This window comes from Oncorhynchus kisutch, linkage group LG19 (genome assembly GCF_002021735.2).
Source record: "Oncorhynchus kisutch isolate 150728-3 linkage group LG19, Okis_V2, whole genome shotgun sequence".
NCBI classification, from domain to species: Eukaryota; Metazoa; Chordata; class Actinopteri; order Salmoniformes; family Salmonidae; genus Oncorhynchus; species Oncorhynchus kisutch.
Window position 1 is genome coordinate 23,224,593 of NC_034192.2, and position 72,089 is coordinate 23,296,681.

Sequence of the window (72,089 nt, forward strand, 5' to 3'; positions counted from 1 at the left end):
AAAACAATGTAAGCTAAATATGTGGCTGTCCATGGTTCTGATGTGTGTGCGCGCATAAAAGAGCATGTTGACTCACCCTACTTGTAGAGAAACGCCAATGCCATCCTCTGTTCTTTTATGCTGACGAAATGGTCTATGACTCTGTCACACAGTACACACTTTTATTTTTTGTTGTCCCAGGCTACCTGGCTAAAATGCTTGCTCGCTAACCTAACTTCCTTTCATGGGCAATGCTAACTAGTTAACATTAGCCTTTTACATCTAGCTACACATTGAACTTCCATCTTCTTATTCCAGGGGCATATTCTATAAATTTATGGTTGGATCATGGATGTTTCTTTTGGCATTTACGAATTCACGCCACTGCTGAGGAGTCTGGCGGGTTTGTGGCAAGTTGCCCAGAGGTTTCCTTTTTGCACTTTCTTCTCATAACCTAGGACTAATTGCACTAATTTTGCAATGTTGGCATCATTCCTCAAACTTATTGTGCAAAATTCTTCAACTTGTGATTTGTGATGCAGCTGCCGGGTCCCAGATGCAAGTGTGGAGTTTCTCAATGGGTATATTCAAATAGTCTAAAGTGGTTTCCTCTCCAGTCTCTATGCCTACTCAATCTGCACTGATGTTTTCACCTATCCCATGATTTCAGATCGATGCAGATGAAGAGGAGACGATTGAGGTGCACCCATCTCTAAAACAGAGGGCTTTGGCAAGGTTGAGAGGTGATTTCTACTCTACAAGGATAAAACTCAAGGATTAAAGAACTCTTCATAACATTGTGTACCCACATAATTTAGACACTAACCAAACCAACAGCTTAACCATTAGACCAAGAGAACATTTTCTAAATCATTGTTTCTTAATCCTGGTCCTGGGGACCCAAAAGCTGCAAAAAATGTTTTGGGCAGTAGCACCACACCCAATTCCACTAATCAACTCAATATCAAATCTTTGATTAGTGGAATCGGGTGTGTAAGATAAAAATGTGCACCCCTTTGGGTCCCCAGGACCAGGACTAAGAAACACTGTCCTAAATAGAAGGCTTACTGATCCAAGGAAATGTGGTGTCCATGAGATAAATACTTCACTTGGAGAAAATACAGGTTTAACCAAAATGGATGTTTATTTACATATATTTACAGACCCAGTCATTTCTGCAACTACATAGCATAACCTCCTAAAAGAGAGTACACACGTTTCCCCAAGTGGAATGTCCACTGAGTGTAGGGCCTAACGAGCTCAAGGGTCATGACAACATATCAAGGACGCATTCAGGAGGGTGCAACGCATTTAACAGAATAGGCCATTACATGTTGCCTCAAGGATTATATTAAAAAAGGCATTGGTGAGAGACAGACTAATAATGGTTCACACTTAAAAGATAACTACATTTACTCAATGTACCCTTGTTTCTAGACAAGGTAGAGCTAATACCTGGGCAAAAGTTTGCTGCTGGTATCTTTCCACACAGCTGCATCAAGTGGCTAACAGTAAACTGCAAAAATAATAAAGGAGTATCATAAGTAACGTTTGTTTGTTGTTGCGTCAAAGTTAGAACAGAACGCAAAACCACTAGCCTACATCAACACACATACTATTCATATACGTTTGACATGTTTCAATGTAAAAAGAAAATAAATATTTAAGACATCTTTAATAATCACGAAAAATATTCAGTCGCCGAGTCTGGTGCGTCGAGACAGTGTGAGCGTTTTGATGCATAGCCGCACTGCTCCTAGTGCTTACGTCTAGTAGAAAACACCTACAAAACATTGCACTCCATCTAAAGACAACAAACCATTTTTCGAGGAGTTGAGATTACGCAGCTATCCCCTCTCTTGGCAGAAAGCGACACGGAAGTAATTTACAAAAAATAACTACAATGGAGAAATTAAGAGGGAGACCGAGATATAAATGCTTCTAAAATATCTTAATATAGACCTGAATGATTGGCAGCTTATTTCCTGTACATCTGGCCACATGCCCAGAGAACTTACATTCCCCCTGTGAACAGAGTGGGAGACAAGAGTCCTGTCCCAGAGAGGGAGCGGTATGGTGTATCACTGATGCCTGCCCGGCTGTCTGTTTGTCCGTCAGTCACTCTGGGGAAGAGGGTTCATCATCATCGTCCTCCTCTTCCTCGTTGAAGGAGCTGGGCGTCTGGCCTCGAGACTCTGAGAGGGCGGTGCAACTGTGGCTGAAGCTCCGACTTCCATTCAAAGAGGCGGAGTCTAGGTCACCTGGGAAAGAGCTGAACCATGACAACCCACACCACTGGTCAGTCACTTCAGTTCTCAAATTAAAATCAATCATGTCACCTTAAGTAATTTATATTTTATGATCCCTGTGTGGCTTGAGATTTTCTGTTATCAGTAAGGTGTGTAAAGCCACATTTTGCCACACAAAAACTGGATCACTTCCTGGATACATCCCAAATGGCACCATTTTCCCTATATAGTGCACTACTTTTGAACAGAGCCCTCTGGGCCCTGGTCAAAAGTAGTGCACTATAAAGGGAAAAGGATGTTCCTGTGTGGTAGTGGATTGTGTTTAAATCACATTTTGATTTAAAAGTTATGAGAGGTAATCTACCTTGTTTGACTGGTGCCTCTTGCTATGCCTGTGGAAGGGGAGATTGAAATTACAGAAATGGCCTGCACACGCTCACACATGTCAAAAAAGCTTGTCAATGAAGGCCATTTTCCCACTCTCACCTATGACGTAGGTCTCCAGAGACCTGGGGATGAGGGACTTGGCAACAATGAGATTGTCTGCGGTGCACTTCCCACTCTCCAGGCCCAGGGACATCCCCATGCGCTTCAGAATCTCTATGTCGTCATGGATCTCAAAGGTGTTGTCAAAGTTGAAAAGGTATTCGCATCTACAGTAAGGACGTCAAATGTTCAGACTGCTGCACAGAACCTATGGACTCTAGTCTAGAGTGCATTGTTAAATTGTGCTTAGGAGCTTCTACCCCCAAGCCATTAGACAGCTGAACAATTCATAGAAATCTCCACCGGACAATTTACATCGATCTGCTTAAAAACAGATCAATATCTGTTTGCCATTTTCAGACCATGTCTCTGTCTCAACATGAATTAATGGATTTGAGGGTTACACTATCTTTCAAATTAAAGACAAACCCTTTCGCTATTTAGAAACCGATGTGAGGTGGTGATTCGTTGAAATTATTCAGTCAAAAAAGTGTAGTTTCCTTTTCCGTATTTGCCATCTAACAAAATGATTTTCTCAGAGATATACACTGAGTGTACAAAACATTATCAACACCTACTCTTTCCATGACAGACTGACCAGGTGAATCCAGGTGAAAGCTATGATCCCTTTTTGATGTCAGTTGTTATATCCAGTTCAAGGCTTGTCTCAAGCCTTGAGACAATTGAGACATGGATTGTGTATGTGTGCCATTCAGAGGGTGAATGGGCAAGACAAAATATTCAAGTGCCTTTGAACGAGGTATGGTAGTAGGTGCCAAGCACACCTGTTTGATTGTGTCAAAAACTGCAACGCTGCTGGGTTTTTCAAACAGTTTCCCATGTGTATTAAGAATGGTCCACCACCCAAAGGACATCCAGACAATTTCACACAAATGTGGGACGCATTGGAGTCAACATGGGCCAGCATCCCTGTGGAATGCTTTCTACACCTTGTAGAGTCCATGCCCCGATTGAGACTGTTCTGGGGGGGGGGGGGTGCATCATGTGAGTTTGACCAATTGTGATTCGACATCGCCTACTAATTGGTTGATGTCATTCTTTTTTACTAAAAAACAAACATGCCATTTTCACATATGTTGATGCTGGAGATATGAAGCTGAATATTTTTCCATTGGTTTCAATACAATATCGATGTGAGTGATTCATTTGCACATGCTATTGATTACAGTAACACAGAACAAGCTAATCAATTCCAGTTGAGTGACTGCTTGGTAAATATTGGTGTGTGTGCAGTTGAAGGTACTAATATAGCAAAATGCAAGTAATCTGAACACAATGTGTAGGGGGTAACTTTTATGTATTGGTCTCCGATGAAGGCTGTGAGGCCAATATGTACCGTAATTTCCGGACTATAAGCCGCTACTTTTTTCCCCACGCTTTGAACCTCGCGGTTTATACAATGACGTGGCTAATTAAGATTCATGCCGCCAAAAAACTGAGCACCGTCACATAATGTGACATAAATCGAGCGCGCTCAAACTTCCCATCATTCTGATTACGGTAGTCATTTTGTCACCCTCATCATGGTAAAGACACGGAGGAATGCATATGATGCAGCTTTCAAGTTGAAGGCGATCGATCTGGCTGTTGGAAAAGGAAATAGAGCTGTTGCACGGGAGCTTGGCCTTAATGAGTCGATGATAAGACGTTGGAAACAGCAGCGTGAGGAACTGACTCAGTGCAAAAAGACAACAAAAGCTTTCAGAGGGAAGAAAAGCAGATGGCCCGAACTAGAAAATGAGCTTGAAGACTGGGTCAACACACAGAGAGCAGACGGCCGAGGTGTTTCAACTGTACAGATCCGACTGAAAGCCAAATCGCCACCGCAATGAAGTTTTAGGATTTTAGGAGGTGGACCATCGTGGTGTCTAAGATTTATGAGACGTAATGGCCTGTCCATCAGGGTACGGACGAGTCTGTCAGCAGCTCCCTCCCGACTACGAGGAAAAAGTTTCAAACTTCCGCAAATTCACTGATGCAAAGATGGAATGCTCCTCTATCGGCCCGCACGACATCATAAATATGGATGACCTACCTGAATTTACTTTCAGCACTGTAGGAGAAATGTTGGCGTTTCAATGATAAAGGCGCAATGAACATGTTTATTATATTACAGTGGCAATTAGAGTAGCAATTCAGTAGTGAGTGACCTAGAGTTGTCTTTGCATTAGGGTGAAGACATTGCAGTGACACATACTTGTCACTGGAGATGGAGCAGTCTATGACGGTGCGTACGTCTGTGTTGAGGATGATGAAGGGGAGCTGGATGACAGAGCCGGAAGGGGGAGGGGCCAGGGAGGAAGTTTCGCTGACTTTGTTTCTCTGCACCAGGTTCTTGAATGCGATTTGCTGTTTGAGAAGAGATGAGCAATATTCAGAAACACATCGATTTAGTTCGCCTTGCTATGGTATTTCATTGGTCTTCCATTGGTCCTGAACTTTCGAACACAACTATCCACACAGACACATTGTTACTACAACTACAGCTAATCCTATCGATACATACTCTAAAAACATCTATCCCCACATACACAAACACACATTTTAATTCTCTGAAGTTTGAGAGTGTATGGTTCATGAGTGGAACTCCATCATGATACGTCATGGGGCAACAAGTCTATCCTGGTCAGGTTATGTGTTCAGGAAAAACGCCTGGCTGTAGCATATCATGGCTAAATCAATGCTAAAGTGAAAACCTCGGAGCTTAGGTTGAAGCTTAAATCTAGCTTTAGAGTAAGTTACCGTCACCAGGTCAGAGCAGTAGGGAGCCAACACACCAATCAATCAGAGATACAATGAATGAATGAAAACTATCCGTGGTGTGGTACATTTAAAGAAAAAGACTGCAAATAAAATTTGGTGATCGCAGAGTCCTTCTCTCAGGGAGAAGTAATCAATCAAGAGATCCTCGACCCCTCCCACACTCTCTGGCCTTCTGGGAACTCCACGGGGTCACACAAAGGTTCCCCGTCATATGCTAATGAGATGCTAACAAGTGTGGTGTTTTTCAATGGATTTATAGATGGACAGCTGCCTAGCTCATCACTCACGACCAAAGTATCCGAAAAAAGATAAGCATGTGCACACCCACGAATGCATTCAAAACACACACACACACACCAGAGACTGCTCCGTACCTGCAGTATGAGTTCTTCCAGCTGAGTTCTCTTCTGTCTGATCCTCTTCAGGCGTTTCTGTTTCTCCACCTGATTGGGGAAACAGTTCAAGTATTTTAGAAAGGACTGGTATAACATAACTGTCTAACAGTAATAAAACTAATACATTACATAAAGAATCTCAAAGCATTCCTAATGCAAAACAAACAAACAGCCCAGCGGTAGGAGTACTCCACTCTGTCTCCCCACTACCCCTCTTTCTCATTGTCACCATCATGCCCAGTCCTCCACCAGAATGGGTCTCTGTTTTATCGTACAAATCTATGCTCTGCAGAAAGTTGACACATGATATATAGTGCATTCGGAAATTATTCAGGCCCTTTGACTTTTTCCACAATTTGCTACGTCACAGCCTAAATTCTAAAATGGATTCAATTGTTTTCCCCCCCCATCATCAATCTGACAAAGCAAAAACAGGTTTTTAGAAGTGTTAGCAAATTTCTACATAAATATTCAGACCATTTAATCAGTACTTTGTTGAAGCACCTTTGGCAGGGATTACACCTGTATTTGGGGAGTTTCTCCCATTCTTCTCTGCAGAGCCTCTCAAGCTCTGTCAGGATGGATGGGGAGCGTAGCTGCACCGCTATTGTCAGGTCTCTCCAGAGATCAGAGAGTTTGATTGGGTTCAAGTCCGGGCTCTGGCTAGGTCACTCAAGGACATTCAGAGACTTGTCCCGAAGCTACTCCTGCATTGTCTTGGCTGTTTGCTTAGGGTCGTTATCCTGTTGGGAGGTGAACCTTCACCCCAGTCTGAGGTCCTGAGCGCTATGGAGAAGGTTTTCTTCAAGGATCTCTCAGTACTTTTCTCTGTTCATCTTTCCCTTGATCCTGACTAGTCTCCCAGTCCCTGTCGCTGAAAAACATCCCTACAGCACGATGCTGCAACCAGCATTCTTAACCGTAGGGATGGTGTCAGGTTTCCTCCAGACATGACGCTTAGCATTCAGGCCAAAGAGTTCAATCTTGGTTTCATCAGACCAGATAATCTTGTTTCTCATGGGCTGTCATGTACCTTTAACTGAGGAGTGGCTTCTGTCTGGCCACTCTACCATAAAGGCCTGATTGGTGGAGTGTTGCAGAGATGGTTGTCCTTCTGGAAGGTTCTCTCATCTCCACAGAGGATCTCTGGAGCTCTGTCAGAGTAACCATCTGGTTCATGGTTGCCTCCCTGACCAAGGCCCTTCTCCCCCAATTGCTCAGTTTGGCTGGGCGGCCAGCTCTAGGAAGAGTCTTGGTTGTTCCAAACATCTTCCTTCTAAGAATGGAGGCCACTGTGTTCTTGGGGAGAAACATCAAGGATGATCAATGGAAACAGGATGCATCTGAGCTCAATTTCAAGTCTCATAGCAAAGGGTCTGAATAAATAACGTAGTTCTGTTTATTTTTAATAAATCTACAAAAATGTGAGAAAAAAAACGTTTTGTAATTATAGGGTATTGTGTGTATATCTAGAGAGGTGACAGTGACAGATGTCAAGGAGTGGCTGTCAAGGCTCACTTTCAGCTCCCAGAGAGCTCTGCTGGTTTAAAGTATGTCTGTCTGTGTGTGTGTGTGTGTGTGATCACCTCCAGGTTTTGACACTCCTGGGCCGAGTTGGTGGGCAGGCCGATCCAGCGGATCTCCTTCTTCTCCTTGGAGATGATGTTCATGGCCATCAGCACGTTGAGAGCATCATACACACGCCTGCGGATGTTCTTCTGGTCATACACCTGCTGGGGAGGGAGAGGGATAGCGTGAGGAAAGAGAAAAGAAGCGAGTAAAGAAAAGATGACATAAGAGAAGAGCAAGGAAACAGATACTAGCAGAGAAGAGGTTATGATTCTAAGCTTGTCTTGGGGGGGGGGGTCAAGGGGCATCTCATTAGTAACTGTCCCATGGTGTGTGTGTCCCTGGCCAGGACTACTCGCTACCCCTCCTGCGGCACACTAACTGCTAGCCCTCATGGTTAATCTGTTTTTAATGAATGATACCGTTTAACATTCCACAGGAAGTAAGCAGATTAGGTCTGGGGCCAAGCTATTTTTAAGGGGCCATGTTATTATTAATACCGGAAAGTATTCAGCGGTTGGCCCCCTCCCCACTATTAAAACAGCCTAACTTTCAGTTGGACTCCTCCAACACAATGCTTTAGGACGCAAGGGAACCGTTTGCAACATAAACAACATTCCATAGTCTCTACGAGCTCAAATGTGTAATTCGTTATCGTGAACAGTTTATGAATGGAAAAACAAACTTATCTTATTTATTCAGGGTAGCCCAATTGAGACCAGGGTCTCATTCCCAATAGTGCCCTGAGTACAACAATTTTCTCAAAAACAGAAAGAAAAATGTACATAAAAAATGTAAGAATTAAAATAAACAACAGGCTAGCCTGTTGGCCAGATCGGTTTGTTCTTTAGTTTGTTTGTTCTTTCTCAGGGGCTGAGTCACTGGCTTGCTGGGGCTCTCTCATGCCGTCCCTGGAGGGGGTGCGTCACCTGAGTGGGTTGATTCACTGTTGTGGTCATCCTGTCTGGGTTGGCGCCCCCCCCTTGGGTTGTGCCGTGGCGGAGATCTTTGTGGGCTATACTCAGCCTTGTCTCAGGATGGTAAGTTGGTGGTTGAAGATATCCCTCTAGTGGGTGGGGTTATATCCTTCCTGTTTGGCCCTGTCCGGGGGTGTCCTCGGATGGGGCCACAGTGTCTCCTGACCCCTCCTGTCTCAGCCTCCAGTATTTATGCTGCAGTAGTTTATGTGTCGGGGGGCTGGGGTCAGTTTGTTATATCTGGAGTACTTCTCCTGTCCTATTCGGTGTCCTGTGTGAATCTAAGTGTGCGTTCTCTAATTCTCTCCTTCTCTCTTTCTTTCTCTCTCTCGGAGGACCTGAGCCCTAGGACCATGCCCCAGGACTACCTGACATGATGACTCCTTGCTGTCCCCAGTCCACCTGGCCATGCTGCTGTTCCAGTTTCAACTGACCTGAGCCCTAGGACCATGCCCCAGGACTACCTGACATGATGACTCCTTGCTGTCCCCAGTCCACCTGGCCATGCTGCTGCTCCAGTTTCAACTTCCACCTGACTGTGCTGCTGCTCCAGTTTCAACTGTTCTGCCTTATTATTATTCGACCATGCTGGTCATTTATGAACATTTGAACATCTTGGCCATGTTCTGTTATAATCTCCACCCGGCACAGCCAGAAGAGGACTGGCCACCCCACATAGCCTGGTTCCTCTCTAGGTTTCTTCCTAGGTATTGGCCTTTCTAGGGAGTCTTTCCTAGCCACCGTGCTTCTACACCTGCATTGCTTGCTGTTTGGGGTTTTAGGCTGGTTTTCTGTACAGCACTTTGAGATATCAGCTGATGTACGAAGGGCTATATAAATAAATTTGATTTGATTTGATTTGATTTAGTTATGTATGAAAAGGGACATTAGAGGCATTGGCTAAATTATAGTCAGAAATCTGGCCACCTGGCTTGATCAGCTCAACAACCCCCTACAATACTTTATCATTCTATTGGCACAATGGGTTAGATGACCACGGTTGTGTTCATTAGGGCACGCAATGGAAAATATAACTGAAGCCAAGCACTGTTTCTCATTGCACAAGTCCAGGTAGTCCCCCCCCCCCCCCATTTCATTCCATTTTCTTCTGTTTGGTGCCTAATGAACACAACCCAGGGTTGTATGTTTGATTCCTGCATGGGCCACATATACTGAATATGTGTCACTGTCAACCGTAAGTGGTTTTGGATGAAAGCGTCTGCTAAATTACCGTATTATTTACGGACTCACCGAGTCTGTGGCCATGACGTTGGTGGAGTGGGTGAACTCAGCCACCAGTTCGTCGGCCACCTCGTTGTAGGACGTGGTGCCTTTCTTCTGCACCTTCTCACACACCTTCATGGAGAAATGCCTCAGGCCCTTCCCGTTCTTATCGCCCTTCAGTCGCTTGCTGTGGTGGAGAGATCACAAAGAAGCAACCGACACATTAATGACCAGACGGTCACAACATCTAGAACTAGCTGTTACACAAATTAAAGTTTATTTGTCACATGTACAGGATACAGTAGGTGGAAAACAGTAAAGTGAAATGCTTACAAAAGATGACACGGCACACACAACTTGCGCAAAAGCACACACACACACACTCTAAACACACAAGCTACACCTCCAACTCCACACTTACTTGTGAAATCTCACCTCACACTCAAACAATATAAACACTCAATGGACTCAGTGGATCAGACAAAACAATGTATACAATAATTCCATACTAATGTAAAATGATGAATTTCTCTCCAACACTTTCACAAGCAAAAGCACACTTGTGAAAACCATGACACATTAACATAAGCATGATGGAGCTTGGCATGTATGTGAAGACCATAGTGCACGCTTTGACACTCTCCTCCAATGTGCGGTCACAGAATCACGTGACATGCGCTCATTAGACGCACTGCTCGTTGATGCTTCAAATTAGTGTATGGTTTTATACTCGGTACACATTCAGCGCAATTCTGTTGATGTGTACTCATATTTAAAGTGTATTTAAAACAATGCAGAAGGGTAATAGCACTATTGGGAATAGACAATAGTAATGGTCTGCGTTCCAAATGGCATCCTATTCCCTATATAGTGCACTACCCCATGAGGATCAAAAGTAGTGCACTATTCAGGGAACATGGTGACATTTGGGACAGATTCATGGTTGTGGTTGGAGCAACATTTTCTACCCCTACACTCCTAAAGAATTGACTTGGGTTGCATCGAGAACCCCCACACCAGACATATTTTTATCCTCCCGTGAGACATTTATATCAAATGAGTGTAGATTTGAAGGCTGACTCAATTCTTGAGAATGTGTGTGTGTGTCTCTCTCTCTGGGAGTACCAATGCAGAGTCAATGTCTGGGGACACTGGTTAGAAGAGGTAATATGTACGGGTTGAAGTCGGAAGTTTACATACACCACATTTAATCCTAGTAAACATTCCCTGTCTTAGGTCAGTTAGGATCACCACTTTATTTTAAGAATGTGAACTGTCAGAATAATAGTAGAGAGAATGAGATTTCAGCTTTTATTTCGTTCATCACATTCCCAGTTGGTCAGACGTTTACATATACTAATTGAGTGTTAGGTAGCATTGCCTATAAATTGTTTAACTTGGGTCAAATGTTTTGTGTAGCCTTCCACAAGTTTCCCACAGCATGTTAGGTGAATGTTGGCCCATTCCTCCTGACAGAGCTGGTGTAACTGAGTCAGTTTTGTAGGACACCTTGCTCGCACTTGTTTTTTCAGTTCTGCCCAGAAATGTTCTATGGGATTGAGGTCAGGGCTTTGTGATGGCCACTCCAATACCTTGACTTTGTCATTAAGCCATTTTGCCACAACTTTGGAAGTATGCTTGGGGACATTGTCCATTTGGAAGACCCTTTTGCGACCAAGCTTAAACTTCCTGACTGATGTCTTGAGATGTTTCTACAATATATCCACATGATTATCCTTCCTCGTGATGCCATCTATTTTGTGAAGTGCACCAGTCCCTCCTGCAGCTAAGCACCCCCACAACATGATGCTGCCACCCCCATGCTTCACGGTTGGGATGGTGTTCTTTGGCTTGCAAGCCTCCCCCTTTTTCCTCCAAACATAACGATGGTCAGTATGGCAAAACAGTTACCAAAACAGTGCCTTGCGAAAGTATTCGGCCCCCTTGAACTTTGCGACCTTTTGCCACATTTCAGGCTTCAAACATAAAGATATAAAACTGTATTTTTTTGTGAAGAATCAACAACAAGTGGGACACAATCATGAAGTGGAACGTCATTTATTGGATATTTCAAACTTTTTTAACAAATCAAAAACTGAAAAATTGGGCGTGCAAAATTATTCAGCCCCCTTAAGTTAATACTTTGTAGCGCCACCTTTTGCTGCGATTACAGCTGTAAGTCGCTTGGGGTATGTCTCCATCAGTTTTGCACATCGAGAGACTGAAATGTTTTCCCATTCCTCCTTGCAAAACAGCTCGAGCTCAGTGAGGTTGGATGGAGAGCATTTGTGAACAGCAGTTTTCAGTTCTTTCCACAGATTCTCGATTGGATTCAGGTCTGGACTGTGACTTGGCCATTCTAACACCTGGATATGTTTATTTTTGAACCATTCCATTGTAGATTTTGCTTTATGTTTTGGATCATTGTCTTGTTGGAAGACAAATCTCCGTCCTAGTCTCAGGTCTTTTGCAGACTCCATCAGGTTTTCTTCCAGAATGGGCCTGTATTTGGCTCCATCCATCTTCCCATCAATTTTAACCATCTTCCCTGTCCCTGCTGAAGAAAAGCCTGCCACCACCATGTTTGACAGTGGGGATGGTGTGTTCAGGGTGATGAGCTGTGTTGCTTTTACGCCAAACATAACGTTTTGCATTGTTGCCAAAAAGTTAAATTTTGGTTTCATCTGACCAGAGCACCTTCTTCCACATGTTTGGTGTCTCCCAGGTGGCTCGTGGCAAACTTTAAACAACACTTTTTATGGATATCTTTAAGAAATGGCTTTCTTCTTGCCACTCTTCCATAAAGGCCAGATTTGTGCAATATACGACTGATTGTTGTCCTATGGACAGAGTCTCCCACCTCAGCTGTAGATCTCTGCAGTTCATCCAGAGTGATCATGGGCCTCTTGGCTGCATCTCTGATCAGTCTTCTCCTTGTATGAGCTGAAAGTTTAGAGGGACGGCCAGGTCTTGGTAGGTTTGCAGTGGTCTGATACTCCTTCCATTTCAATATTGCACAGTGCTCCCTTGGGATGTTTAAAGCTTGGGAAATCTTTTTGTATCCAAATCCGGCTTTAAACTTCTTCACAACAGTATCTCGGACCTGCCTGGTGTGTTCCTTGTTCTTCATGTTGCTCTCTGCGCTTTTAACGGACCTCTGAGACTATCACAGTGCAGGTGCATTTATACGGAGACTTGATTACACACAGGTGGATTGTATTTATCATCATTAGTCATTTAGGTCAACATTGGATCATTCAGAGATCCTCACTGAAGTTCTGGAGAGAGTTTGCTGCACTGAAAGTAAAGGGGCTGGATAATTTTGCACACCCAATTTTTAAGTTTTTGATTTGTTAAATTTGTTTGAAATATCCAATAAATGTCATTCCACTTCATGATTGTGTCCCACTTGTTGTTGATTCTTCACAAAAAAAATACAGTTTTATATCTTTATGTTTGAAGCCTGAAATGTGGCAAAAGGTCGCAAAGTTCAAGGGGGCCGAATACTTTCGCAAGGCACTGTATATTTTTGTTTCATCAGATGAGAGGACATTTCTCCAAAAAGTACAATCTTTGTCCCAATGTGCAGTTGCAAACCGTAGTCTGGCTTTTTTATGGTGGTTTTGGAGCAGTGGCAACTTCCTTGCTGAGCGGCCTTTCAGGTTGTGTCAATATAGGACTCGTTTTACTGTGGAAAAAGATACTTTTGTACCGGTTTCCTCCAGCATCTTCACAAGGTCCTTTGCTGCTGTTCTGGGATTGATTTTCACTTTTCGCACCAAAGTACGTTCATCTCTAGGAGACAGAAAGCGTCTCCTTCCTGAGCGGTATGACGGCTGCTTTGTCCCATGGTGTTTATACTTGTGTACTATTGTTTGTACAGATGAATGTGGTACCTTCAGGGGTTTGGAAATTGCTCCCAAGGATGAACCAGACTTGTGGGGGTCTACAATTTATTTTCTGAGGTCTTGGCTGATTTCTTTTTGATTTTCCCATGATGTCAAGCAAAGAGGCACTGAGTTTGAAGGTAAGGCCTTGAAATACATCCACAGGTACACCTCCAATTCACTCAAATGATGTCAGTTTGCTTTAGAAGCTTCTGATAAGCTATGACCTAATTTTCTGGAATTTTCCAAGCTGTTTAAAGGCACAGTCAACTTAGTATATGTCAACTTCTGACCCACTGGAATTGTGATAGTGAATAAGTGAAATAATGTCTGTAAACAATTGTTGGAAAAATGACTTGTGTCATGCACAAAGTAGATATCCTAAAAGACATGCCAAAACTATAGTTTGTTAACAAGAAATTTGTGGAGTGGTTGAAAAACAAGTTTTAATGACTAATGACCCTAAATGTATGTAAACTTCCGACTTCAACTGTACATGTAGGTAAACTTAGTGACTATAAATAGATAAACAGAGTAGCAGTAGCGTGAAAGAGGGGTCTGGGTAGCCCTTTGATTAGCTGTTCAGGAGTTTTATGGCTTGCGGGTAGAAGCTGTTAAGAAGCGTTCTGGGCCTAGACTTGGCGCTCCGGCACCGCTTGCTGTGCGGTAGCAGCGAGAATAGTCTGACTAGGGTGGCTAGAGTCTGACAAATTTTCAGGCCTTCCTCTGACACCGCCTGGTGTAGAGGTCCTGGATGGCAGGAAGCTTGGTGATGTACTGGGCCGTACACACTACCCTCTGTAGTGCGGTCGGAGGCGGCGCAGTTGCCATACCAGGCGGTGATCCATGCCGAAACTTTTTCCACTTCCTGAGGGGCAATAGCCATTGTCGTGCCGTCTTCACGACTGTCTTGGTATGTTTGGACCGTGATAGTTTGTTGGTGATGTGGACACCAAGGAACTTGAAGCTCTCAACCTGCTCAACTACAGCCCCATCGATTGCAATCGGGGGCGTGCTCTGTCCTCCTTTACCTCTACTCCACAATCATCTCCTTTGTCTTGATCACATTGAGGGATATGTTGTTGTTCTGGCACCACACGGCCAGGTCTCTGACTTTCTCCCTATAGGCCGTCTCATCGTCGGTGATCAGGCCTACCACTGTTGTTTCATCGGCAAAAACGTGATGGTGTTGGAGTCATGCCTGGCCGTGCAGAGATGAGTGACAGGGAGTAGGAGGGGACTGAGCACGCACCCCTGAGGTGCCCCCGTGTTGAGGATCAGCGAGGCACACACAAACCTTGCTGATAGACCTCAATGGAAAGAACTAGCTATGTATTTGTGCTCATAGCCCCAGCCATTCAGGACAGTACAAAAAACAAAGCACTGTCTGTCGAATGCTGATGTGCTCTATGTCAGGAGTCATGGCATGCTGCCACACAAGTCCTCTGGCATATGCTGTGTTTTAGGCACACATGTCCTCTTTCTCACAACAGTTCCAGTGTAATGTGATTTCTCTAGCTCAATAGCCCAGGGAGAGTGAAGAGAGGGATTCTTACATTTCATTACAAACCACCACCTCCACATGCAAGTGAAGCACTATTGTTTATCATTTCACAAGGATCGCTGTGTGCGCGTGTGCATGCACGCACGTACAGTCATCTCATTCTCAAATCAGCAGAAACATGGTTAACTTTTGGCAAATGTGAATACAAAATGGGATAAAATTGATGATTGAATGATGATGAACCGTTAAGCTCCGCCCACACAGCAGTGATAAAAATCGCTCGCTTAAATCAGGGGCTCGCTCTCTGTGATTTACACACCAAGGGAAACCGAAAGGGAGGTAGTGGGGCATGGAGAAAAAAAGAAGAAAAATCAGGCTAAAAAGAGATATCGCCACAAAGAAAAGAGGGTGAGAGGGGGGGGTTGATATATAGACATTTTGTGTATATGTTCAGGTGAGCGGATTATGTAACATTAGGGTTGTTTGACAGTCGTAGAGCACAACACAGATGCGTTACATTTGGCAACGTGCAATTGGCAATACCAACTATGATGTAGAAAATGTCACACGGCAAGAGGCGCAAGCAGAATGTGCATATGCATGAGCGCATGTCAAAAGTTAGGACACACCTACTCATTGCAGTGTTTTTCTTTATTTGTACTATTTTATACATTTCAGAATAATGGTGAAGACATCAACACATATGGAATCATGTAGTAACCAGAAAGTGTTAAACAGATCAAAATATAGAGAGATTCTTCAAAGTAGCCACCCTTTGCCTTGATGACAGCTTTGCACAATAGACATTCTCTCAACCAGATTCATGCAGTAGTCACCTGGAATGCATTTCAAATCAACAGGTGTGCCTTGTTAAAATTTACATTTATGGAATTTCTAATGTGTTTGAGCCAATCAGGTGTGTTGTGACAAGGTAGGGTTGGTAAACAGAAGATGGTCTTTTATCAAATAGGGCTAAGTCCATATTATGGCAAGGACAACTCAAATAAGCAAAGAGAAATGACAGTCCATCATTACTTAAAGATATGAAGGTCAGTCAATCAGTAAAATGTCAAGAGCTTTGAAAGTGTCTTCAAGTGCAGTCACAAACACCATCAAGCGCTGATGAAGAAACTGGCTCTCATGAGGACCGCCACAGGAAAAGAAGACCAAGAGTTACCTTTGCTGCAGAGGAGGATGGTGGTGGTGGTGGTGTGATGGTGCTTTGCTGGTGACACCGTCAGTGATTTATTTAGAATTCAACCAGCATGTCTACCACACCATTCTGCAGCGATGCGCAATCCCATCTGGTTGCACTTAGTGGGACTATCATTTGTTTTTCAATAGGACAATGACCCAATGCACACCTCCAGGCTGCGTAAGGGCTATCTGACCAAGTAGGAGAGTGATGGAGTGCTGCATCAGATGACCTGGCCTCCACAACCACCTGAACTCAACCACCTGAACTTGAGATGGTTTGGGATGAGATGGACCGCAGAGTGAAGGAAAAGCAGCCAACAAGTGCTCAGCATATGTGGGAACTCCCTCAAGACTGTTGGACAAGCATTCCAGGCGACTACCTCATGAAGCTGGTTGAGAGAATGTCAAGAGTGTGCAAAGCTGTCATCAAGGCAAAGGGTGGCTACTTTGAAGAATCTATAATATATTTTAACTCATTTAACACTTGTGGTTACTACATGATTCCCTGTGTGTTATTTCAGTTTTGATGTCTTCACTATTATTCAACAATGTAGAAAATAGTAAAAATAAAGAAAAACCCTTGAATGAATATCTGTCCAAACTTTTGACTTGTACTGTAGGCGTGAGAGTAAGAGAACAGAGAGAAGAACAGAGAGAAGGGGAGAGCGAGAGAATAGATATAGATGAAGACGAGGAAGACTATGTAAGTGGACAGGACAGAGACATGTAAAGATATAGCTGCGTGTGTGCGCCTAAGTGAGTGAGCAATCGAAATGTCCATTCACAAACATCCCCCAACCCTCAAACTATAGGCACAGTACAGTTCCTTCTAACACGCAGTAGAGTAGAGAGTAGGAGACTGCAGAGCCGCTCATTACATAACTGGATCTCTGAGGAGCACACACACACGCAAATAGGAAGACCGTGTGTGTGTAGTGTATGAGGTAGGAGGTGGGGATGGCAAGCCGCTGCGGTGGAAGCTTAGGGTTACAGTTGTCAGGACAAATTAGTTCCAGAACCGCAGCTACTGTAGCTTGGATAATTTGGGAAGAATTAGAGAGAGAGAAGACGAGAAACAGGCTGGAAAAATGGTGGTGAATGTGCCATAATGGGTACAGGGACAGTAGTCATGGTGTGAGGAACACGCACACACTCAGTGAAGCCGAAACCACAGAGGCACCTTTTCTCCTTAGCAAAATGCAAACATAATGCAAACATACTGTAACCGAATATAACAACAAAAGAAACATATTTTCCAACATTGTTACAGGCTACAGTTACAGTTGAAGTCGGAAGTTTACATACACCTTAGCCAACTACATTTAAACTCAGTTTCACAATTCCTGACATTTAATCCTAGTAAAAATTCCCAGTCTTAGGTCAGTTAGGATCCCCACTTTATTTTAAGAATGTGAAATGTCAGAATAATAGTAGAGAGAATGATTTATTTCAGCTTTTATTTATTTCATCACATTCCCAGTGGGTCAGAAGTTTACATACACTCAATTAGTATTTGGTAGCATTGCCTTTAAAATTGTTTAACAAGAAATTCGTGGAGTGGTTGAAAAATGAGTTTTAATGACTCCAACCTAAGTGTATGTAAACTTCCGACTTCAACTATATATCCTCCAAACAGCAGCTTCAAGGGCATTATCACTTTTATACAACGGGTTACCAACATATTCAAAAATTGATTGACATTCTCATAAATGTTATTTTGATGAATTTATTCATACCGTTTCATCCTTCCACAAGATATAGTCCCGAAACAGCTTGCCTGTCTTGCATGTTATTTTGCCATTAACCTCTCTACGCACTGAACCCGTTAGCGGGATTAAATTCGATAACATAGTGATCGCTACATAAATAGTCATATTAATATTATATTATATATATTATATTATATTATGTCTCACACATGGTTCGAAAGCCTAGAATCTTGCTAATCCAATTGCGTTGTCAGATTTAAAAAATGATTTATTGCGAAAGAATACGCTGCAATTATCTGAGCCATATCAAACTACTTATTCAACCAGCACTTCCGTAACAAAATCACAGATTGAAGATCTTGTTCTGGTTGCAATCCCAAGGCTCATTGTTACACAATGAATGGTCTTTTGTTCGGTTAAATCCATTTTTTATAGCCCAACACAAAACATTTTGTGAACGCTTATCTCGTTGAATTTCGTGTCATTCAATTTGACGTAACATCCAATGTAAAATAGACAGACTTTCCCTGACTTTATCCAGTCATGTTTGGTTTCCTTGCAATCAACGGTTTGTTTGTAACACAACCAAAAAGATGGGTAATTCTGCGGGACGGATTGACCCGGAAAAAACAATTGGAAGACAACAAGTGACGAGCCCATTGTGCACCAATTATATGACCACTGTCTTGTTGATTGACTGTATTTTAACCCAATGACCACTGATAGTCTTGACATCTAGCTGGGTAGATAGCCAATGAGCAGAGGTAAACGGCAATACCCCATGGTTCTTTGTTGTAAGACAAACCTTTCCATTGAACGCTGGCATAAGGACCGTTATTTCGCCATTGCCAATTCAACCGTGAAGGAGCGCACAGCAGTATTCCGGTGACTTGCATCTTCAGCTGTTTATTTATCCAACATCATGGAGAATAAGTCAAGGAAAGCGAATTCTAAGACTAGATATAAGAATGTAGAAACAATTTTAGAGGAAATTGATCGTGAAAGTGAGACAGATCTGCATTTTGAAGACTCCATTAGCGCCCAAAGCTTTGATTCTGAAACTGAGGCATATTTTTTGAACGGAGAGGATATTGTTTTGAACTGGTAAGTTGTTCTCATGCTAATGCAGTTGTTTGAAATTAATATAAAATATTATGTGATTGTTTTTACATTCTATTTGCAATATATAAAGATGTAGTGAAATGGGTAAAGTACACATTAGCTAGTCATTGTGAGTGAGGGTCTGTTTGTTTGTATGAGAACGACCATAGTCTATGTCTGTGTCGCTCTCTCTCTGTGTGTGTGTGTGTGTATTTATATATACTGCTCAAAAAAATAAAGGGAACACTTAAACAACACAATGTAACTCCAAGTCAATCACACTTCTGTGAAATCAAACTGTCCACTTAGGAAGCAACACTGATTGACAATAAATTTCACATGCTGTTGTGCAAATGGAATAGACAACAGGTGGAAATTATAGGCAATGAGCAAGACACCCCCAATAAATGAATGGTTCTGCAGGTGGTGACCACAGACCACTTCTCAGTTCTTATGCTTCCTAGCTGATGTTTTGGTCACTTTTGAATGCTGGCGGTGCTTTCACTCTAGTGGTAGCATGAGACGGAGTCTACAACCCACACAAGTGGCTCAGGTAGTGCAGCTCATCCAGGATGGCACATCAATGCGAGCTGTGGCAAGACGGTTTGCTGTGTCTGTCAGCGTAGTGTCCAGAGCATGGAGGCGCTACCAGGAGACAGGCCAGTACATCAGGAGACGTACCTCCGCCTTTGTGCAAGGAGGAGCAGGAGGAGCACTGCCAGAGCCCTGCAAAATGACCTCCAGCATGCCACAAATGTGCATGTGTCTGCTCAAACGGTCAGAAACAGACTCCATGAGGGTGGTATGAGGGCCCGACATCCACAGGTGGGGGTTGTGCTTACAGCCCAACAACCGTGCAGGACGTTTGGCATTTGCCAGAGAACACCAAGATTGGCAAATTCGCCACTGGCGCCCTGTGCTCTTCACAGATGAAAGCAGGTTCACACTGAGCACGTGACAGAGTCTGGAGACGCCGTGGAGAACGTTCTGCTGCCTGCAACATCCTCCAGCATGACCGGTTTGGCAGTGGGTCAGTCATGGTGTGGGGTGGCATTTCTTGGGGGGGGGGGGCACACAGCCCCCCATGTGTTTGCCAGAGGTAGCTTGACTGCCATTAGGTACTGAGATGAGATCCTCAGACCCCTTGTGAGACCATATGCTGGTGTGGTTGGCCCTGGGTTCCTCCTAAAGCAAGACAATTCTAGACCTCATGTGGCTGGAGTGTAGTTCCTGCAAGAGGAAGGCATTGATGCCATGTACTGGCCCGCCCGTTCCCCAGACCTGAATCCAATTGAGCACATCTGGGACATCATGTCTCGCTCCGTCCACCAACGCAACGTTGCACCACAGACTGTCCAGGAGTTGGCGGATGCTTTAGTCCAGGTCTGGGAGGAGATCCCTCAGGAGACCATCCGCCACCTCATCAGGAGCATGCCCAGGTGTTGTAGGGAGGTCATTCAGGCACGTGGAGGCCACACACACACTACTGAGCCTCATTTTGACTTGTTTTAACCTGTTGGAACTCTAGGGGCAGCATTTTCATTTTTGGATAAAAAAACGTTCCCATTTTAAACAAGATATTTTTTCCCGAAAAGATGCTCGACTATGCATATAATTGACAGCTTTGGATAGAAAACACTCTGACGTATCCAAAACTGCAAAGATATTGTCTGTGAGTGCAACAGAACTGATGTTACAGGCGAAACCCAGATAAAAATCCAATCAGGAAGTGCCGCATTTTTTTTTTAAACCGCCTCATGCCAATGACTCCTTATATGGCTGTGAATGAGCTACGAATGAGCTTACGTTTTCTACGTATTCCCCAAGGTGTCTACAGCATTGTGACATCTTTTTACGCATGTTGAAGAATAGCTGTAAGGGACCACATTTAGCAAGTGGTCACATGATGGCTCCTGCAGAAAATCTTGCGTAAAGTACACAAGTAGCCATTTTTCCAATCGCTTCTTATGAGAAACCAATATTCCCGACGGATATATTATCGAATTGTTATGTGAAAAACACCTTGAGGATTGATTCTAAACGACGTTTGCCATGTTTCTGTCGATATTATGGAGCTAATTTGGAAAAAAGTGTTAGAGGTACTGTTAGAGGTGCGTGACCAGAAAGCTAGCCTCAGTTTGTTTTCCTCCTGTATTGAACACAGATCATCCCGTCTTCAATTTTATCAATTATTCATGTTAAAAAAAAATACCTAAAATTGTATTACAAAAGTAGTTTGAAATGTTTTGGCAAAGTTTACAGGTAACTTTTGAGATATTTTGTAGTCACGTTGCACAAGTAGGAACCTGTGTTTTTCTGGATCAAACGCACCAATTAAATTGACATTCTGGATATATATAGACAGAATTAATCAAACAAAAGGACCATTTGTGATGTTTATGGGACATATTGGAGTGCCAACAAAAGAAGCTTGTCAAAGGCATGATTTATATTTTTATTTCTGAAATATGCTTTCTCTCTTTGTTTACGGAGGTGCTACCCTCAGATAATAGCATTGTTTGCTTTCAACGAAGAGCCTTCTTGAAATCTGACATGTTGGCTGGATTCACAACAAGTGCAGCTTTAATTTGGTATCTTAAGTGTGATTTCACGAAAGTTTGATTTTTATAGTAATTTATTCAAATTTGGCACTCTGCATTTTCACTGGCTTTTGGCCAGGTGGGATGCTAGCGTCCCACATATCCCAGAGGTTAAGGGCTTTGTAAGTAAGCATTTCACTGTGTTGTATTCGGCGCATGTAACAAATAACTTGATTTGATTAATACCAGCATATCAGTTTACTAACAACAAAAAAATACAGAATTGAGTTAATAAAGCCGCATACAAACATGGTCTCTTTTTTGTTTTCTGGAATAAGGCAGCTCCCAAATGCAGGTGTTCCAGCCTGGTTCAATGCTTTCAGTGGTGGTGGGGCAAGCCAGTAGAAAATACGAAGTGTTATGTCGTGATTGGCTCAGTGTTCTGCCACTCATGGGGACACTACATCACCAACAAGTCTAAAGGTAAACCTTGGGTGCTGCCATAGAGTTGCATTAGAAGTGCCCATCCAAGAAGGCTCAAGGTCATTGGCCACAGATAAAATTACATCAAATCAAGTTATATGTACAGCAGCTTTGATTAAAATGATCATGTCAACATCATACTTTAAAAATCCTGAATCAAGTCGACAATCTACTGGCAAATCCTTTTTAATCCTTGTCATATGAAGAGAAATTATAGATAAAACGTACTGGTGCTCATCGGCCATAAACATTAGACATGTTGGAAATCGCAAATTCAACAATGACTGGTTTGGAAGGAATCAGTGAGAGTGGCTGTGTGGTCCCAAATCTGTGAGTAAGAGTCTCTTTTCCAATTTTAAAATTATAAACATTCAACATTGACCATGCTGTCAATGAAGCATGATTTGTGCAGCTCTCAAAACAACTTAACTGAGAACTGCGAAAACCTCTGTGAGTTCAGGATGAACTCTCACTGGGAAAATGTGTTTTGAACGGTCATCCAACTCAGAATTGTAAATTTGGCCTCTTTCTAGAGCTACGACCTGAAGATCAATGACGTCATCATGATTCGACCTTGTCCCCCCCCCCCCCCCGAGTTGTCAGTTCTTTTGAAAGCACCATAAATCAAGAGAATGCCGCGCCACCTTCCTGTTCAAGTCAGCACAGCACAAGGTGAGTCCAAACATGTATTGTATGCTGCTGCATAAATTATGTAATATGCCAGAGAGATATGTATACTGTAGCTAAGAAAGTAATACTAAGTGTATGTTGTGTAATAAGTTAGTAGCCCATGTGCCTCACCCTAATAATTTAGTCTATTTACCCCTCTTAAATGTTGTCTACTGTTCTGACATGGTGGTGCACATGTAGCCTATAACCTGTTTTAGAGAAATTTAATCATTGAATATTGTAAGAGCTTTCATTGTCTGTTTGTAGGCCCCCTTTATTTATCCTACGGTTCTGACTTGGTGTACAGGGAGAATACTGTAAGAACAGCCCATGTTCTGTCGCTGTATATTTCAAAAGTGCTAAACAAATAGTTGATTATGTCCGTTCTAGCTCGCTCATTAATGTCTTAATCAAAATTACAGATTGCACCTAATACGCTTGTCGTCCCCTTATGCCATAGTTTGTACATCTAAATTGTCATTAGAAACCACATTTGTTTAAGCAAGTCAGCCATAAATCAGCTTTTTTTTTTTTTTAAAGGCAGTAAATGAGGCTGAATGAACTGTTTCACTGCAAGACAAGGCTCTGCTTATAGCCAAGTGTAGCAGTGGTAAGATGTTGGGACAGCTTTATGTAGGCCCTAACATTTTTTTGGCACCATGTCACCGTTATAGTGCAATAATGTATTGTTTAGTGTAGTGTAGTGGCTTTGCTGGCATGCATCCCACTTTTTTTTTGATTTACATGCTAAAATCATCACTGTATATATCCATACAAATGATGCCAGCTGATTCATGATTTCGATGGGTTTCATGCCATTCGCTCTATTCCAACCATTATGAGCCATCCACCCTTCAGCAGCCTCCACTGGTCAGGATTTATTTTCCGTAGGCCATTACACTTGATGGCTGGTTGCAGGTGACTGAGGGGCTTTTCTGCTGTCTGCGCTTTTTTCTTCTTCCATGCAATCGTCAAAGGGGATGGATAGTCTTCAAAGGATTAAATACCCTTTCTCTCCTCACCAGCATCTAACTGCACACTCTAAGTGAGGACACTTATTGGCCAGCATGTGCACGCCATGCAGAGTGAGAGAGCCAGCTTGTGATTCGTCAGCATTCTCTGTACATCTAGAGAGTGAATGAACGGAGTCTAGCGCTTCTAATTGGAGGAGGTACCGTAGTCCAGTTTTTGTTGTATTAACAAGTGTAAAAGAAATTAGAAAATTGCAGCCTCTTGCAATATGGATATTGCACGTCAATATTACAATTTCAAATCTGAATTTGATGAATGGTGCAGCGCTAACACGCTCTGGCCCTGACACACGTACAGTTCCAGTCAAAAATGTGGATACGAATACTCATTCAAGGGGTTTACTTTATTTTTTACTATTTCTGTATTGTAGAATAATAGTGAATACATCAAAACTATGAAATAACACATGGAATAATGTAGTAACCAAAAAAGTGTTAAATCTAAATATATTTTATATTCTTCTAAGTATCCAACCTTAACCTTTTATTTAACTAGGCAGGTTAGTTAAGAACAAATTCTTATTTACAATGACGGCCTACCCCAGCCAAACCCTAATCCGGATGACGCTGGGTCAATTGTGCACCGCCCTATGTGACTCCCAATCACAGCCTGTTGCGATACAGCTTTGATGACAGCTTTGCACACTCTTGGCATTCTCTCAACCAGCTTCACCTGGAATGGTTTTCCAACAGTCTTGAAGAAGTTCCCACATATGCTGAGCACTTGTTGGATACTTTTCCTTTACTCTGCAGTGCATCCTTCACCCTGGCGTATCGCGGCAGAATGCTGTGGTAGCAATGCTGGTTAAGTGTGCCTTGAATTCTAAATAAATCACAGACAGTGTCAACAGCAAAGCACCCCCACAATGCTTCAAGTTTGGACCCACACATGCGGAGATCATCCGCTCACCTACTCTGCGTCTCACAAAGACATGGTGGTTGGAAACAAAAATCAAACATTTGGACTAAACAGACCAAAGGACAGATTTCCACTGGTCTAAAGTCCACTGCTTGTGTTTCTTGGCCCAAGCAAGTCTCTTCTTACCATTGGTGTCCTTTAGTAGAGGTTTCTTCTCAGCAATTCGACCATGAAGGCCTGATTCACGCTGTCTCCTCTGAACAGTTGATGTTGAGATGTGTCTGTTACTTGAACTCTGTGACGCATTTATTTGGCCTGCAATCTGAGGTGCAGTTAAATCTAATGATCTTATCTTCTGCTGCAGAGGTAACTCTGTCTTCCTTTCCTGTGGCAATCCTCATGAGAGCCAGTTTCATCATAGCGCTTGGTTTTTGCGACTGCACTTGAAGAAACTTTCAAAGTTCTTGAAATGTTGGACTGTCGTTTCTCTTTGCTTATTTGAGCTGTTCTCGCCCATAATATGGACTTGGTCTTTTACCAAATAGGGCTATCTTCTGTAATAAAATCCCTACCTTGTCACAACACAACTGATTGTCTGAAATGCATTAAGAATGAAAGAAATTCCACAAATGTACCAATAACAAGGCATAACTGTTAATTGAAATGCATTCCAGATGACTACCTAATGTAGCTGGTTGAGAGAATGCCAAGAGTGTGCAAACCTGTCATGAAGGTGGCTACATTGAAGAATCTCAAATATATTTTGTTTTACCATTTTTTGGGGGTTACTACATGATTCCATTTGTGTTTTTTCATAGTTTTGATGTCTTCACTATTATTTGACAATGTAGAAAATAGTAAAAATAAAGTAAACCCCTTGAAAGAGTAGTTGTGTCCAAACTCTTGACTGGCACTGTACATACTACACATGTACATACAAACATACAGTACCTACACAGTCTCTGATGGTTACATAATCTGCTCACCTGAACACACACAAAAAACCTGCAGTCATGTTACGAGAGAAAAAGAGACCGCACAGGAGAAGAAATGGGACAATGAAATATAAATGGTATCCAGAGGAGATGACAGGAAGGGAACAAAAGGCAGGAGAGAGGGGAGGCATGGTGAGAGAGAGTCAGTGTTCTGCTGTAGTGAGTCAGCAGTTGCGTGATCTTTCGGGTGTGGGGGTCAGACAGATGCATTCTGGAATAACAACAAAAAAATGCCAGACTGCAGCTGAGCTCTTGAGCAGCAGCCACCCCCCTACTACAATTGCACCATTTCACCTCCATCTACATTCTGAGCCAGGCAGTTACCTGGCTGAAGAGTCTCCTGAGCACAGCGCATCCCTGCAAAACAGAGAAATCAAACTGTTTAAGATGAATTCAATATACAAGACAATGTTACTGTGTGTGTGTCAGTAGTCAGTCCTCCTAGATTAAAACTAATTCCATTGCCTAATGAGCTGGTTTGCTTTGGAAGTAATGAGACGCTTCAGCTCAATGAGATGCTGTGAGAGAATGACAAAGCATCTCTCTGACTCAGTTTCTCTCGCCCTCTGTTACTCCCTTTCTCGCCAATTCTCCTACCTCTATCCCACTTTCTAACGCCAGCTCACTATCTGTGACTTGTTTGACTGGATAGTCTTCCTGCACTCTTCCTTTCATTTAATATTTATATATTATTCCTCTATATACTGTTACTTTATACAGTGTATTCAGAAAGTATTCAGACCCCTTAACAAAATTTTGAAAAAGTTACAGCCTTATTCTAAAATAGATTTTAAGATATGACAACAATTCATCAATACACACACACACACACACAATACCCCATAATGACAAAGTGAAAACAGGTTTTTAGAAATATTAAAGAATACATTTTTTTATTTTTATGGATGAACCTGAGCTCAATTTCGAGGGTCATATCAAAGGGTCTGAATACTCATGTCAATAAGGTATTTCTGTTTTTATAAATTAGCAAACACTTAAAAAATGTTTTTCGCTTTGTCATTATGGAGTATTGTGTGTAGATTGATGTGGATTTATTTGTAATCAATTTTCAAATAAGGCTGGAAATGTGGAAAAGGTCAATGGTTCTAAATACTTACTGAATGCAGTGTATATTATCTGTAAATCCATAGGCTAACTTACAGGCCGCACTAAATACATTAGATTGGAAATCTCTACCTAGCAATCCCTGCTGGGTGTGTGTGTGTGAATATTAACAACAGTAGCCAGAATAACAGAATCAACCCACCGGTCAGAGAAATATGAGTCAATGAAATCATGTGTTCGCTTCTTGGCCCTGGGAATAAAAAACAAAAAGTGATGTTAGCTAATAAAAAATCAATACAGTGGATGGTACTTTACTTAAATTCTTGTCATGTTCTGGAAACAGATCAAAGAAAATACCTCTTTACAACCATGATAATGTGCAACAAAACAGAGCAGTGGTGTGTGTGTACTCGAGCAAACAATGCAGTTATGTGTGTGTGTGTGTGTGTGTGTGTGTGAGAAAATGTGTATGTACTTGAGCAAATGGAAAAAAGTGTGTGTAACAGCTCACCCTGGGGTCCACTTGTTGGCATCCTGGTCAATCATAGTTGGCGTGTGTGTGCAGGGGGTACCTTTGAGGACATTCCCTGTGTGAGAAACTCTCTCTGCTGTGCTGATGATCTACACAGAAAATAAATAAGAAACAGGGGGGTGCATCAGATTGCAGGCTCATGTTCATTTGGGCACATCGTAGCAAAATGTTGCGCAATGGACATGATTGAACAGATGCAAGGATGTCAGGTGATTCGAAGAATATTGGTAGCCAGGGTGCTGTTCATTACGCACCAAATAAAGAAAGGGCAACCTGGACTCATCCAATATGAAGAGCTTATTTTCGTTTTCAGTTTCAAAACATATTCTGTTTGACGCCCTAATGAACACTTTCCAGGTGAGTCATTGAGAACAGATTCTTTGCCAAGAAGTGGGCGATTCTCTTGTGTGGTGACTGAGCATGGAGCAGGTTGGGTGTAATATTTGAGAGTCCTGCTATGCAGAAGTGTCTCGAAGCCAGAGCTGAACAAAAGAGACGAGGCGAGATCAGATGGATGCAGCAGAGTGCTAATAAATACCCCCAGCTAATTATAGCAAGCTAGTCACAGTCTGTAGCCCCCCACACACTGTTTCTTCTTCTCCTCTCAGCCAGGCCTTTCTTTTACACTTCACCACACTGGCTGCCACAAATGCAAGAGGATGGGAGACCTGGGGTGTATTCATTAACACCCACCGTAGCAAAACACTTTGCAATGGAAAACGTTTTGAATTGAAAACGAGAATTTGAAATTGGACAAATTCAGACAATGTTTTCTTTGGTACCTGGGGAATACACCTCTGATCATCGACTCTTAACTACGAAGAAAAAAAAGAATCCCAACAGAGGGCTTTCATGAATAAAAAAAATCTGCATCAGGGCTCAATTTCCGTGAACTTAAAATTATAGTGGGTTGATAAGAAAAAAGCCAATTTACTAGTCTAAAGGCTCAACTCAATCACACTTACAGTGCATTCAGAAAGTATTCCGACCCCTTGACTTAAATATTTAGTTGTATTCTTTTTTTGTTAGATTTTACCCCTTTTTCTCCAATATCGCTTAACCTGGAAGCCAGCCGCACCAATGTGTCAGAAGAAACGCCATACAAGTGGGGACCTTAGCGTGCATGCACCCGGCCTGCCACAAGCAGTCGCTAGAGCGCAATGGACCAAGGACATCACAGGGATCGAACCTGGGTCTGTAGTGACACCTCTCGGGAGGCCCAGACCCATTGAATTTTTATACATTTTGTTTTACGTTACAGCCTTATTCTTAAATAGTTTCTCACCTCATCAATCAACACACTATATCCCATAAAGACAAAGCAAAATTTGGTTTTTAGATTTTTTTTGTTGCAAAAACGGCAATATCACATTTACATAACTATTCAGACCCTTCACTCAGTACTTTATTGAAGCCTCTTTGACAGCAATTACAGCCTCAAGTCTTCGAGTATGATGCTACAAGCCTGGTACACCTGTATTTGGGGAGCTTCTCCCATTCTTCTCTGCAGATCCTCTCAAGCTCTGTCAGGTTGGATGGGAGTGTCGCTGCACAGCTATTTTCAGGTCTCTCCAGAGATGTTCGATCGGGTTCAAGTCCGAGCTCTGGCTGGGCCATTCAATGACATTGTCTTGGCTGTGTGCTTAGGGTCGTAGTCCTGTTACAAGGTGAACCTTCGACACAGTCTGAGGTTCTGAGCACTGTGAAGCAGGTTTTCATCAAGGATCTCTCGGTGGTTTGCTCCCGTCATCTTTGCCTCGATCCTGACTTGTCTCCCTGCCGCTGACAAACATCCCCACAGCATGATGCCGCCACCACCATGCTTGACCGTAGGGATGGTGCCAGGTTTCCTTCAGACATGACGCTTGGCATTCAGGCCAAATAGTTCAATCTTGGTTTCATTGAACAGAGAATCTTGTTTCTCATGGTCGGAGAGTCTTTTGGCAAACTCCAAGCGGGCTGTCATGTGCCTTTTACTGAAGAGTGGCTTCCGTCTGGACACTAACATAAAGGCCTGATGGGTGGAGTTTTGCAGAGATGGTTGTCCTTCTGGAAGATTCTTCCATCTCCACAAAGGAACTCTAGAGCTCTGTCAGAGTGACCATTGGATTCTTGGTCACCTCCCTGACCAAGGCCCTTTTCCCCAGATTGCTCGGTTTGGCAGGGCAGCCAGCTCAAAGAAGGGTCTTGGTGTTTCCAAACTTCTTCCATTTAAGAATGATGGAGGCCACTGTGTTCTTGAGGACCTTCAATGCTATAGAAATGTTTTGGTACACTTCCCCAGTGGTGTAAAGTACTGAAGTAGATCTTTAAAGTATTTTTTACTTAAGTCGTAGCTGTACTTAGCTATTTATATTTTTGACTACTTTTACTTCACTACATTCTTAAAGAAAATAATGTACTTTTTACTCCATACATTTTCTCTAACACCAAAATGTACTAGTTATCAAGAGATCATCACTGCTCATCCCCTACTGCATCTGATTTAGCGAACTTGCTAAACACAAATGCTTCATTTGTAAAATATGTCTGAGTGTTGGAGTGTGCCCTTGACTGCACTCCCCCTCCAAAAATATATATGTAAAATCAAATACTTTTAGAGACTTTTACTCAAGTAGTTTTTACTGGGTGATTTTCACTTTTACCTGAGCCATCTTCTGTTAAGGTATCTTTACTTCTACTCAAGTATGACAATTGGGTACTTTTTCCACCACCGCCCTTGCCCAGATCTGTGCTTCGACAATGCGGTCTCAGAGGTCTACGGACAATCATTCGACCTCCGTGCATGTCAGAGCAAAAAAAACAAGCTATGTCAAGTGTGGGACCTTATACAGACAGGTGTGTGCCTTTCTAAATTGAATTTACCACAGGTGGACTCCAATCATGTTGTAGAAAGGATGATTAATGGAAACAGGATGCACCTGAACTTTATTTTTAATAAATGTGAAAAGGTTTCTAAAAACCTTTAACTTTGTCATTATGGGATATTGTGTGTATTTGTCATTATGGGATATTGTGTGTAGATTGCTGAGGATTTTTGTTTATTTAATCTATTTTAGAATAAGGCTGTAACATAAAATGTGGAAAAACTCAAGGGGTCTGAATACTTCCCATGTTTAATTTTTATATAATCCCAAATATTTTTATCCGCTTAATAATATTTATGGTTAGGATGGGGATTGGTGAATTTCATCTGTGGTTAGGGTATTTCATCTGGTTAGGGTATTTCATCTGTGTGTGTGTGTGCTTTCCCACACACACACACACACACACACAACCATTAAAAAATCCAAGTTGATCTTTTAAAAAGGCTAGTTGATCATTAGAAAACCCTTTTGCAATTATGTTGGCACAGCTGAAAACGGTTGTTCTGATTAAAGAAGCAATAAAACTGGCCTTCTTGAGACTAGTTGACGGCAGGGTAGCCTAGAGGTTAGAGCGTTGGACTAGTAACCGGAAGGTTGCAAGTTCAAACCCCCGAGCTGACAAGGTACAAATCTGTCGTTCTGCCCCTGAACAGGCAGTTAACCCACTGTTCCTAAGCAGTCATTGAAAATAAGAATTTGTTCTTAACAACTGACTTGCCTAGTTAAATAAAAGGTACAAAAATAAAGAATCTGGAGCATCAGCATTTGTGGGTTCGATTACAGGCTCAAAATGGCAGAAACTCGTCAGTCTATTCTTGTTCTGAGAAACTAAGGCTATTCCATGCAAGGAATTGCCAAGAAACAGAAGACCACATACAGTGCTCCCTTCACAGAACAGCACAAACTGGCTCTAACAAGAATAGAAGGAGTGGGAGGCCCCAGTGCACAACTGAGCAAGTGGACAAGTACACTAGAGTGTCTAGTTTGAGAAACAGACACCTCACAAGTCGTCAACTGGCAGCTTCATTAAATAGTACCGCAAAACACCAGTCTCAAAGTCAACAGTGAAGAGGCGACTCCGGAATGCTAGCCTTCTAGGCAGGATTCCTCTGTCCAGTGTCTGTGTTCTTTTGCCCATCTTAATCTTTAATTTATATATTGGCCAGTCTGAGATATGGCTTTTTCTTTGCAACTCTGCCTAGAAGGCCAGCATCCCAGAGTCACAGCTTTACCGTTGACATTGAGACCAGTGTTTTGCGGGTACCATTTAATGAAGCTGCCAGTAAAGGGTATAAACACGGTTTCCCATGCTTGTTCAATGAACCATAAACAATTAAATGAACATGCACCTGTGAAACGGTCGTTAACTTCACTAGGGTAGGGGGCAGCATTCGGAATTTTGGATGAAAAACATGCCCAAATTAAACTGCCTGCTACTCAGGCCCAGAAGCTATATGCATATAATTAGTAGATTTGGATAGAAAACACTGAAAAACACTCAGTTTCCAAAACTGTTCAAATAATGTCTGTGAGTATAACAGAACTAATATGGCAGGAGAAAACCCAGAGGAAAATCCAACCAGGAAGTACTATTAGGCTGTTTTTCCATTGAAAGCCTATCCACCATACAAAGACTTAGGACCCAGTTCACGATCTCTGTGGCTTCCTCTACATGTGGCAAGTCTTTAGGCATTGTTTCAGGCTTTTACTCTGAAAAATGAGGGAGATACAGCACTTTCAATGAGAGGCCAGTGGAAATTTCCAGACATGAGCCCAGCGTGTGATCGGGAGCCCGCATTTCTTGTTTACCTTTTCTATTGACAAAGCTTTTGTCCGGTTGAAATAGATTATTTTTGGGGGAATAAACTACCTGAAAATTGATTTTAAACATCGTTTGACATGTTTCTACTAACTTTTATTGTACTTTTAGACTTTTCATCTTGATGTTAAGAGCGCGCATTGTGCCTTTAGATTTCTGAACTAAACGCACCAACAAAACGTTTTTTTTGGGACATAAAGAGGGACATTATCGAACAAAACAAACATTTATAGTCTAACATGGAGACCTGGGAGTGCCACCAGATGAAGAACAAAGGTAAGTGATTAATCTTAACGCCATTTCTGACACCTCTCCTTGGTTGGAAAATGGCTGTATGGTTTTCTGTGACTAGGCACTGACTTAAATCGCATGGTGTGATTTCTCCGTAAAGCCTTTTTGAAATTGGACACTGTGGTTGGATTTACAAGAAGTTTATCTTTAAAATGGTGTATAATACTTGTATGTTTGAGGAATTTTAATTATGGGATTTCTGTTTTGAATTTGGTGCCCTGCAATTTCACTGGCTGTTGTCGAGGTGGGAAGCTAGCGTACCAGAGAGGTTAAGACACTAACAGCTTACAGACGGTAGGCAATTAAGATCACAGTTATGAAAACTTAGGACACTAAAGAGGCCTTTCTACTGACTCTGAAAAACACCAAAAGAAAGATGCCCAGGGTCCCTGCTCATCTGCGTGAACATGCCTGAGGCATGCTGCAAGGAGGCATGAGGACTGCAGATATGGCCAGGGCAATAAATTGCAATGTCCGTACTGTGAGACCCCTAAGACAGCGCTACAGGGAGACAGGACAGACAGCTGATCGTCCTCGCAGTGGCAGACCACGTTTAACACCTGCACAGGATCAGTACATCTGAACATCACACCTGCGGGACAGGTACAGGATGGCAACAACGACTGCCCAAGTTACCCCAGGAATGCACAATTCTTCCATCAGTGCTCAGACTGTCCGCAATAGGCTGAGAGAGGCTGGACTGAGGGCTTGTTGTAAAGGCAGGTAGACATCACAGACATCACCAGCAACAAAGTCACCTATTGGCACAAACCCACTGTTGATGGATCAGATTGGGAAAAAGTGCTCTTCAATGACGAATATATTTAGATTTGTTTAACACTTTTTTGGTTACTACATGATTCCATGTGTTATTTCATAGTTTTGATGTCTTCACAACTATGCTACAATGTAGAAAATAGTACAAAATAAAGAAAAACCCTGGAATGAGTAGGTGTGTCCAAACTTTTGACTGTGTAGGCTGGGCATACTTAACGCACTGAGACAAAAAAAAGGGCTTTATAAAATAGATTTGATTAATACATTTGTACAAAACACTCACCATCTGGGTCCTCACATTGGCATTGACTGCTTCTAGTGTGATATTTGTTGCTGGGCTGTAGTCGGACGGCATCACAAGTGAAATATTGCCTGAAAAACATGGTAAAGGGATAAACTATTTGAAGTGTTCCTCATTGGGCAAAAAATATCCAATGTCTGCCTACACAAATGTATATTTTACCAATTGATAAAGAAAGATCATCCAATTGGTTTAGTAAGGTTTTAAAGAAGCATTGTTTTATGCCTGGTTTTTGGGTTCCATTCCCGCTGAGGGCACCCATACAAAATAATTATGCATTCATGACTAAGTTGCTTTGGATAAAAGCATCATTATATTATTATATCGATATCAGCAAGGCATATGTGATATTGGTGTCCTTCCTGTTAACCTACAACATTATGTAAAAACCCACATACATAACTGTTCCTGCATGCACAAAAATGTGGTTTTGTATAGTGTATCTTTAAATTAGCCACTGATGGGACTTTGTGGATGGTTGCCACTTTCCATTGCAATTAAATTCAAACTGGTTTAGTAGGTTTCATTCACACCTGGCCCAACGGTCTTGAAAGTCAGAGCTGTGGAAGTGAACGGAAGAGTGCACATTCACACAGGTGTAAGGAGTTGTTCCTAACCACATGACCTGATCGGCAAATGTAGCTTTTTTTTCTCTCCATAGGGCAGTGATTTGAATTAACATGTTAATAACTTGGAGTGTGACATAAAATGTTGAAAAAGCAGTGTGTTACTTTGCAGCCTTACTCTAAAATTGATTAAATAAAGCATTTCCTCATCAATATACAGACACACACACACAAATATCCCATAATGACAAAATGAACAGGTTAGAAATTTTAGCAAAATTATAAAAAGGAAAAACAGAAGTACCTTATTTACATAAGTATTCAGACACTTTGCTATGAGATTCGAAATTGAGATCACGTGCATCCTGTTTCCATTGATGGTCCTTGTTTTTATAACTTGATTGAAGTCCACCTGTGGTAAAATCAATTGATTGGACATGATTTGGAAAGGCACACACCTGTCCATATAAGGTCCCACATGAGGTTGAAGGAATTGTCTGTAGAGCTCCGACAGGATTGTGTCGAGGCACAGATCTAGGGAAAGGTACCAAAACATCTATGCAGCATTGAAGGTCGCCAAGAAAACAGTGGCCTCCATCATTCTTAAACAATAGAAGTTTGGAACCACCAAGACTCTTCCTAGAGCTGGCCACCCAGCCAAACAGCAATCGGGGGAAAAGGGCCTTGGTCAGGGAGGTGACCAAGAACCCGGTGGTCACTGACAGAGCTCTAGAATTCCTTTGTGTAGATGGGAGAACCTTCCAGAAGGACAACCATCTCTGCAATACTCCACCCATCAGGCATTTATGGTAGAGCTGCCAGACAGAAGCCACTCCTCCGTAAAAGCCACGACAGACCACTTGGGAGTTTGCCAAAAGGCACCTAAAGCGCTCTCAGACCACGAAGAACAAGATTCCCTGGTCTGATGAAACCAAGATTGAACTCCTTGGCCTGAATCCCAAGCATCACGTCTGGAGGAAACAGGGCACCATCCCCAGGCATTGTGGTGGCAGCATCATGCCGTGGGAATGTTTTATAGCGGCAGGGACTGGGAGACTAGTCAGGATCGAGGGAAAGATAAAGTGCAAAAAACAGAGATCTTTGATGAAAACCTGCTCCAGAATGTTCACCTTCCAACAGGACAACGAACCTAAGCACACAGCCAAGACAATGCAGGAGTGGCTTCAGGACAAGTCTCTGAATGTCCTTGAGTGGCCCAGCCAGAGCCCAGACTTGAACCCGATTCAACATCTCTGGAGAGAGCAGCGATAATCCCCATCCAACCTGACAGAGCTTGAGAGGATCTGCAGAGACTCCCCAAATACAGGTGTGCCAAGCTTGTAGCATCATACCCAAGAAGACACAAGGCTGTAATCAATGCCAAAAGGTGGTTCAACAAATGTACTGAGTAAAGGGTCTAAATAATAAATGTGTTATCAGTTTGTTTTACACATTTGCAAAAATTTCTAAAAACCTATTTTTGCTTGGTCATTATGAGGTAGTGTGTGCAGATTGATTCAATTGCATTTTAGAGTAAGGTTAACATAACAAAATGTTGAAAAACTCAAGGGATCTGAATAATTTCCGAATGCACTGTATATACACAAAAAGACGCCCCTTCAAATTAGTGGATTCGGCTATTTGAAACACGCCCGCTGTTGACAGATGTATAAAATCGAGGACACAGCCATGCAATCTCCATAGAGATTGCATGGCTACAAACATTAGCAGTAGAATGGCCTTACTGAAGAGCTCAGTGACTTTCAACATGGCACCGTCATAGAAGGCCACCTTTCCAACAAGTCAGTTCGTAAAATTTCTGCTCTGCTAGAGCTTCCCCGGTCAGCTGTAAGCGTTGTTATTGTGATGTGGAAACATCTAGGTGCAGCAAAAGGCTCAGTAGCGAAGTGGTAGGCCACACAAGAGAACAGAACGGGACCGCCGACTGCTGAAGCGCGCAGCGTGTTCAAATCATCTGTTCTCGGTTGCAACACTCACTACCAAGTTCCAAACTGCCTCTGGAAGCAATATCGGCACAAGAACTGTTCGAGAGCTTCATGAAATAGGCTTGTGTGCGGCCGCGCGGCCATGGAAACCCAAGGTCACCATGCGGAATGCCAAGCATCGGCTGGAGATGTGTAAAGCTCGCCGCCATTCGATATGGGGGTAGTGGAAACGCGTTCTCTGGAGTGACGAATCACACTTCACCAACTGGCAGTCTGACGGACGCCAGGAGAATGCTATCTGCTCCAATGCATAGTGCCAACTGTAAATTTTGGTGGAGGAGGAATAATAGTCTGGCCCTGTTTTTCATGGTTCGGGCTAGGCTCCGTAGTTCCAGTGAAGGAACTAAGGAGCTTAGACTCCGTAGTTCCAGTGAAGGGAAATGTTAATGCTACAACATACAGCGACATTTTAGATTATTCTGTGCTTCCAACTTTGTGGCATCAGTTTGGGGAAGGCCTTTTCCTGTTTAAGCATGACAATGCCCTCATGCACAAAGCGAGACCCATACAGAAATGGTTTATTGAGATCGGTGTGGAAGAACTTGACTGGGCTGCACAGAGCCCTGACCTCAACACCCTTTTGGGATGAATTGGAACTCCGACTGAGCCAGGCCTAATCGCCTAACATCAGAGCCCGACCTCACTAATGCTCTTGTGCCTGGATGGAATCAAGTCCCTGTAGCAATGTTCCAACATCTAGGGAAAGCCTTCCCAGAAGAATGGAGGCTGTTATAGCAGTAACTCCATGTCAATGCCCATGATTTTGTAATGAGAAGTTCGATGAGCAGGTGTCCACATATTTTTGGTCATGATGTGTATGTACATGTGCACAAAAGGTTGTACTGATGACAGAGTAAAGAAAGATTAACAAACACACTAAGTAGAGAAGATTTTTGGCAGGATGTGGATGAAACCCCTCCCCAATCATACGACTCCTACCCACACAAACAATCCTCAACTAGTGTACACCATGAATGCCCCACCACCTACAGCCTTCCATTATTAGATATGTCCCACAACAAGTGGGACACAATCATGAAGTGGAACGACATTTATTGGAGATTTCAAACTTTTTTAATAAATCAAAAACTGAAAAATTGGGCGTGCAAAATTATTCAGCCCCCTTAAGTTAATACTTTGTAGCGCCACCTTTTGCTGCGATTACAGCTGTAAGTCGCTTGGGGTATGTCTATCAGTCTTGCACATCGAGAGACTGAATTTTTTTCCCATTCCTCCTTGCAAAACAGCTCGAGCTCAGTGAGGTTGGATGGAGAGCATTTGTGAACAGCAGTTCAGTTCTTTCCACAGATTCGATTGGATTCAGGTCTGGACTTTGACTTGGCCATTATTTTTGAACCATTCCATTGTAGATTTTGCTTTATGTTTTGGATCATTGTCTTGTTGGAAGACAAATCTCCATCCCAGTCTCAGGTCTTTTGCAGACTCCATCAGGTTGTTTTCTTCCAGAATGGTCCTGTATTTGGCTCCATCCATCTTCCCATCAATTTTAACCATCTTCCGTGTCCCTGCTGAAGAAAAGCAGGCCCAAACCATGATGCTGCCACCACTGTGTTCAGGGTGATGAGCTGTGTTGCTTTTACGCCAAACATAACACCAAACATAACGTTTTGCATCGTTGCCAAAAAGTTCAATTTTGGTTTCATCTGACCAGAGCACCTTCTTCCACATGTTTGGTGTGTCTCCCAGGTGGCTTGTGGCAAACTTTAAACGACACTTTTTATGGATATTTCTTCTTGCCACTCTTGCCACTCTTCCATAAAGGCCAGATTTGTGCAATATACGACTGATTGTTGTCCTATGGACAGAGTCTCCCACCTCAGCTGTAGATCTCTGCAGTTCATCCAGAGTGATCATGGGCCTCTTGGCTGCATCTCTGATCAGTCTTCTCCTTGTATGAGCTGAAAGTTTAGAGGGACAGCCAGGTCTTGGTAGATTTGCAGTGGTCTGATACTCCTTCCATTTCAATATTATCGCTTGCACAGTGCTCCTTGGGATGTTTAAAGCTTGGGAAATCTTTTTGTATCCAAATCCGGCTTTAAACTTCACAACAGTATCTCGGACCTGCCTGGTGTGTTCCTTGTTCTTCATGATGCTCTCTGCGCTTTTAACGGACCTCTGAGACTATCACAGTGCAGGTGCATTTATACGGAGACTTGATTACACACAGGTGGATTGTATTTATCATCATTAGTCATTTAGGTCAACATTGGATCATTCAAAGATCCTCACTGAACTTCTGGAGAGAGTTTGCTGCACTGAAAGTAAAGGGGCTGAATAATTTTGCACGCCCAATTTTTCAGTTTTTGATTTGTTAAAAAAGTTTGAAATATCCAATAAATGTCGTTCCACTTCATGATTGTGTCCCACTTGTTGTTGATTCTTCACAAAAAAATACAGTTTTATATCTTTATGTTTGAAGCCTGAAATGTGGCAAAAGGTCGCAAAGTTCAAGGGGGCCGAATACTTTCGCAAGGCACTGTATGTAAGCAACGATAAAATTTGACCACCTGACAAGGAACAACTCTGGGCCCTGGTTATAGGCAATTATATTTGAAACACCCCAGGCCCTACTAGCTTCATCCAGTGAGGACCAGGATGGAGGCGGGCTGGTCCAGTGCCAGGCAGCAGGGTCAGAGTGTGTCGGTGGTGCCTTGCGCCTTCATCAGGCCCAACAGAAAGGAGGGCCCCGACCTCTCCCAGTCTCAACACTGGAATGTGGCCACCACTCTCTCCTTTAAGGCACAACAATGAGGAAGGGCTGCTTCATTAGAATACAGCTGAGCAACTGTCGCTCTCCCCCTTTTTGACTAAAAAATATTAGGAACACACACGCAGACTTACTAAAAACATGAGGTTTCATGGATTGCTTTAAAATGAATTTTAAAAAAGCAGATTTCAGTGGTGCTAGGAGAGAAACATCAGACTCACCTAGAGTCACTTAGGCCTTCGTATATTATAATGACCTGATAAGGTGCTTCCAGGTAGAATGCAAGGTCCATTTAAAGATTAGATGTAGAGGGGAGTTCTCAAAATGCAAAAACACCACTTTCCTGAGGATTTTTAAATCAATGATCTCATGCTTGTCTTCAATATTATTGACGTTCTTGCTGGTGCACCGTCCCTTCTCGTGCAATATATTACTCAATTGTTTTGGTTATTAGAAAGGGAAAGGGGGATACCTAGTCAGTTGTACAACTGAATGCCTTCAACTGAAATGTGTCTTCCGCATTTAACCCGACCCCTCTGAATCAGAGGTGAGGGGGCTTCCTTAAATCGACATCCACATTTTATTTAATACAACGGAAAACTGCCGTTACAGGCTAAACTAATATAAAAACAAAAACGCACACTTTGTGCAACTACATTCAAGCAAACCTCAGAGGGCAACAAAACATAAAACATCACATTAAGTGCCCAGTAATCAGAGATTCAGAAAAAAAACTCAATAACCGCAATCAAACCTTAAAATCAAGCTATGATAAATTAACACGATGTTCACTCAGAAAGGAACACAGCCTAACCACATAGGCAGAACTAGCAAACTACATATTTGTGTAAGAGTCCAGACTAACAATTGGGAGAACAGGAGGCAAGTGCGTTAAGTCACTAAAAGTTGCTAAAAATCGTCTTGCCATTACCGTTGGAACCAGCAACTCTTGTTAACCTGTCTCTCTGCAGAAGGGAACCAGCAAGACCTCCATGGCTCCCTCTCCCCGTTTCTCAGTCCCAGCTAGAGTGTGCCGACCAGTCTTACCTAACCCCCACAGACATTAAGCTAGCGAGCAACTTCTAGTAGGACAGAGGAGAGGAGGGAGGTAGTGAGTCTCTTTACTGGCCCAGAACAGAGTCTCGACCCTCCCCTTCCCCTGCTCTTGGCAAGTTGGCTAATCCGCGACACACAACCAATCCCATTACGTCTAAACAAGACGTAGAGAGAAGAGAAGGAAAAAGGCATTCATTTACTTGAAGAGCACGTGCCTCTCAGCACCTCGTGTAGCCTGGGATCCAGTGCCCCCCTCACAAATGCGCTCTCCCTATTTTGTTACCAGCCAATGGAAACTTGAGAGCCCCTGCCAGGCGAGTGCAGAGGAAGTCCACCTGCCTTCCCTCCAGACAATGTGGGAACACCACATTTCACTGAATGCCTGGCCTAGGAAGACCGCCACCGATGCACACACACATACACCCTCCCCAAAGGCATGACCATCTCCATGTAATGCTGCTCTCTGGTTGACAGGGAGAGGCACTGAGTGGATGGGTGATTGCTTGTTCTAGCCTGCCTGGTCTGGGAAGGGGGTTGAACAGAGAACGCCTCCAGTCAGCGTCTGTAGTCTGTCTTGTATCAAATGTAGGCTAACAAAAAAAAAGGTCACTGTTCAAAAGAATACCTAAACTAAAACCAGGCAAACTGTGGATGCAAATAATAGCCTATGTAGGCTGCACAATATTAAATTAATTGAATTGAGTCATACTGTGCACATTTCCAAAGGTATATTTCCATATTTTGTGGCCAATCAGAGCATTTACACACACTAGCTTCAAATCTACACAATGCAAATCCCTCTTATAATTAAGTACAGTAGGACCTCAGTCCTGAATAGAGGTCGTTCAGAATACTGAAATGTTTGACTTTGAAACCTAATAACAGAATTAGAGTTGCATAATTAACCCATATTACACCTGTAAGCTAACATTTTGCCAGTAGTGTGTTCACTAGGAACCAAACAAAAGCAAACGGGACAAAATGGAGGGGGCCCCACCTGAGTTTGTCTAATGAGAAACTGCAGTTTTCATTGCAGCATTCTGTTCCAAAATGTTTTTCTACAGTTTGCACTAATGAATACATCGCTGATGTGTTTTGGAGAATTTTGTATTATACCGTTTTCCGACAGGGTAGGACACATTTGTATAAACTTGTTCCCATATGCTAACTAAACTCGGCAAAAAGAAAAGAAAAAGTCCTCTCACTGTCAACTACGTTTATTTTCAGCAAAGTTAACATGTGTAAATATTTGTATGACCATAAGATTCAACAACAGACATGAACTGAGCAAGAGCCACAGACATGTGACGAACAGAAATTGAATAATGTGTCTCTGAACAAAAGGGGACGGGGGGGGTCAAAAATAGAGGTCGATCGATTACTATTTTTCAATGCCAATACCGATTATTGGAAGACCAAAAAAGCCGATACCGATTATTCGGCCAATTTAATATTTGACCATATTAATGACGTAACGCTCGTATTTCTGTGTGTAATATTATAATTAAGTCTATGATTTGATAGAGCAGTCCGACTTGAGCGGTGGTAGGCTTGTAAGCATTCATTCAAACAGCCCTTTCCTGCATTTGCCAGTAGCTCTTCGTTGTGCTTCAAGCACAGCGCTGTTTATGACTTCAAGCCTATCAACTCCCGAGATTAGGATGGCAATACTAAAGTGCCTATACATGCAATAGTCAAATATATATGAAATACAAATGGTATAGAGAGAAATAGTCCTTTAATTCCTATAATAACTACAACCTAAAAGTTCTTAGCTGGGAATAATTGAAGACTCATGTTAAAAGGAACCACCAGCTTTCATATGTTCTCATGTTCTGAGCAAGGAACTGAAACGTTAGCTTTTTTACATGGCAAATATTGCACTTGAACTTTCTACTCCAACACTTTGTCTTTGCATTATTTAAACCAAATTGAATATATTTCATTATTTGAGACCAAATAGATTTCATTGATGTATTAACTTAAAATAAGTGTTCATTCAGTGATAATTGTCAATATTGCAAATATATATAAAAATCGGCATCGGCTTTTTATGGTCATCAAATAAATCGGTATCGGCGTTAAAATCATAAAATCGGTCGACCAATCATCCATCCATATATATATAGCATCCATCATTCCCCTGAATGTCCCAAAAGTGTGTTGACTTCTGCTCCACTCAAGTATAGTTAAAACACACACACACACACACAGCAGTAGTTTCACACCCTTCTGTGCATTAACATTTGCGTCTGTGGAGTTGAACAACGTTGGAGGATTTGGGTCGGTTGGATTCAGATGTGTTGCATCTAACCTAGTTTCAGCAATAGCGACTGTATTGAAAAACCATTGCGTGGCCATTTTCCAAATACCCTGGTATAAGGCCTAGTATTTTTTCAAAGAGCTCACGGAGTAAACGTAGCTTTCATGACGTGACGATACGCTGTTGTGCAGTGCAAGAGGTGATCAACTTAGACTTGAAATTCACTACTGGCTGCCAGCTAAATATCTTATAAGTAAAAAAATGCAAGATGTGCCAAATAAATTATTCCCATCACATGGCTCCAGCTATGCATTTGGTTTGCTAACTTGCTAGCTAGTGGCTATATTGCAAGATCAAGCTTCTTGGTTACAGCAGAGAATCAATTCCCCCCTGTGTCAAGATCCCTGTTATCTCAAATTTGATTTGTGCATGCAGCAAACATTTTGAGAGTTGTACAACTTTGAGCTGGGCTGTCTGTCCTTGCAATTAGTTTGTTCTCCTCCGCTTCTTAGCATTCAGCTAGCATCCACTAAGGCAATTCCCTAGTACTTTGTTAGCCTTTTGTTTTTTTACATTTGGAAAGCAAGTGGCCCTGTGTGCAATGCCAGTAATACCGTATACCCCTGTATGGTACAGGAATGGGAGTGCCTCAGCCTTTGTGCTCAAAGCATGTTGAGGACCCCGGGAGGCTCATAAAGAAGCGAACAGCTGGTGAGCCTAGAAGGGCCGGAGAGGGAGATTCCATTCAAAGGATCAATGGCAGATAGAAAGGAGGTGGCGCCCACATTCCTGCCAAACAATAGCTCCCCCGTGGGCCCCAGAGGGCACTTCACATAATGGGCTTTTGTCCAACATGGACAGAACCTATAGAAGAACCAGAGAAGCTCCGAAGTGGCTGGAGGTCTCTCTCACTTTCTCTGCACTTGCAACTCTCCATCTCTCTCTCCCACCTCTCCCTCTGATGAGATGATGGAAACATTAAAGTGTAACAGTGTCTTTAAACACTTGGTAAGTCTGTACACGATCAAAACATAAAATAACACCACTCTTTTTTTTCTTTTTTTTAAACACTTGATACCATCTGGTGGCCAATCTTTGTAATTACCAAACCAGAAATCGTCAGTAAGTGGCACACCTCCACAGCTTGTAAACACAGCAGTTCTGCTCTTACGAAACAGTCTCGTAAGATTTGAAAAAATGTGCATTTATAAAATTCAATGGATGCAAAATTCTCAGATGTCAAGAGAAGCCACAGTATAGAAACACGTTATTTTTCTACAATTTTTCTTTGCCACTTGAAATAAACATCACATTTCATATACAGTATTTAACATTGGGTGTTAAGTGATGCAAACCACATATTTATGTTGCTTAATATACAATGACATTGTTTCTTTTTCATGTCAAATAAAAGTCTGGATCTCGATTAAACATATATTTGAATGTTAACTGCCTATGGGCCCCAATTTGCATGTGTAAAAAAAGTTAGCTAACTTCCCATCTTAACTGTAATATATCTAATATACACCAATGAGAGTCTGGTGTTTTGAATACTGCAACTCGCGTTTGAATGATATGCAATGCATTTTCAGATTGAACCACCATTTTCTCAAAAGTATTGTTTGTGTGTTAATATTTTCATGGAGTGAGCACTGTGTGAAACCTCTGGCAGGCTATTTCATACATGGAACACAATTTTTGAAATGCAGAAATAAAATTACACACTGAAGATAACTCTTGCAATATATACAGTGCCTTAGGAAAGTATTCAGGCCCCTTTACCTTTTCAACATAGTTACATTACAGCCTTAGTCTAAAATTCAATATTTTTTTCCCCCCATATCAATCTAAAGCGAAAACAGATTGACATTTTAGCACATTCATAAAAAATAAAACAAAATACCTTATTTACATAAGTATTCAGACCCTTTGCTATGAGACTCAAAATTGAGCTCAGGTGGATCCTGTTTCCATTTATCATCCTTGAGATGTTTCTACAACTTGATTAAAGTCCACCTGTGGTAAATTCAAATTGATTAGAGGCACACTATCTATATAAGGTCCGACAGTTGACAGCGCATGTCAGAGCAAAAACCAAGCAATGAGGTCGAAGGAATTGTCCATAGAGCTCCAAGACAGGATTGTGTCGATGTAAAGATCTGGGCGAAAGGTAACAAAAAACTTTGCAGCATTGTAGGTCCCCAAGAACACAGTGGCCTCAATCATTCTTAAATGGAAGTAGTTTGGAACCACCAAGACTCTTCCTGGACCTGGCCGCCCAGCCAAACTGAGCGATCGGGGGAGAAGGGCCTTGGTCAGGGAGGTAAGCAAGAACCCAATGGTCACTGACAGAGCTCTAGAGTTCCTTTGTGTAGATGGGAGAACCTCCAGAAGGACAACCATCTCTGCAATACTCCACCCATCAGGCCTTTATGGTAGAGTGGCCAGACAGAAGCCATTCCTCAGTAAAAAGGCACGACAGCCCATTTAGGTGCCTTTTGGCAAACTCCAAAGAACTCTCAGACCATGAGAAACAAAATTCTCTGGTCTGATGAAACCAAGATTGAACTCTTTGGCCTGAATGTCAAGTGTAACATTTGGAAAAAACTGGTAGATTAGTCAGGATCAAGGGAAAGATGAATGGAGCAAAGTACAGAGGGATCACTGATGAAGTCCTGAGTGCTCTGGAGCTGGTTCTCAGACTGGGGTGAAGGTTCACCTTCCAACAGGACAATGGCCCTAAGCACACACCCAAGACAATGAATGAGTGGTTTCGGGATAAGTCTCTGAAGGTCCTTGAGTGGCCCTGCCAGAGCCTGGACTTGAACGCGATCGAGCATCTCTGGAGAGACCTGACAATAGCTGAGCAGCGACGCTCCCTATCCAACCTTACAGAGCTTGAGAGGATCTGCAGAGAATAACTCTCCAAATACAAGTGCCACGCTTGTAACGTCATACCCAAGAAGACCTGAGGATGTAATTGCACCAAAGGTAAATGGTCTGAATACTTATGTAAATGTGATATTTGCAGTTTTTTTTTTTTTTTTTTTACAAATATCCTACCAAAATGTCCCAAATTATAAGCAGAAACATATCTAAATCAGGCAAAGAAAATCCTGCATCCCCTGTCAAAAAAATTATTCCCCCATCTCTGGCTGTGGCCTACAGCACAAATTCTCTATTAGCGGGTTAGGGTTGGGTGCAGGCCTCAGATTCACTTTTTCACAGAGGCTGCAGATGGGTCATTAGCAAATGCGGGCGGGTGCGCCCTCAGTTTTAAGTCCAGTCACATGGAAGGAACCATAATCAAATAAAGGCCTAATATTAATTTTAATAATAAAGCAAGGTAAACAGTCAAATGAGCACCAAGCATCAGTCTGTTTTTATTTTTTTATTTTACCTTTATTTTACTAGGCATAAAAATAAATACAATTGCCAGTGTTACAGTTTTGCTTCCGTCCCTCTCCTGGCCCTTCCCTGGGCTCGAACCAGCAACACAACGACAACTGCCACCATCGAAGCAGCGTTACCCATGCAAAGTAAGGGGAACAACTACTAGAAGGCTCAGAGGGAGTGACGTTTGAAACTCTATTAGCGCGCGCTAACTAGCTAGCCATTTCACTTCGGTTATACTAGCCATGACGCGTCGAAAATCTGTCGTTCTGCCCCTGAACAAGGCAGTTAACCCACCGTTCCTAGGCAGTCATTGAAAATAAGAATGTGTTCTTAACTGACTTGCCTAGTTAAAAGGTATGAATTAAATAATTAAAATCGGCACCCAAAAATACCGACTTCCGATTATGAAAACTTGAAATCGGCCCTAATTAAATCGGCCATTCCGATTAATCGGTCGACCTCTATTACACACATACACAAAAATGTAAAAAAATATATACATATAAAATTGGCCGATTAATCGTATCTGCTTTTTTTGGTCCAATAATTGGTATCGGTCGACCTCTAGTGTGGACACCCCTTCAAATTACTGGATTTGGCTATTTCAGCCACACCAGTTGCCGACTGGTGTATAAAATCGAGCACACAGACATGCAATCGACCATAGACAAACATTGGCAGTGGAATGGCCTTACTGAAGAGCTCAGTGACTTTCAACGTGGCACCATCATAGGATGCCACACTTCCAACAAGTCAGTTCGTCAAATTTCTGCCCTGCTAGAGCTGCCCGGGTCAAGTGGTGTTATTGTAAAGTGGAAATGTCTAGGAGCAACAACGGCTCAGCCGTGAAGTAGTAGGCCACACAAGCTCACCGAATGGGACTCGAGATTCATGAAATTGGTTTCCATGGCCGAGCAGCTGCACACATGCCTAATATCACCATGCGCAATGCCAAGTGTCAGCTGGAGTGATGTAAAGCTTGCCGCTATTGGCCTCTGGAGCAAGTGACGAATCACGCTTCACCATCTGGCAGTCTGACAAAGAATCTGGGTTTGGCGGATGACAGGAGAATGCTACCGGTCGTGCCAACTGTAAAGTTTGGAGGAATAATAGTCTGGGGCTGTTTCTCATGGTTCAGGCTAGGCCCCTTAGTTCCAGTGAAGGGAAATCTTACAACAACATTCCATATGATTCTGTGATTCCAAGTTTATGGCTACAGTTTGGGGAAGGCTCTTTCACCTTTAAGCATGACAATGCCCCCATGCACAATGCCAGATCCATACATAAATGGTTTGTCGGGATCGATGTGGAAGAACTTGACTGGCCTGCACAGAGCCCTGACCTCAACCCCATCAAACACCTTTGGAATGAATTGGAATGCCTAATCGTCCGACCTCACTAAGTCACTGCAGCAATGTTCCAACATCTAGTGAAAAGCCTTCCCAAAAGAGTAGAGGCTATTATCAAAATCAAATAAAATGTCACATGCACCGAATACAACAGGCGTAGTAGACCTTACAGTGAAATGCTTACTCACAAGCCCTTAACCAACAATGCAGTTAAGAAAAATGTGTTACATAAAAGATAAGTAAAAAAAACATTTTTTAAAGTAACTAATTAAAGAGCAGCAGTAAATTAACAATAGCGGGGGTATCGGTATAGCCTCAAAGGGTGGACCAATTCCATAATAATGCACATGATTTTGGAATTTGATGTTCGACGAGCAGGTGTCCACATAACTTTACATACACTACATGACCAAAAGTATAATTTATATACAAAATAGCAGATAGAGTTAATGCTAAACATTGTTATGCCTCGAAGGCAATCATGTACAATTTATTTATTCGCAACGCAAATTGTACATGGCTATCGAGCTAAGATATTACGTAGTGTTGAGGCTTCATACATTTATCATAAATTACAGTATAATTATCGTAAACACTGGCTAAAAAAAACAAGTGTTTGCTAGAAAGTAACGTTAGGCTAACGTTAGCTTACTAGCTAGCTGCTGACTGGCTACCATTACATTAGCTGGCTAACTAGATAGAAAGTACACGAAGTCTTATCTATAGTAGCTCATTTCGTTAGGGAAACGTGTAAAACAAAATATCTATTTACCTTTTACATGTACTGTCGGGGAACAAAAAGTAAAAATAAAAGGGCCGAGCGAAAATCGCTCAACTTTCTGTCAATGGAAGGGACAGCACTAGTCGGACCCCTTTTCCCAGTACACAAGCTTGGCGGCGGCTGCCAGCTGTCGTCTCTGATTGGTTACACCCGCTTGTGATGCGAGACACCAGATGGAAGCAGATTGGATGTCCCCCGACCGATGTAAACAGCAAACGCAAGCCACAAAAAAAAAACGTGTCTACAATGAAAACTGTATTTGGGAGGAATCATATATATTTTCTTATTATGCGCTACTTAAAGTCTAGCACAGCCCATCGAATTCATTAGCCAGTAACCATGCACACTCCAGCAATGATGTACAGTGCACTGCCCTCAAAGTATTCATATTCAGCCTGAATTCAAAATGGACTCGATTTTTTTTCTTACCCATCAAAACACAATACCCCATGACTGGTGCACATTTATTGCAAATGGTGCACATTTATTGAAAATGAAATACAGAAATATCTCATATACATAAGCATTCACACCCCTAAGTCAATAGTTTTCAATAAAACGTCACAATAAGGCGTAGTGTTCAATTTGCCTGCTGGGGAGCAAGGAGACCCACAGCTCCACTAAAACCATTGACAACTGGGAGCCATTTGTGATTGTTGAATTTTTTTACCCCTTTTCTCCCCAATTTCATGGTCTCCGAATTGGTAGTTACAGTCTTGTCTCATCGCTGTAACTCCCGTACGCATCGGGAGAGGCGTAGGTCGAAAGCCGTGCATCCTCAGAAACACAACCCAACCAAGCCGGACTGCTTCTTGACACAATGCCCACTTAACCAGGAAGCCAGCTGCACCAATGTGTTGGAGGAAACACCACACCTGGCGACGATGTCAGCGTGCACTGCGCCCGACCCGCCACAAGAGTCACTAGTGCGCGATGGGAGAAGGACATCCCTGCCGAAGAAACCCTCCCCTAACCCGGAGGAAGCTGGGCCAATTGTGTACCGCCCCATGAGTCTCCCGGTCGCGGCTGGCTGAAAATCCTTTTTAATCCTTGTCATATGTAGAGAAATAATGAAGATAAATTATAAATAAAACATATCTGTGTTCATCGGCCATTGGACATAAACATTACACATTACACATTCAACAATGAGTGGTTTGGAAGGAATCAGTGACAGTGGCTAACTGCAAGCATTGCAAAGCAATCACTAGCCTGCTATTCAGTGGAGTGGCTGTGTGTCGCAAATCTGGGATTAAGTGTCTCTTTTCCAAGTTTAAAATGATAAACATTCAACATTGGCCACGCTGTCAATGAAGCATTGCCCCCCATCTATCTTCAGAGCTCGTGCTGCTAGGTGACCTAAACTGCTTAACACCATGGCCATCCTACAATCTAAACTTGATACCCTCAATCTCACACAAATTATCAAGGAACCCACCAGGTACAACCTCAAATCGTAAACACGGGCACCCTCAAAGATATCATCCTAACCAACTTGCCCTGCATTAGCATCGAACCGTGATATGCAACTTTAGAGGGAAGTTAGGAACAAATATACACAGGCAGCTAAGCCTAGCTTTTTCAAACAGAAATTTGCATCCTGTAGCACAAACTCAAAAAAGTTCTTGGACACTGTAAAGTCCATGGAGAATAAGAGCACCTCCACCCCCCACAGCAACTCACCCCAGCCTCCCCCATTTCTCCTTCACCCAAATCCAGTCAGCGGATGTTCTCAAAGAGCTGCAAAATATGAACCCCCCCAAATCAGCTGGGCTAGACAATCTGGACATTCTCTTTCTAAAACTATCTGCAGAAATTCTTGCAACCCCTATTACTAGCCTGTTCAACCTCTCGTATCGTCTGAGATTCCCATAGATTGGAAAGCTGCTACGGTCATCCCCTCTTCAAAGGGGGAGACACTCTAGACCAAAACTGCTACAAACCTATATCTATCCTACACTGCCTTTCTAAGGTCTTCGAAAGCCAAGTTAACAAACAGATTTCGGACCATTTCGAATCCCACCGTACCTTCTCCGCTATGCAATCTGGTTTCAGAGCTGGTCATGGGTGCACCTCAGCCACGCTCAATGTCCTAAACAATATCATAACCGCCATCGATAAGAGACATTACTGTGCAGCCGTATTCATCAACCTGGCTAAGGCTTTCGACTCTGTCAATCACAACATTCTTATTGGCAGACTCAACAGCCTTGGTTTCTCAAATGATTGCCTCGACTGGTTCACCAACTACTTCTCTGATAGAATTGAGTGTGTCAAATCGGAGGGTCTGTTGTCCGGGCCTCTGGCAGTCTCTATCGAGGTGCCACAGGGTTCAAATCTCGGGCCGACTCTCTTCTCTGTATATATCAATGATGTCACTCTTGCTGCTGGTGATTCTCTGATCCACCTCTACGCAGACGACACCATTCTGTATACTTCTGGCCCCTCTTTGGACACTGTGTTAACTAACCTCCAGACGAGCTTCAATGCCATACAACTCTCCTTCTGTGGCCTCCAACTGCTCTTAAATGCAAGTAAAATAAATGCATGCTATTCAATCAATCACTGCCTGCACCTGCCCGCCCGTCCAGCATCACTGTGGACGGCTTTGACTTAGAATACGTGGACTAAAAAAATACAAATACCTAGGTGTCTGGTTAGACTGTAAACTCTCCTTCCAAACTCACATCAAACATCTCCAATCCAAAGTTAAATCTAGAATTGGCTTCCTATTTTGCAACAAAGCATCCTTCACTCATGCTGCCAAACATACCCTCGTAAAACCAACCATCCTACCAATCCTCGACTTCGGCGATGTCATTTACAAAATAGAATCCAACACTCTACTCAACAAATTGGATGCAGTCTATCACCGTTTTATCACCAAAGCCCCATATACTACCCACCACTGAGACCTGTATGCTCTCGTTGGCTGGCCCTGGCTTCATACTCGTCGCCAAACCCACTGGCTCCAGGTCATCTACAAGTCTCTGCTTGGCAAAGAACCGCCTTATCTCAGCTCACTGGTCCCATAGCAGCACCCACCATGCGCTCCAGCAGGTATATCTCACTGGTCACCCACAAAGCCAATTCTTCCTTTGGCCACCTCTCCTTCCAGTTCTCTGCTGTCAATGACTGGAACGTACTGCAAAAATCACTAAAGCTGGAGACTCTTATCTCCCTCACATGCTTTAAGTACCAGCTGTCAGAGCAACTCACAGATCACTGCACCTGTCATTGCCCATCCAACTACCTTATCCCCATACTGTATGTATTTATTTATTTATCTTGCTCCTTTGCACCCCAGTATCTCTACATGCACATTCATCTCATGCACATTCTACCATTCCAGTATTTAATTGCTATATTGTAATTACTTCACCACAATGGCCTATTTATTGCCTTACCTCCCTTATCCTACCTCATTTGCACATGCTGTATATAGACTTTTTCTACTGTATAATTGATTGTATGTTTGTTTGTTCCACGTGTAACTGTGTTGTTGTATGTTTATTTATTTATTTTTTATTTTACCTTTATTTAACCAGGCAAGTCAGTTAAGAACAAATTCTTATTTTCAATGTCGGCCTGGGAACAGTGGGTTAACTGCCTGTTCAGGGGCAGAACGACAGATTTGTACCTTGTCAGCTCAGGGGTTTGAACTCACAACCTTCCGGTTACTAGTCCAACGCTCTAACCACTAGGCTACCCTGCCGCCCCAATGTGTCGAACTGCTTTGCTTTATCTTGGCCAGGTAGCAGTTGCAAATGAGAACTTGTTCTCAACGAGCCTACCTAGTTAAATAAAGGTGAAATATATATATATATTTTAAATGTACTCCTCCCGCGTATGATAGTTTTTGCCTGCCTCTGTAGTGGCGCCTTTTGCCTATTCCCTGCTTGAACTTCAGCCTATTGTCTGATCTCCTGGACTACGTTACTAGCCTTCTTCCTGTCTGTACTGTTGCCCTTTTGGACCCCCTGTGTAAGACCTTCTGCCTGCCCCTGGACCCAGCTACCTGCCTCCTCCTGTGGTGCTTTGCAATAAACACCTACTGCGCCCTGCACTTGAAACCAGCTCTCTGTCTCCCCTAGTGTTCATTACAGTAGGTAGCTAGCTAACAGCCATGGAGGAGGGTGAAAGGATAGCCCCAACTGTCAAAGTGAGAGAGAAAGCTATTCTGGATAGGCCAGGTACTTTTGTGTAGTTCCATTCCCTAGGAAATGAGAACGGAGATAATAGTAACATAATATTCAGTGTGGTTTAATTTGAGTATAATGAAGTGTGTTTCTTGTGAGGTTTTCTATCCTCAGATAAAGAGCACTATGAAAGCCATTCTACAGATGAAGAGGTCCCTGTGGACATTATGGAAACTATTTGGAATTTGTCTGCGTTGTCATGACCGCTCTTTCCTGTGGATTTCTGAACATAACGTGACAAACAAACGGAGGTATTTTGGATCTAAAAATAATCTTTATGGAACAAAAGGAACATTTGTTCTGTAAATCATCCGAAGATCATCAAAGGTAAACTATTAATTTAATTGCTTTTCTGATTTTTGAGCGAGCTACCTGATGCTAAGTGTACTTAATGTTTTGTTGTGCGATCGATAAACTTACACAAATGCTTGGATTGCTTTCGCTGTAAAGCATAATTTCAAAATCTGACATGACAGGTGGATTAACAAAAGGCTAAGCTGTGTTTTCCTATATTGCACTTGTGATTTCATGACTATAAATATTTATAGTAATATTTATTGAATGTAGCGCTATGCTATTCAGCGGTTGTTGATGACACTTATCCCGATATCGGGATTGCAGCCATAACAAGTTAATGATCCAAGTTCAGTTATGCATTTCATCTCCTGATGATTATGATGACTGACAGTGTTAGAATAAAAACATGGTAAACATGGTATCTGTCTTTCGTCTGCAGGTATATTTAGATGTGAGGGAGGATGCCAACCCAAGTCTCCTCTTCTCCACCTCACCCGCTCTTAAGATAACCTTCGGGCCGACTGGGAGCCCAAGGCTGGTTAGTAGACACCATTAGAGACACTATGTAATTCTGATGAACTGAGAGAATATTAGCATAGCACTGTGATTCATTAATCATATGCTGTCTTCCCTGCTCCTGTTCTTACCTCTTTCCCTTTTTGTCTTTAACACCTCTCGCCACCTCTTTCTTCCTCTGTTTTTATAATACACACCAAATGTGCAGTGAAGTGCAGATTACAATTACAATATTATAATGCATGTATTATGTATTTATAGCACTTGGACAATGAACTTCTTTCAACAGTGTTTCACATTATTTACTGGTTGAAATTAAGTCTCTCATTTAATGAAATACTATACCTATCCTGTGTTTATCAGATCAATGCAGATGAAGGAAATTAGATATTGAGATGAACCGGTTTTAGGGTATTTACATGCATAGGAAGTGTAGTGTACTGTTTTTAAATTATATTTCTGTATATATGAATTACAAATCAGCCTTTAACTAGATAAAGCATGTATCTAGTCTACTGCATAGTTACAATGTGTCACCACTGATGTCCCAGGACCAAGATTGGTAAACACAGTCACACTCTGATCTGTTTCACCTGTCTTTGTGCTGGTCTCCACCCTCCACCAGCTGTCTCCCATCTCTCCTCATTATCACCTGTGTATTTATACCTGGGTTCTCTGTCTGTTGCCAGTTCATTTTGTTCGTCAAGACTTCCAGGGGTTTTCCCCTTGCTCCTGTCTTTTCTATACTTCCTGTTTTCCCCTTTTGACCATTCTGCCTGCCTGCTGTCCTGTACGTTGCACCACTACACTGGATTATTGACCTCTACCTGCCCTGACCATTAGACTGCCTTCTGTTCTGTACCTTTTGGACTCTGATCTGGATTACTGATGACTGCCTGCCCTTGACCTGTCATTTTGCCTGCCCCTTGTTCTAGTAATAAACCTTTGTTACTTCAAGGCTGTCTGCATCTGGGTCTTCCCCAAAACGTGATACACTACGGAAGTGTATAATTGTACATGCAGACACAGCATCATTCAAAGACTGGAATTTGATACTCCTGGTATTGGATATGACTGAAAAATTATCTCAAAGACATACCTTAAACTACACCTTTATTTGCCACGGTAGAGTACACTATCAGTGATTCTAAACAAAGAATAAATGTCCTCTCACTGGCAACTGCATTTATTTTCAGCAAACTTAACATGTGTAAATATTTGTATGAACATAAAAAGATTCAACAACTGACACATAAACTGAACAAGTTCCATAGACATGTGACTAACAGAAATTGAATAATATATCCCTGAACAAAAGGGGGGTCAAAAATCAAAAGTAACAGTTAGTATATGGTGTGGCTGCATTAAGCTGTTGCATTAACCAGCTGCATTAAGTACTGCAGTGCATTTTCTCCTCATGGACTGCATCAGATTTGCCAGTTCTTGCTGTGAGATGTTACCCCACTCTTCCACCAAGGCACCTGCAAGTACCCAGACATTTCTGGGGGGAATGGCCCTAGCCCTCACCCTCCGATACAACAGGTCTCAGACATGCTCAATGGGATTGAGATCTGGGCTCTTCGCTGGCCATGGCAGAACACTGATATTCCTGTCTTGCAAGAAATCACGCACAGTACGAGCATTATGGCTGGTAGCATTGTCATGATGGAGGGTCATGTCAGGATGAGCCTGCAGGAAGGGTACCACATGAGGGAGGATGTCTTCCCTGTAACGCACAGCATTGAGATTTCCTGCAAAGACAACAAGCTAGGTCCGATAATGCTGTGACACATCGTCCCAGACCATGACGGACCCTCCACCTCCAAATCGATCCTGCTCCAGAGTACAGACCTCGGTGTAATGCTAATTCCTTTGACAATAAACGTGAATCCGACCATCACCCCTGGTGAGACAAAACCGTGACTCGTCAGTCAGCACTTTTTGCCAGTCCTGTCTGGTTCAGGGACGGTGGGTTTGTGCCCATAGGCGACGTTGTTGCCGGCGATGTCTGGTGAGGACCTGCATTACAACAGGCCTACAAGCCCTCAGTCCAGCCTCTCTCAGCCTATTGTGGACAGTCTGAGCACTGATGGAGGGATTGTGCTTTCCTGGTGTAACTCGGGCAGTTGTTGTTGCCATCCTGTACCTGTCCTGCAAGTGTGATGTTTGGACTTGGCTTACAAAATTGTACATTAGCTGGCTAGATTTTTTACATCCACTGTTTCACAAAATAACAGCTTGGTTTGCTGGTTGTTTCAGGAGTCCCTAAAAAATTTAACAACCAGTTTAACAATTTCATACTTATGTCACAACACCCATAAAGCTGGCCGCATGTTAGCTAGTCAGCTAGCTTGATGAATATCGATTTTCGGAAATTAACTTCATGACAAAATAATATGCATAATCATTTGTCTCTACATTAACTAACATATTCCTCTCTACTGTAAAGTGTTGCATGATTCGTTATGACTTGATAATTACATACATTTGCCTCCATCCTAGTATTTTTGTCAGCCATCTTTGCTGAAGAATGTCTCCAGCGTTGGGTCCCATCCCGTCAAACTCGTCAAGGAATACACTTTATATGATTGGTCATCGCCCAACCTTTGGTCAAAAGTTGAACTTTTATTGTCGCGCAGTGTTTTACCGCGCGACACTACGTACTAGTGAACACGGGGCATTATAGTGCAATTCCTGTATTGTTTTGTCTTGTGTTGTGTAGTGGCTTTGCTGGCACGCATCCATCCCACTTTCATATATTTTATTTGCCCCATGAAGATTTACATGCTAAAATCGCCACTGCATGGCATGAACATTATTTTCAATTTTTGTAATGTAAAAATTCTTAATAAAGTTCATTCGAGTTGCCTCTTAATTCTCCTGCCCCCACAAAAAAAATATTTCAACCTGGGCCTATATACTAAGAGTTGATTGGAGTTGGGCCGGCCTGGTTAATCGTTTGCGCAACATTGTAACCTCCTGTATGTGAGAGACCAACTGGTGACCATGGCTGTGTGAGAAGTGCTCCTGTATCTCTCACACAACTAGAATGAGATTCACTTTCTAAGATCTCTCTGGTCTGATAGACATGAGCCTGCAACTCTCATCCCTCCAGCTTTGCACTTTATCATTTATTTCCTTATAGAATCCTTTTGGACAAAATGTCCTTGGAGGATTTTTACTAGCAAGGACACCATCCAACCTGGAACTGAGACAGACCAGACAGACCAGATACAACATCAATTAGCACTGACTTGTGAAGTGAAAGGTGTCGAAGCCTTTGAGCTCAACAAACGGCAGACCTACTACCTCACCCAAATCCAGAGGCCTTGAAGCCCCCTCCTGCTGTTCTGGAACATTCTACTCTACAAGAAATCTGTCTCCAGAAAAAAGCTTCTCCCAAGTGGGTGACACCAACTCCAGTTGCCTGCTGCACTGCTGCTTGTATTTCATCTGGCGATCAGTTCACAGTCTTTTTTACATTTAATTTAATTTCACCTTTATTTAACCAGGTAGACCAGGTAGACCAAATACTTATTTTCCACCATAATTTGCAAATAAATTCATAAAAAATCCTACAATGTGATTTTCTGGATTTCTTTTCTCATTTTGTCTGTCATAGTTGAAGTGTACCTATGATGAAAATTACAGGCCTCTCTCATCTTTTTAAATGGGAGAACTTGCACAATTGTTGGCTGACTAAATACTTTTTTGCCCCACTGTATGTAGTGACTGGGTGCATTGATAGACCATTCAAAGTGTAATTAATAACTTCAACATGCTCAAAGGGATATTCAATGTCTGCTTTAAAAATGAATGTATCTACCAATGTGCCCTTCTTTGCAAGGCATTGGATGAACTCCCTGGTCTTTGTGTTTGAAATTCATGGCTCGACTGAGGGACCTAACAGATAATTGTATGTGTGGGGTACAGACACGAGGTAGTCATTCAAAAATCTGGTTAAAATCTATTATTGCACACAGAATAAGTCCATGCAACGTATTGTTTACTACTGACCTTATTTAGAATGTTTATTTATAAGAAATAGTTTGAGTACTTATTTACTCAAATCAGCTTGACATTTTTTTGTAATTTAGAAAAGAAATGACAAATATAATTCCACTTTGGCATTATAGGGTAGTGTGTGTAGGCCAGTGTCAAAATAAAGATACATTTGTACATGTGTAAAAAGTCAAAGGGTGTGAAGGCATTGTGTATCAGGGTTCACCCACCGGCTACTGTGGTGGCTTCTAAACAGCACCCCCTGTCAGTCATCTAGTGTATATATACATTGCATTCAGAAAGTATACAGACCAATTACATTTTTGTATATTTGTTACATTAAAGCCTTATTCTAAAATGTATTAAATACCTTTTTCTCATCAATCTACAGAAAGTACCCCATAATAACAAAGTGAAATGCAGGGAAACTTAAATCAGTTCTACCAAATTTCCATCAACATGTTAAATGTGCAACCAGAGGGAAAAAAATTCTAGATCATCAGTACTCCACACACAGAGACGCGTACAATGCTCTCCGTCACCTTCCATTTGGGAAATCAGACCACAACTCTATCCTCTTGATTCCTGCTTACAAGCAAAAATTAAAGCACGAAGCACCAGTGACTCAGCCTATAAAAAAGTGGTCAGATGAAGCAGATGATAAACGACATGGCCTTTTTTGCTATCACAGACTGGAACATGTTCCGGGATTCTTCCGATGGCATTGAGGAGTACACAACATCTGTCACTGGCTTTATCAATAAGTGCATCGAGGACGTTGTCCCCACAGTGACTGTACGTACATACCCCAACCAGAAGCCATGTATTACAGGCAACTTTCGCAATGAGCTAAAGGGCAGAGCTGCCGCTTTCAAGGTGCGGGACTCTAACCCGAAAGCTTACAAGACATTCTGCTGTGCCCTGCGACGAACCATCAAACAGGCAAAGCGTCAATACAGGGCTAAGATTGAATCATACTACACCGGCTCTGACGCTCGTCTTATGTGGCAGGGCGTGCAAACTATTACAGACTACAAAGGGAAGCACAGCCGCGAGCTGCCCAGTGACAATAGCCTACCAGACGAGCTAAATCACTTCTATGCTCTCTTCGAGGCAAGCAACACTGAGGCATACATGAGAGCATCAGTTGTTCCGGACGACTGTGTGATCATGCTCTCCGTAGCCGACGTGAGTAAGACCTTTAAACAGTTCAACATACACAAGGCTGCGGGGCCAGACGGATTACCAGGACGTGTGCTCGGGCAAGTGCTGACCAACTGGCAGTTGTCTTCACTGACATTTTCAACATGTCCCTGATTGAGTCTGTAATACCAACATGTTTCAAGCAGACCACTATAGTCCCTGTGCTCAAGAACACAAAGGCAACCTGCCTAAATGACTACCGACCCGTAGCACACACGTCCGTAGCCATGAAGTGCTTTGAAAGGTTGGTAATGGCTCACATCACCACCATTATCCCCAAAACCCTAGACCCACTCCAATTTGCAAACCGCCCCAACAGATCCACTAATGGTACAATCTCTGTTGCACTCCACACTGCCCTTTCTCATCTGGACAAAAGGAACACTTATGTGAGAATGCTATTCATTGACTACAGCTCAGCGTTCAACACCATAGTACCCTCAAAGCTCATCACTAAGCTAATGATTCTGGGACTAAACACCTCCCTCTGCAACTGGATCCTGGACTTCCTGATAGGCCTCACCCAGGTGGTGAGGGTAGGAAGCAACACATCTGCCACGCTGATCCTCAACACTGGAGCTCCTTAGGGGTGCGTGCTCAGTGCCCTCTTGTACACCCTGTTCACCCACAACTGCATGGCCAGGCACGACTCCAACACCATCATTAAGTTTGCAGATGACACAACAGTGGTAGGCCTGATCACCGACAACGACGAGACAGCCTATATGGAGGAGGTCAGAGACCTGGCCAGGTGGTGCCAGAATAACAACCTATCCCTCAATGTAACCAAGACTAAGGAGATGATTGTGGACTATAGGAAAAGGAGGACCGAGCACACCTCCATTCTCATCGACGGGGCTGTAATGGAGCAGGTTGAGAGCTTCAGGTTCCTTGGTGTCCACATCAACAACAAACTAGGATGGTCCAAACACACCAAGACAGCTTTGAAGAGGGCACGACAAAGCCTATTCCCACTCAGGAGACTAAAAAGATTTGGCATGTGTTCTGAGATCCTCAAAAGGTTCTACAGCTGCAACATCGAGAGCATCCTGAATGGTTGCATCACTGCCTGGTATGGCAATTGATCAGCCTCTGACCTCAAGGCACTACAGAGGGTAGTGCATACAGCCCAGTACATCGCTGGGGCTAAGCTGCCTGCCATCCAGGACCTCTACACCAGGTGGTGTCAGAGGAAGGCCCTAAAAATGGTCAAAGATCCCAGCCACCCCAGTCATAGACTGTTCTCTCTACTACCTCATGGCAAGCGGTACCGGAGTGCGAACTCTAGGACAAAAAGGCTTCTCAACTGTTTTTACCCCCAAGCCATAAGACTCCTGAACAGGTAATCAAATGGCTACTCGGACTATTTGCATTGTGTCCCCCCCCCCAACCCCTATTTTTTACACTGCTGCTACTCTCTGTTCATCATATATGCATAGTCATTTTAACTATACATTCTTGTACATACTACCTCAATTGGGCTGACCAACCAGTGCTCCCGCACATTGGCTAACCGGGCTGTCCCACCCACCACCCCCTCTTTTACGCTACTGCTACTCTCTGTTCATTATACTGTATATGCATAGTCACGTTAACCATATCTACATGTACATACTTCCTCAATCAGCCTGACTAACCGGTGTCTGTACGTTACATCACTACTTTTTTCACCACTAAATTTGAAAACAGGTTTTTGAAATTCTTGCAAAAAAACAACAACATTTTGAACAAACTTTTTTTAAATTAAACTTTTGCCAGAAATGCCTTCTGGGACATGTGAACATTCATAATAACAAACGTGTATGCCATCTTTAAATACGAATACAATTGTTAAATTACAAGCCTAGTTTGTTTTACCACGGAAAAAGACAGGAACCTTCCCGTTAGCCATGATTGGCTGGGATAATGGGTAGGCTGGACATGCCGAGAGATGAGTTCAGATTGGTCTGTCATGTAGCACGCATCTGTCTATAAGATGAGCTGGTCAGTATGTGTAGGTAATCCTTTCTAACGTGGCTTTTATGAAAGATATCATGTAGTAGAACTGCAAAAGAGTTACTCTCCACTTTCTGGAGGACCATGTTTTGAAATCAGTGGAATGCCCGGTGGAATTAGAGTATGATAGCTTAAGCAGATGTAGAAATTTCTGGCGTTTGATTGCAAATATGCAGAGGGAGTCAAAAAGAGAACACAGAGAAGGCTGTTGTATAAAACACCTGTCTCCGGATTACATCTTCAAACTAAGGGCAACCATGGCATCCGTGACAGAGAAGGAGAAGCATCCATCCATATATAGAAGTGAGATAATCTAGCTAACTACATTTTCAGATATTAAACATTTCAAATTTTGTCAGAAAGTTGTTTTCATTGTAAATGAAAGCGTACTGTTAGATAGCTAGCTAATATTATCTGGCTAGCTCGCTAACTAACGTTACATGTATGATCTATCTAGTATTATTATTAATATCTCAGAGCCATTTGATTTGCTACTTAATTCCCAAATGTTAGCTAGCTAGCTAACATTGAACCTGGTTGGTTAGCTGCAGATTGACGGTGGTAATGCTATGAGTTGCGATTATGGTTTAGCTAGCTAGCTAGCAAGATAGCTAGCTTACATGTCTAAACAAGACTCCACTATGCAAGTAACCATTTCACTACTTCTTATGTATCCTGTGCATGTGACAAATGAACTGTTTTATATTATATATTATGGGTTTACCAGAGACGGTAATATAGGATATAACATTAGGCCAATGGTACAGGGTACAAGTTCTAAAAGTCTCTGGTAGATTGCCCTGTTTTTATTTCATCACACTCAAAACCATAGGCTATTTTCTGTAATTGGTCCAACATTAAATTGTAAATAATGATCTTGTTACTTTCTTGTAATAATGAAGAAAAATTTGCTAAAGTGAAGACGTTGTCAGCTATATGATATGGTCATTATTTGAACCTGCTAGCCAGTTAATTTAACATTAGCTAGCTAACAAGCTAGAAATGAACCAAAACATTGTTTAGAAAGTTTATTTTAGTTGCCTGGTTTGCTAGATTGACATATGCTGAATTCATTTTATATCATAAATATACATTTTACACTTAGATAAAAATAAAAAATAAACAATCATACCACTTTTCTAAGCCAGTCTCCATTCAGTAATAAGAGACTCAAACTCTTGACCCAACTCAAACTCTTGACCCAATAAAGGCCATTATTCACTTTTCTGGACACAATAGCTGATTGTGATTAGTTAGGCCAACAGGCAATAAAACACAAATTGTAAAAAAAAAAATGAAAGTAACATTTTAAAATACTTTTGATAATTTCAAAACTACATCAAGAATGGTATGGTTTGAATAACTTTAATAGTTTCAAAATAAAATCAAGAAAAAATCAAATTATAAGGCATCCCACCTGAGACCTGATCTTTCCACAGAGTCATCTCAGGAATCATCAGGTAAAGGATTACCTGTCAGGTCCACCCAGCAGGATGTGCGGTGCTCAGCAACGTGGAATGCACACAGGCTTGGGTTGATAGTGGTTCCATTCTCTACAATAGGCCAGTTAGCTAGTTGTCGCCCCCGCCCTTCCCCGCCCCTTCTTCTGTGGGTTTTATCGGCTGGCATCCAACGTTTTTTGTGCATTAATGCCACCTATTGCACTGAAGTGCCCCCGTCTATCGGAATGGCAGACAAAACAGGCAAAAAGCGTGATCTGAGAGTGGACAAACTGATGTTGAGCCAGTTAAGGCTGTGGAAAACGCAAGTGATGATGTCATGATTGCTGAACAAAAATGTACAAAGTTGATTGGCTCTCGAAGAACTGAGCTTGGTGTATTGACAAGAAAAATGAATTAAATCAATTAACAAGGGTGGAGTGTGTTGGCCAAGTGGCCAAAATGCATAAATTATGCATTTCCTGAGTGGCGCAGTGGTCTTAGGCATTGCATCTTGCCTAGTTAAATAAAGGTAAAATAAAAAATAACAAATAAATAACAAATTCAGAGTTTCACAATTCTGTGCAAATGCTATTGTCTGAAGAGGAAAAGTTTAATGACCATGCTGATTGGTATGAGCCTAAAATGGAGAGGTCACATTCATTCTCGAATATGTCCTGTACATGCATGGAAATGGGCAGGTTTTATTCCTACTGAGTTCCCTGAAGATGTACAACAGTGTTTCACATGTATCACAAAGGTCAAAGGGCTCTGCCAGGAGCATAGTATCCACAACCACCTCCTGAGTAATAGCTGATGCAGAGAATTCAGCCCTATAGTGGTACCAATGCACCAAGTCTGGAACCAACAGGACCCTGAACAGCTTCTACCCCCAAGCCATAAGACATCGTAACAAGACTGCTAAATAGCTAACCAAATGGCAAGCCTGACTACCTGTATTGACCCTTTCTTGCACTCTCTCTCTTGCAGTGACTCTATGCACACACAACACACTGGACTCTACCCACACACAACACACACATACACACCCACTAGATATATTCAGACACACATGACATGCATACTGATGCCACACATACATTCTCACTCACTCACACACACATACACACACTTTTTACACTCCACATATGCTTCTGCTAGTCACTTTACCCCTACTGTACCTACTGTATATTTACAGGACATGGCTACCTCAATTACCTCATACCCCTGCACATTTTCTACTCCCTATATTTAGCCATGTTATTTTTACCAGTTATTTTTATTTGTAATTCACTGTGTCACTATTATTAAAAAAATGTTATCTTTAACTCTGCATTGTTGGAAAAGGACCCGTAACTAAACATTTCACTGTCTACACCTGTTGTCTTCGAAGCATGTAACAAATAACATTTTATTTGATTCGTTTCCTGCAGAAGGGCTCAAAATTAAACATCAGTTTGAAAGTGAAGAAGCAAAGCTTTTGGCAGAACTGAAAGGAGAAACTGGAATTGGAAAATGAAATAGCAGCATCCACTGCTAAGTTTATGCCAAGTTTAAAGTCCTGGGTGAATACAGAGAACTCAAAGCTTCATGACAAGTCAATGTAAGGACAGTACTGTAGAAGGACAGATGGTTTTAATGCTTATGCGGAGGGTATTTGGAGAGGACTTTGGAGAGGTTCAATTCCTCAACCCTTGGCGCCTCACTTGAATCAAAAAATAATTTTACTGGTCAAATGCCGTGAATACAACAGGTCTAGATTTTACAGTGAAATGCTTACCTACGAGCCCGTTCCCAATAATGAAGAGTTAAAAAGTAAGAAAAAGATTTGCTGAATAAAAAAGAAAATGGTCAATGGCTGGAGTGTTTGACACCTTTGCCTTCCCTGACACCGCCTTGTATTGAGGTCCTGGATGGCAGGTAGTTGCCATAACAAGCGGTGATGCAGCCAGTCAAGATGCTCTCATCGGTGCAGCTGTACAACCGTTTGAGGATCTGAGGGCCCATGCCAAATCTTTTCAGCCTCCTGAGGGGGAAGAGGCATTGTCGTGCCCTCTTCACAACTGTGTTGGTGTGTTTGACCATGATAGGTCCTTAGTGATATGGACACCGAGGAACTTGAAGCTCCGTCGATGTGATTGGCAACGTGTTTGGCCCTCCATTTCCTGTAGTCCACGATAAGCTCCTTCGTCTTGCCCACACTGACAGAGAGGTTGTTGTCCTGGTACCTTCCTATTGGCTGTATCATCGTCGTTGGTAAACTTAATGGTGGTATTGGATTAATGCGCTGCCACGCAGTCATGGGTGAACAAGGAGTACAGGACGGGACTGAGCATGCACCCCTGAGGGGCCCGTGTTGAGGGTCAGCGTGGGAGAAGTGTTGCTACCTACCCTTATCACCTGGGGGCGGCCCGTCAAGAAGTCCAGGATCCAGTTGCAGAGGGAAGTCTTCAGTCCCAGGGTTGTTAGCTTAGTGATGATCTTGGAGGGCACTTATGTGTTGAACGCTGAGCTGTAGTCAATGAACAGCACTCTCACATAGGTGTTCCTTTTGTCCAGGTGGGAAAGGGCAGTGTGGAGTGCAATAGAGAATGCGTCATCTGTGGATCTGTGCTGGTGACCTCAATCAAAAGCTGCTTGTCAGTGTTCTGCAAAACCAAAATGAAGTTACGAACAGAATGAAGTTACGCGTGAACAAAAATGAGGTATTTGGACATAAATTATGGACATTATCGAACAAAACAAACATTTATTGTGGAACTGGGATTCCTGGGAGTGCATTCTGATGAAGATCATCCAAGGTAAGTGAATATTTATTATGCTATTTCTGACTTCTGTTGACTACACAACATGACGGATATCTGTTTGGGTTGTTTTGGTCTTTGAGCGCCGTACTCAGATTATTGCATGGGGTGCTTTTTCCATAAAGTAAAAAAAAAAAATCTGACACAGCGGTTGCATTAAGGAGAAGTGGATCAAAAATTCCATGCATAACAGTTGTATCTTTTAGCAATGTTTATTATGAGTATTTCTGTAAATCACCGGATGTTTTGGAACTACTGAACATAACGCGCCAATGTAAACTCAGATTTTTGGATATAGATATGAACTTTATCGAACAAAACATACATGTATTGTGTAACATGAAATCATATGAGTGTCATCTGATGAAGATCATCAAAGGTTAGTGATATATTTTATCTATATTTCTGTTTTTTGTGACTCCTCTCTTTGGCTGGAAAAATGGCTGTGTTTTTCTGTGACTTGGCTCTGACCTAACATAATCATTTGGTTTGTTTTCGTCGTAAAGCCTTTTTGAAATCGGACACTGCGGCTGGATTTACAACAAGTGTATCTTTAAAATGGTGTAAAATACATGTATGTTTGAAGAATTTTAATTATGGGATTTCTGTTGTTTTGAATTTGGCGCCCTGCAGTTTCACTGGCTGTTGACTAGGTGGGACGCCCACGTACCCTAGAGAGGTTAATATTGTGGTGTTTCTATTTACAAGAAAAACAAAACATGAATCCCTCAGGGTTTCCGTTATGATGCTGTACAACGTGACCAGTCGCGAGTAGACTACAGTACTAAGTGCAAAATAATCCCAACATTTCCACACCCTAATTGTAGTTTAACCATTCCCAAACAGAGATTTAGGGAAAATGAAATCTCATTGATTTATCAAGACCAGTCCTGTACAACGAGACCGGTCACGTTGTACAGCATCATATTTTCCTGAGGGTTTCGTTTTTCAACTCAGATCAGTGCAAAACGGTGCTGAAATAGTTGACCACACACAGGTAGGCTATTGCTTCAAATCTTATTATAACAATTGTATGACTTCGGGAGTTTTAGTAAGCAACAATTAGTTGCCTTCATTAGCCTTCTTTATTTCAATATTTAGGTCGTGGTAACCATTCAGATCACATTAAGCATCCCATTGTTACACACATAGAGAGAACAATAGAGAGGCTGATGTCATAGAGCCCCTATTCATCATAATGGCAGAATTTGTCAGCCATAAAATAAATGAATAGAAAGAAAAAGAGGGAAAAATAAAGCTTGCAACACGCATCTTATCATTCAATATGAACTTCAGCCATTTCCTACGGTTATATGTGTTCCCATTCTTGTAGTGTATCTTATTGCCCATTTTATGACCGTGCTGGACTTATAGATCGAGTCAATCCTTCATCAGATGCAACATGTCGGCTAAAGCGATTTAATTCATGAATGCATTTGAATGTTTTTAATATTGTGATAGTGAATTGCAAAATTCCTCTCAAGAGAATTATCATTACAGTTACACCAACTGGTAGGCTAATCACACAATTGTACAAAATGGTAAGAGAACTGGTGAAGAAAGTATAGAGAACTGGCAGATGCATAAAATGTCCTTGTACAGTAGTAGATCTAATTAAATTTAAGTAGTCTTGCTTGTCTCAGAGCAGCGGGTAACGGTGCTGAAATGGGGAAAGGGGGTGCGCCATGTGGCCGTGCCTTACAGGGATAGGGAGGATGGAGCTGGTCGGGTGCCATCCAGGCGACATGGAGATGCCGGGAACTGAGCCCGGGCCAGAGCCGGAGCCACCCTTCCGACCCTCCCGGCCCAGAACCCCGCACCAAGGGAAGGGAGAAGCGTAGGGTGTGGGCCCCCTACCCTACTCAGTCCTCAGAGAGTCATAGATACTCTCGCTGTTTACCCATGCTTCTTCATCTGTTTGGCTTGATGGCCCTCCGATCTGCACTTGTTAGATGGCCCTCCGACCTGCAACCGTTTTCTACAGTTATATATGTGTTTCCTTTCTTGTAGTGTATCGTATTGCCTGTTTTGCTATCGACCTAGGCTTATAGATCGAGTCAATCCTTCATCAGATGAACCGCAACATTTCGGCTAAATTGGCTAAATAAATAGATAATACGACGATAGTTGGAGCTGTATTGTTAGATTTCATTGAAGCCTTTGATGTTATTGATCATCAATTGTTATTGAAAAAACTCACTGTTTATGGCTTTACATCACCTGCCATCACATAGTTACATATCCAATAGAACCCAAAGATTGTTATTCAATGGAAGCTTCTCTAACATTAGATACAGTATATACAATGTGGTATCCCTCAGGGCAGTTGCCTTGGGCCTTTACAAGACATTAAAATTGCTATGTAATTTTATGTAAGTTCACTGAGACTCTTAGCCAGGAGTTACAGTCAGTGTCAGAATAGGTAAGTAACAATAAACTGGTCTTAAATACATCTAAAACTAAAAACATTATATTTGGTTCAAAGCATTCTCTTGGACCTAAACCCCAACTGGAGTTGTGCATAAAGCATGTGACCATTGAACAAGTTCAAGAAGCTGAACTCCTAGGAGAAACATTGGATGGACTAATGTGAAGATGGGGAGAGATACATTACATACCCAACCAGACACGCCACTATGGGTTTCTTCACCGTATCCAAACCAAAACCAGATTTAATGCATTGCTCATTTGTGAAGAGCCATGTCATCATGGAATGCTCTGCCATCAGAGGTTACTCAGGCAAAAAGCAGGTTTAGCTTTAAAACACAGATAAGAAACATATTTTATCACAGCTCCTCTCTCTTTCTTAAGATTTCATTTAACTTTACTGTATATAAAAATATGAATATGTATATATTAATAGTGTGTAAATAGTATTTTTGTTGTCTCTTGGTGTCTTTCCAATATATAGCTCTTATTTTGTTGTTATTCTTTATTTTGAATTTAATGTCATATCTTATGCTGTTCTTGTCTATAACTGTTCTTACCTTGACATGTATTTGTACGTTTTATGTGGACCCCATGAAGAGTAGCTGCTGGATGTGCAGTAGTAAATGGGGATCCTAATAAACCAAACTAAACAGTTGCCAGGACTGCCAGAAGAGCTGAGCCCCATCCCTTCTGATGACCCTGAGGTCAAGAAAGACATTACTGTCAATCTCATAGTGGTTAAGGAAGAAAAGAGATCTGAATAGAAACAGCACCATCTTCAGGCTTGATGAAGGATGGTGTGTTGAGAGTTGGGAGGAAGGCTAAGGCAGCAAGTCTAGAGAACATCAAGCATCCTGCCATCTTATCCAAAGGCAGCCACCTCTCAAAGCTCATGTGTGGGAGCGGCTGAAATGACAGGTAAAATCCATTATGACCTCAGTCTTGAGATAGCAAACACTAGATGATGAAGGCTTACAGACAGCTTTCTGTGAAGTGGAAGCTATCCTAAATGATCAGCCAATCACAACAGTGTCTGATGACCCCAATGACCTGGAAGGCCTAAAACCAAACCACCTTCTGCAACTGAATGAGAAACCCATCATGCCACCTGGGCTATTTCAGAAAGGAGGACTTGAAGATGGAAACAGATCCAGTGTCTGATGGACCTGTTCTGGAAAAGATGGGTCAGAGAGAAAAGGTAAAAATGGACCCTCTCAAAAAGGAGTCTCAGTACAGATGACATTATGCTTGTAGTGGACCCTTGTACAGTACCACTAAACTCCTGGTTGATGGCCATTGTCATCAAACCGCTTACTGATTCTAAGGGTCAGGTGTGGCATGTACTCCTCAAGACCAAGACAAGCATCTTGGAGCGACCAATCAGCAAGCAACCGAGGAGGACTAATACATATACTGACACTTGACAAAGACACGTACACTGATGAGGCCCCTGATTGGTCCCAACATGGGTCTCAACATAGGACTAACACACAAAGAACTATGAAATACTGTATTGAAAAAAAAGATGATATGAAATATAAAATAATGCTTTATTTAGGCTCCTTTAATATTTTGATGACAATGGAATTGCTTAGCAACTTGTAGCCACAATTAGGTGGCGGAATGTAGGAGCTATTTATCATGTTTTTTTTCTATTAATTTCTTCCCTATACTTACCGATGCTTACATACCTGTTTAGCAGCTGACTTGATTTGTCCCCGTTGATTATACTGACTGTACATGGCTGCCTGGTGATTGTGTAGGTGGGAACTAGTGTGCCTGGGAGCACAGACAACCGCATTGTATCGTATCTGTTTGATTTTTGATTATTGAAAAGAAGGAACAGAAATGGAGTAAACATTTTCTTGGATTCCCCATTTATTAGATTGTGGGTATTGGAATTATTCCTAGGTCACTAGTAAGTGCCATCAATAATGTTTTTGGTATTTGCCACTGCAGTAATTGTTACCCAGAAAGGATTTGATGTTGATATAAGAATGGCTGCATTGGACCTCGAAGAACCCCTCAACTAACCGAATGTGAAAATATGAACCATTGACTAGCAATGGTTCCTTGAGGATCTCCAGAGTTCCTCGAGTCACCACTTTTTTTAAGAGTGTACTTTGCATATGGCTGAGTCCATGATGTCGAAGTGAAGAAATATAATGAAGTTCAAGTCGTTGTCAGAAGGGGAAGTGAAACGTGAAAGTTGTCTTTACTTGTTAAAATTATTATAATAATAATAATATTAATAATAATAATAATTAGGGGGTGCTTATATACTAATGTTTCACTGTATATTGTAGAGGTGTGAGGTGTGAAATTGATTTTTTTTTTTTACATTCCAGTCCCCCTGAGACACCCTCACATGGCTCAAAGTGGAATAGAGATGGACTCCCTCATTACTTGTTTTTGTAAGAGGTGTTGACAAGCTGAAGGTACGAGCTGTCTGTTTAAAATTCTAGCACACAGCTCAGACACCCATGCATACCCAACAAGACATGGCACCAGAGGTCTCTTCACAGTCCCCAAGTCCAGAACAGACTATGGGAGGCGCACGGTACTACATAAAGCCATTACTACATGGAACTCTATTCTACATCAGGTAACTCATGCAAGCAGTAGAATCAGATTTAAAATGCAGTTAGAAATACACCTTATGGAACAGCGGGGACTGTGAAGTAACACAAACATAGGCACAGACACGTGCATACAAACACATGATAACATACGCACTATACACACACGTACACATGGATTTTGCATTGTAGATATGTGGTAGTGGAGTATGGGACTACACACTTAGTGTATTGTGAATTCTGTAATGAATGTATTAGAATGTTTTTATTTTATAACTGCCATAATTTTGCCGGACCCCAGGAAGAGTATGGGGATCCATAATAAATACAAATACAAATACAAACTTGATTGGAGTCCACCTGTGGTAAATTCAATTGATTGGACATGATTTGGAAAGGCACACACCTGTCTATATAAGGTCCCACAGTACATATCAGAGCAAAAACCAAGCCATGAGTTTGAACGAATTGACCGTACAGCTCCGAGACAGGATTGTGTTGACTCACAGATCTGGGGAAGGGTACTTAAACATTTCTGAAGTTTTGAAGGTCCCCAAGAACACAGTGGCCTCAATCATTCGGTTCCTTCAGCAAACTCCAAGTGGGCTGTTGTGCCTTTTACTGAGGAGTGCCTTCAGTCTAGCCACTCTACCATGAAGGCCTGATTGGTGGAGTGCTGCAGAGATGGTTGTCCTTCTGGAAGGTTCTCTCATCTCCACAGAGGAACTCTAGAGCTCTGACAGAGTGACCATCAGGTTCTTGGTCACCTTCCTGAACAAGGCCCTTCTGCCCCAATTGCTCAGTTTGAGCGGGCGTCCAGCTCTAGGAAGAGTCTTGGTGGTTCCAAGCTTCTTCCATTTAGGAATGATGTAGGCCACTGTGTTCTTGGTGACCTTAAAGGCTGCATACATTTTTTTGTACCCTTCTCCAGATCTTTTCCTCGACACAATCCTTTCTCGACGCTCAACAGACAACTCCTCCGACTTCATGGCTTGGTTTTTGCTCTGCACTGTTAACTGTGGGACCTTATATAGATAGGTGTGTGCCTTTCCAAATTATGTCCAGTGTTCAACAATAATCTGTGTCTGAGTCCTCACCTAAGTGGCTGGAGAGTACTTTATACTGAAAAACATGTACAGACACACAAGGACAAACAATATAGCATAGTTATATAAATATAAATAATGAAGTCTCTTACTTTTCTCCATGGTTGGTCCTCTTGCCTATTATTTGAAACGGGAAAGAGCAACAGTTATCCACCTGAGCCTGCTTACTGCACAACACAATTGATCAATCAGATTAATACACAAGTGTTTAGGTGTGGGTTATAGGGCGTCTAATTATTCAAAATGTTTTAAAGGAGCCTGTTCTTTGTTGTACAGATATCATCCTTACCTAAACAGCAACCTCACTCCTGAGAAATAGAAATCAAATGGAGAAAAAATGGGAATTTAATAACTGCAGTTGACATAGCTAAGTAAATGGAAGAATACTTCTCTTGCAATGTGGATGGCTCTTAAAATAGTTTTTTTGAAGAAGAAGAAGTCGGAGGTGAAGATCACACGGATTGCCTCCCGTGCTTCGTTGTTGGCCCCACATCCTTGAAAGATCCTGCAGAGCAGCAGACCTCTCCTCTGACACATGATGACAAGATGCAGATCCCCTCCTGGTCCTCGTGTCCATCCTCATGAAGTTATGCAGGACACAGGTGGTCTTCACACACGCCTGAATTCCACCACGAGGAAGTCCCAGATGGCCCTGGTCACCCAACCATGCAGTGCCCTACACAGTATCTGTAGGTAATCTTTTTGAAGGAATCTCCAGTTGCAAGGTATCTGTAGGAATATGGAAGACAATGTCATTATTAGACTTTTACATCACCAGGTCATTGTGGATTACTAAAGTATAATATCTCTTGTAACAAATCATGATAACATTTTATAGATAGATGCGTGTGAATGTATAGTATGTGACAACAGCAGGATCATATCAAGGATAGCATCACAAATGAATACATAAATACCACTTGAAACTTGATGATGAGTTGATCATCTGAATCAGCTGTGTAGTGCTAAGCCAAAAACTCAAATATGCACCCCTTTGAGTCCCCAGGACCAGGACTGAGAACCACTGATCTTCAGCTGCATCTGCTTTCACAGCTCTCTGTATCTGAGGACTTTAAACATCACTAGAAACAGACTTCATTATACTCAAATTAGACAGCACTGTATATTATGTTACTATTATCTCTGTCCTCACGTTTTAGGGACTGGAACTACACAAAACAACCTGCCCTGTCCAGAATAGCCTACTCTCTCCCTTCTTTGACAGTTGGGGCTTTTATCCTTTCACCCTCCTCCATGGCTGTTAGCTAGTTACCAACAAATGTTGAGTTTTTTTACAGTGATAAATACATAAAGATAGCTAGCTAATATGAAGTTAGGTAGCTGGTGATATTTAATTAATTTAGCTAGCTAGCTATAAGTATGTACAGTTGGCTAGATCGCTAGCTAGCTACGTTAGCAGCTCATTTGAGTTAGCCTGCACTGTAGCTAGTTAGCTAATAATAAAAATGTTTGTTTTTTTACATTTTCAAAATGTACTTACTTGAATACAGTACGTTCTCGCAGCCATGTGGACGATTGGAAACAGGACAGCAACGTTTGTTTGTCACCAGAGCGGTTTCGAGCATATTACTATTTACCTGTGAATAAATTCATGAAATAGAGAATGGATCAAACTATTTACCCATTTAATAAGCAGACCTTCACACACACTTCCTATGCTGAATTATTGATGCACAACCAGACTGCTGCTATATCCTGCCATATGCTCCTAGCACGCTCACAAGTGAGCCGTTCTGGGCGGCCCGAAGCAGCACGCAGCAATTTACCGTATTATGGTACTCAAGCCATAAAGCATTTCGTATCACAGTGCAATGATAAAACTGGTGGGGACAAAAATGCAATTTCAGAATGTGGAGGGGGCATGTAAGGACACCTGAGTGGCGCAGCTGTCTAAGTCACTGCATCTCAGTGCAAGAGGTGTCACTTCAGTCCCAGGTTCGAGACCAGGCTGCATCACATCCAGCTGTGATTGGGAGTCCCATAGGGCGGTGCACAATTGGCCCAGTGTCGTCTGGGGTAGGTCATTTTAAATAAGAATTTGTTCTTAACTGATTTGCCTAGTT

At 42.2% G+C, this 72,089-nt stretch overlaps 1 protein-coding gene across 8 annotated transcripts; it reads right to left on the reverse strand.

The window, feature by feature from the left end:
* Window positions 1-1,100: 1,100 nt before the first annotated feature.
* On the reverse strand, window positions 1,101-47,832 carry tfdp2 (transcription factor Dp-2). 8 transcript variants are annotated; one of them, XM_020452264.2, is made up of 12 exons: window positions 47,427-47,832; window positions 33,273-33,361; window positions 27,215-27,324; window positions 26,906-26,953; window positions 25,963-25,995; window positions 9,691-9,850; window positions 7,480-7,623; window positions 5,873-5,941; window positions 4,933-5,084; window positions 2,715-2,881; window positions 2,593-2,620; window positions 1,101-2,251 (listed from the first exon to the last, which is right to left on the reverse strand). In XM_020452264.2, the coding sequence occupies exons 2-12, from the start codon at window positions 33,342-33,344 to the stop codon at window positions 2,098-2,100; spliced, it is 1,137 nt and encodes a 378-aa protein (XP_020307853.1). In that variant the 5' UTR covers window positions 33,345-33,361; window positions 47,427-47,832; the 3' UTR covers window positions 1,101-2,097. The 8 variants fall into 8 exon arrangements, with proteins under 8 accessions (XP_020307853.1, XP_020307851.1, XP_031653988.1 ...); XM_020452262.2 differs by having other exon boundaries at window positions 7,480-7,626; window positions 47,427-47,555; XM_031798128.1 differs by lacking the exon at window positions 47,427-47,832 and adding an exon at window positions 39,522-39,859.
* Window positions 47,833-72,089: the final 24,257 nt, after the last annotated feature.

Bases quoted from the DNA above. Each gene is read 5' to 3' on its own strand.
- tfdp2 (XM_020452262.2), bottom strand. From the start codon at position 33,344: ATGCCGTCCGACTACAGCCCAGCAACAAATATCACACTAGAAGCAGTC. The intron at 27,325-33,272 runs GTGAGTGTTTTG...TTTTCTGTGTAG, and splicing joins CCAATGTGAGGACCCAGATG to ATCATCAGCACAGCAGAGAG. The intron at 2,252-2,592 runs GTAGATTACCTC...GTCATGGTTCAG, and splicing joins AGAGGCACCAGTCAAACAAG to CTCTTTCCCAGGTGACCTAG.